The 72,089-nt window shown below is 44.4% G+C and overlaps 2 protein-coding genes across 2 annotated transcripts; both read right to left on the minus strand.

The window, feature by feature from the left end:
- Positions 1-16,475: 16,475 nt before the first annotated feature.
- Positions 16,476-45,367, minus strand: Parl (presenilin associated rhomboid like). Its single transcript, XM_036203508.1, has 10 exons — positions 45,187-45,367; positions 39,389-39,584; positions 38,858-38,998; positions 34,036-34,084; positions 27,939-28,034; positions 26,689-26,838; positions 25,829-25,899; positions 21,836-21,937; positions 21,622-21,719; positions 16,476-17,608 (listed from the first exon to the last, which is right to left on the minus strand). The coding sequence occupies exons 1-10, from the start codon at positions 45,303-45,305 to the stop codon at positions 17,497-17,499; spliced, it is 1,134 nt and encodes a 377-aa protein (XP_036059401.1). The 5' UTR covers positions 45,306-45,367; the 3' UTR covers positions 16,476-17,496.
- A 4,464-nt stretch (positions 45,368-49,831) lies between these two features.
- Positions 49,832-53,598, minus strand: LOC118594224 (cytochrome P450 2J2-like). The gene is made up of 5 exons (XM_036204056.1): positions 53,434-53,598; positions 52,904-53,045; positions 52,158-52,345; positions 50,142-50,283; positions 49,832-50,043 (listed from the first exon to the last, which is right to left on the minus strand). Exons 1-5 carry the CDS (start codon positions 53,596-53,598, stop codon positions 49,832-49,834), a joined length of 849 nt encoding a protein of 282 aa, XP_036059949.1.
- Positions 53,599-72,089: the final 18,491 nt, after the last annotated feature.

Consider the following 72,089-nt stretch of genomic DNA (forward strand, 5'->3'; position numbering starts at 1 on the left):
ACATAATGTTTATTTTTGCAAGGAACTGGGGAAAGAATAAAGGAAGGCTCGAAACCTATCACTTCCCACAGAGGCACCTTAAACACCATATTGTCCTCCACTAGGCCTTGCCTCTAGAAGCAGACCTACAAATTAATCCTGGGGACCGAGTCTTCAACATATGAGCCTCCTGGGGATATCAAACACTGAACTAGGGCACATTTCATCTTTGATAATGGAACAAGGAGCCGAGTAAAAATTCTAGAATGTCCTAATGGAAGTAAAAAATGGCGAATAAATCCCCTGAACAGGAAGGCTGTGGGACGTCATGCAGAGAGGCAATAATCTTGACTCCCAGGCATGCTCTCTCCAGATGCTTTCTTCCTACCCAGAAGACCCAGAGAAGATCAGCTGCCCATAGTTTAGATACTTTATGTAAAACCGGAAGTTCTTTTATTTTTATTTATTTTTTTATTTTGGTGGTTTGTAAATCTGAATGACAAAACTCTATCCCTTAACCCCATACATTTTGTGTATATTTATTAGTTGCTTTTCTCACTGTAATGATAAAAACATCTGGCAAAGACAACTCCAGGAATGAGATTGTTTTAGCTCATAGTTTGAAGCGACGCGGTCCATCTCATGTGAAGCCCAGGGTGGGGACGTGAAGGATCTGTGCATTTGCAGTCAGGAAGTAGAGAGCAAAGGAAGCATGGCCCACCTGGCTTCTTCATTCATCCCCCTTCTATTCCTTCTGACTTCACGTTCCAAGGTTGTACAACCTCATTCAGGGTTAGTCCTCTGTCCTTAACTAATCCTCTGCAGACACACCCTCACAGACATTCCTGGAGCTGTGCCTTCTGGGTGATTGCAAAGCCATTCAAGTTTAGTGAACCTTAATCATCATATTGAACACCTTGAACAGTAACTGATTGTACTTCATTGACTGTATTATAAGATCTGTTCCCGAATACTACTGTAATTTTCACAGTTCTTTAAAAAAAAAAAAAAAAAGCTTATATATTTTATAGCATTTTTTTATCAGAAGTTTGTATTTCAAATTTTCCTAGCTCTGTCTTTTATGCCAAATGTAATTCATAACTATACCAAATGACAACATGTCATTTTTGTCCTCTGTTGTTACAGATTTCTCTCGTGCAGTTTTTTATTGAGAATTTTCAGAAGATATTTGAAGACAACACCAGGACACTTTCAGGTGAAAGCTCAATGATACTTAATAACAGGGAGGAGATTTCGGATACCTTCAATTACTTCATTGACTTAAGTGCTGCCCAGGATGAGGAGAAAAGCTGTGTTGGTGAAAGGACCCATTCCAAGGGTGATGCTGTGCCACAGCATCTGCCTGCTGCTCCTCACGAGGGAGGTTTCCCAGGTGAGAGAAGGTTCTTTACACTCCAAGAAGGAAAAACAGGGTAAAAGAATATCCACGCATTCAGAGAGTTGTTTATCTAATCAGAGCAACATCAGGACACACTATGTTATTGCAGGATTTGACAACTTTCTCAAGTAAAACTATGTGGAAGCTCATACTGGTACCTGATCAATATGCCCACACGAAACTGATGTGGGGTGCCCATTTTACACATGGTGTACTTATCTTCTCTCTTCTGACTGGCCCATGAGACCACAGAGATTGCTAGTGCTCTTTGAAATAATTTGAAAGATCCATGATCGTTAGGAAAAAAAAAAATTACTTCAGTTAACACCAAGCAAACGTTCTGAAGAACAAAGTGTTGTGCTACACCTTACTTGTGTTGTTAAGTGTCAAAATGTTCTCTCATCCTTACTGATTCTATCTCGAATACAGAAAAATATCGTTATCAGGAAGATTAAATAAAATTTATTGGGGTTGGGGATTAGCTCAGTGGGAGAGCCCTTGCCTGGGTTCGATCCTCAGCTCAAAAAAAAGAGAGAGAAAATTTATTGCACTAAGTTTGTCCCTGCTGTCTGGAGGCCAGCGAAGTCTCCCCTAAATCAGCAGTTAGTATCCTGCAAGGGCAGCTTTTAAAGTGGCTAGCAGCATTTCACTGTCCAGAGTGGAGATGAAAGTCAGGTTTGCATTACAATCAGAATGGAGGTTAGTCTAGTGTCAGGATGGATGTTTGTACCAAGAAGACATGTCTGTGTTGCATTCAACAGTGAGCATGGAACAACCTCTGGATCCTAGACTATTAAATGTCACAGTGTTCTACAGAAGGAACAATTGCAGCATGATGCCTGAGGCCCCATCTGGATCCGCCCACCTGGACACCTGCCTGTGATGTCCTCACTGGAGACTACAATCTCCTCCGCCACATTTTGCTTATTTCTTTAATGCTACATTATTCTACTCTGAATTATTTTTCAACAATATTTCCAAGATTTGTTAGAACATGATTTAAATCCTGTTCTGTCCAGAAATAACAGATTCTTCAACAAAAGAATGGACAGACACCAAAAACTAAGCAGCTGAAAGATGCTCTTAAACTTCCTGACCTGAGACCTGATCAGTACCACTTGGGTACCAGCTCATTCCATGTGATTGTTCCTTTTCCTCCTTCATTGTTCATATAGACAAGAACTTTCTTGAAATCTCCCTGCTTATATATTATTATGTTAACTATACCATATGGATTCTATTTAGCATTTGTATTTAATTTGTTTTGTTGTATTAAATATAGTCTTTATTGTTATAGTAAATATTCTAGAATCTGATTGCTTAGACAATGTTTTGTTCATGACTTCCATGAACTCTTTAGAAGAGGCTCAAAAGGGTCTTATGTGTGTTCTCAGCTCTAATGAAGACTGCAGTCACCCAGGACCTTATCTGAGGTTCCTGTACATTTTGTCATCTGGAGCTGGCTTGTTACCTGGCCCTTTGTCTATGACAATTTATTTATTTACGTTGCAGAGCAAGTGAACCAGCAAAGGAGGTCACTGATTTTCAAGACACTGCTCCCTTCAAGTTTATTAATATCCCATTGGTCAAGGTCAAGTGTACTAATATCTCACTAGACAAGGTCTATGATGAGAGAGTTAACCCCAAAGTCCATGATGGTGCTCATGAGAGGCAGTAGAAGGCCAGCTACCAGGGATGAGAAGTGAGGCCTTTATTGTCATGGGAGGCTCTTATTTGCAACATGTCAACTGCTGAATCAAAGTCAATGTAACCTCACTACAACACAACATCATTTTTTTCAGCATAGGCATTCACTGAATGCATTGGAAATACATTCCAAAGGAACTGAGGCACATCTTACCCTTGGGGATTAAGATAAACACAAGCTTATACAAAATTGGTGTGCTGTACTCTCCTGCGTTTAACAATCAAAATACAAAATTATGTATAAATCTTGTCATTAGGTCATCAGAAGAAACAGAAGATCTTGCTGACATGCATAATGAAACCCGAGAATGCTCAAATCATGAAATACATGCTATGCATGTATAAAACAAAAGAAGAAAGTGTGGTGTCATATTGTGTACCCTAATAAACTTGCCTGAAGGTTAGAGGACAGAGCCAGCCACTAGATTGGACACAGAGGTCAGGCAGTGGTGGCACACACACCTTTAATTCTATCACTCAGGAGGCAGAGATCCATCTGGATCTCTGTGAGTTCAAGGCCACAGTGGGCTACATGAGATTGATCCAGTATAGGAGAGAAACAGAGCCAGGTAGTGGTGGTACACACCTTTAATCCCAGCACTTGAGATCTCATGTCTTTGCTTGGGAAGCACACATGCCTCTATTCTCAGGAAGTAATATGGCAGGGCAGAGAAAGGAATATAGGGCATGAGGAAACAGGAACTCCTTCTCTTTAAGGCTGAGGATTTCATAGAAGTAAGAAGTAGTTGGCTATCTGTTCTGCTTCTCTGATCTTTCAGCTTTCACTCTGATATCTAGTTCTGGGTTTTTTTTTTATTAAAAGATCATCTAAGAGTCAAAAAGCATCATTCTTGTGTGTGTATCCAGGTGTGGTGAAACTCTCCTCTCCCACTATTTGAAGAAAAGGTCACTAAGTAAAAGATTGAGAAACTATGATTACAGTAAATTTTACTTCAGAATGAGCAATAGAAACCATTTCCAATTTAAAATTGTAAGAATTGATAAAGCCTGCACATTACATCCTACAGGCAGAATACTACAGAGTAACTTACATACAGAGTTTTCATAAGGGAGTATCCTCTCAATGTGAGGTGATAATATTGATTAGTGAACCACTTCTTAAAATTATTAACTAAAATTAAATATTAAGTGTCTTGACAAAATTCATAAAATTGTGACTGTTCTGTTTTTGTTTTTTTCAAGACAAGGTTTCTCTGAGTAGCCTTATTTGTTCTGGAACTCGCTCTGTAGACCAAGCTGGCCTCAAACTCGGAGATCTGTGTGCTTCTGCCTCTTGAGTGCTGGGATTAAAGACTTGTGCCACTACTGCCAGGCTTGAATGATCAATCTTATTTGTTCAGGTAGGGTTTTTTGTTTGTTTGTTTGTTTTTCTCTTTGAAGAATTTCAGCCAAAGAAATTGGTGCTACTAGAAAGGGTGGAGGGCTTTTATTTTGGCCTGATCTGTTGAGTCAACGACTTGACTCTGTGATTTTCAGGCTATTATCATGACTATTATGGATATCAGCCCTACATTGGCTGTGGAGCTGATAAAAATCTTCTCCCATCCTGTATCCTGTTGCTTTGTCAGTTTTGTGAGATCCTGCTTATTAATTTTTGTTCTTATTGCCTGTACTATTGATAATTTGTTTAAGAAGTCTTTCCCTGTACCAACAAGTTCAAAACTATCCCTCTGCCTTCTTTTCTACCAGATAAAGTGTATCTGGCCTTATATTGAGTTATTTGACCCACTTGGAGTTGTTTTGTACAAGGTGATAAGTATGGATCTATTTACATTCTTCTACATGAAGCCATCCAGTTTAATAAGCAACATTGTGGAAAATGTTGTCATTATCCCAGTGTGTATTTCTGACTTCATTATCAAAAATCAGTTGTCCATAGATGTGTGGACTTATGTCTGGGTCTTCAATTCTATTCCATTGATCACATGTCTGTTTCATACTAATACCTTGCTGTCTTTATTACTATAGCTCTGTAGTGCAGTTTGAGATCAGAGATTACAATACCCTCAGCAGTTCTTGTATAATTGTAGCCATCCTGGTGTGTGTGTGTGTGTGTGTGTGTGTGTGTGTGTGTGTGTGTGTGTGTGTGTTTATTTCCTTATGAAGCTGAAAATTGTCCTTTCAAGTCCTGTGAAGAACTGTATTGGAATTTTCATGGGGATTTCATTGAGTGTATAGCCTGCTTTTTAGTAGGACGTCCATTTTCACTATATTAATCCTATTGATCCATGAGCACAGGAGATCTTTAAATCTTCTGATATCTTCTTCAGTTTCTTTTTCAAAGACTTGAGGTTTTTATCATACAGAGTTTTCACTTGCTTTGTTAGCATTCCCTCAAGATATTAAAATTTTTGAGGTTATTGTGAAAGGTGCTGTTTTCCCAATTTCTTTTCTCAGTCTGTTGGCCATTTGTATATAGGCAGCTACTTACTGATTTTTGTGAGTTAATTTTGTGTGTCATCACTTTGCTGAAAGTGTTAATCAGCTGTAGGAGTTTCCTGGTGGAACTTTTGGGTCGCTTATGTATAAAATTGTACCATTTGCAAATAAAGATGCTGTGACTTCTTCCTTTCCTATGTGTAATCCCTGGATCGCCTCCAGTTGTCATGTGCTCTAGCTAAGACTTCAGGTACTATACTGAGAAGATACGGAGAGTGTACATCCTCGTTTTCTCCTTGATTTTAGTGGAAAGGTTTTGAATTTCTCCCCATTTAAGTTGATGTTAGCTATGGACTACTTTTAATATGTTGAGGTATATCCCTTGTATCCTGATCTCTCCAAGACTTTTATTGTGAAAGAATGTTAAATTTTATCAAATTACTAGATGTAAAGCAAAGGCTAACCAGACTACAACCCACAGCTCCAGAGACACTAGCTGACAAGGAAGACCCAAATAGGGATGAATGGATAGCCCTAGGAAGGGGAAATAGATGAGATTTCCATGAGTGAACTTGGAATGGGAGGGGGGTAGAGGATGGGGGATGACAACACAAGGGAACAGGATGGTCAAGGTGAAACAGGGATGGAATGGGAGAGCAATGAGAGATACCATGATAGAGGGAGACATCATGGGGATAGGGAATAAACAGGGTATTAAGGAAGTTCCCAGGAATCCCCAAGGATGACCCCAGCTTAGAGTACTAGCAGTAGTAGAGAGGGTGCCTGGACTGGCTTACCAAAGTAATCCGATCGGTGAATATCCTGTCATCATAGAGCCTTTCTCCAGTAACTGGTGGAAGCAGATGCAGAGATCCACAGCCAAATACTAGGCCGAGCTCCAGGAGTCCATTGGATTCTATGAGCAAGGGGCATCAAGATCATGATAGGGAAATCTAGAGACAATCAAACCAAACTAATGGGAACTCATGAAATTTAGACCAACACCTGTGGAGCCTCCATGGGACTCTCTGCATAAGCGAGATAGTTGGGTAGCTTGGTATCCTTAAGGGGCCCCCTGGCAGTAGAATCAGGATCCATCCCTGGTGCATGAGCTGGCTTTTAGGATCCCATTACCTATGGTGGGACACCACACACAGCCTTGAGGCAGGGGGAGGGGCTTGGACCTGCCTCTACTGAATGAACCAGGCTCTGTTGACTCCCCATGGGAGGCCTTACCTTCTTGTAGAAGGGGATGGGGGGTGGCTGGGGGGGAGGATGGAGGGGTTCAGAGGAGGGAAAAGGGGGATCTGTGATTGGTAAGTAAAATGAATAAAAAATTTCTTAATAAAAAAGTTTCACTGGGCGGTGGTGGCGCACGCCTGTAATCACAGCACTCAGGAGGCAGAGGAAGGCGGATCTTTGTTGAGTTCAAGGCCAGCCTGGTCTACAGAGTGAGATCCAGGAAAGGCTCCAAAGCTACACAGAGAAACCCTGTCTTGAAAAAAAAGTTTCATCAAATAGCTTTTCTACATGTAATGACATGATCATATTGGTCTGTTTACATAGTAGATTAAATTTATCAATTTATATATGTTGAATCATCCATCCCTCAGCTCTGGGCTGAAAGTCTGCTTGATTATGGTGGACGATTTTTTTGATGAGTTCTTTTATTTGGTTTATAAGTATTTTATTGAGAATTTTTGCATCTATATTCATAATGGAAATTGGCCTGTAATTCGTTCTTTGTTGGGTCTTAGTGTGTGGTTTATGTATCAGAGTAACAGTGCCCTCATAAAAAGAATTATGCAATGTTCCTTCTGTTTCAAATTTATGGAATGATCTAGGGACTATTGGCTGACCTTCTTTGAAAGTCTGGTAGAATTCTGTGCTAAAACTATCTGTCCCTGGGCATTTTGGTTTGGAAAATTTGAATGACTGCTTCTTTTCACCAGGAGTTTCCGGTCTATTTATATTGCTTATTTGATCTTGATTTAACTTTTCTAAGTGGTGTGTACTGAGAAAGTGATCCATTTCTTTTACATTTTCCAGCTTTTGGTGGAGTACAGGTTTTTAAGTATGTTTTTATGATTCTCTGGGTTTCCTCAGTGTCTGTTGTTGTGTCCCCCTTTTTATTTTCTAATTTTGTTAATTTGCATCTTCTGTCTCTGCCTTTTAGTTAATTTGATAAGGGCTTGTCAGTCTTATTGTCTAAAAAAAACCTTATTGATTTTTTAAAAAGATTTGTTTTGTATTTGTTTCTATGTTATTGATCTGAGATCTAAGTTTGATTATCTCTTTCCTTCTACTCCTTTTGGGTGTGATTCTTCTTTTTGTTCTAGAGTTTCAGGTGTGATATTAAGTTGCTAGTATGAGATCTCTCCATTTTTTTTTTTCTTTTTAACATAGGCACTTAGAGCTATTTGCCTCTTAGAACTACCTTCATTGTGTCCCATGAGTTTGGGTATGCTGTGTTTTCATTTTCATCCAATTCCAGAAAGTTTGACATTTCTTCCCTAATATCTGTTTTGACCCATTTTCCATTCACAGTATTGACTTGTTTCCATGCGTTTGTTGGCTCTCTGTGGTTTCTGTTTGATGTGCAGCTTTAATCCATGGTGTCAGCTAGGCTGCAGCGTTGTTTGGATTTTCTTCTATCTGTTGAGACTTGCTTTGTGACAAGATTGTGGTCAGTTTTGGAGACATGGGTATGTTCTTTCTTGTTTTGGTGAAATGTTCTGTAGCTGTCCGATAGTCCCACTTGCTTTATGATGTCAGTTAGCTCCAGTGTTTCTCGGTTTCGTTTTTGTCTGGATGACCTATGTCTCTTTGAGAGTGTGGGATACTGAAGTCTCCCACTGTCGTAATTAGGGTTTCCAATGCTGTGAAGAGACACCATGGCCATGGACCATGTCCATTCTCATCATGGCAGAACATGACATCATGCAGACAGATGTGCTGGAGAAGGTGCTGAAAGTCCTGCTTCTTGATCCACATGCAACAGGAAGTGATCTTGTCTCACTGTGTGCATGTTGAGCATAGGAGACTTTAAACCCGCCCCCACAGTGACACATTTCCTGCAAGAAGGCCATATCTGCTCCTATGTGGCACTCCTCCTAATAGTGCCACTCCCTTTAGGGGCTATGTGCTCAAACCACTATAGCTACTATCAGTGTGTGAAGATCAGTCTGTCGTTTAAGCTGCAGTAGTGTTTCCTTTATGAACTTGGGTGCCCTTGTGTTTGATGCATAGATGTTTAGAATTGCACTATCTTCTTGGTGGGTTTTTCCTTTCATGAATATATATATATATATATATATATATATATATATATATATTGTCCTTTACTATCCCTTCTGATTAGTTTTAGTTTGAATTCTATTTTGTCAGATATCAATATGGCTGTAGTGTGGTGATATTTTATTTGTGCTCTAACAAATACAGCTTGCCTGGAGTCAGAGGACAAAGCCAGCCACTATATTAAACATAGAGTGGAGCGCATGCCTTTAATCCCAACATTAGTTAACTATAGAGGTCTGGAGGTCTGTACAGACAGACAGGAAGTGATAGAGCTTGGCAGAAAGAGGAAGTGATGTAACTCGGCAGAGAGAGGAAGAAAGATGGCAGGGCACAGAAAGGTATATCGATGTGAGTATGCAGGAAGTAGCTATTTCTGGGTAAGGTGAGGTTGGCTGTAGCTTGTTCTATTCCTCTGATCTCTCAGCTTTCACCCCAATATCTGGCTCTGGGGTTCTTATTAATAAGACCTTCTAAGATTCATCTTACACTGTAGCAGCTTGCTTTCTATGTCCATTTGCTTAGAATATCATTTTCCATCCTTTTACCCTGAAATAATGTCTACACATGATGTTATGGTGTGCTTCATAGACGCAGCTGAAGAATGGATCCTATTTTTAAAACCATTCTGTTACCTATGTCTTTTTACTAGGGAATTGAGACCATTAATATTGAGAGTTATCAATGAGCACTATTTGTTGATTCCTAGTATTTTGTCCTTGTGTGAGTTACTTTTCCCTTCTTTGGATTTGCTGGTCTGAAGTTTTCCTGGAGGTGGTAACAGAGAAGGAGGGGAGGGTACAGTTGGTGATCTGATACAGAGCTGGGGATGAGACTGGGGGATTGGATTCAGACAAGAGAAGGAGAGTGAAAGAATGAATGATAAAACCAAAGATCTGCTTTCTAAATAAAGATCCAACATACTAGAAATTGCCGTCAAACAGTAGTTATTATGCTGATCTTATGGCTGCTGAATAGAATTTCTGTGGTCCGAACATTAAAAGGCACCAGAATATGAACTCAAGACATCCAATGGCATTGCTGAATGCAGGGGGGGGGGGGGGGGGCGCACTGGGAAAATCGGAACCATTCATTACAAAACACAGTATTTCAAGCATTATTAATAACAGTCTATGTAAACTTGCCATTGAGTGTTAGCATTTAACATATTAACCGTGTTTTGTATATTTCCTGTTGAAATAATTAAAATTGTTTATAAACACAAGACTAACTGGCAGTGCTCCGAGAATCTCAGGACTACAGCTTTCTGACCACAGTCCACGGACGTCCCCACTGCACTGTGCTTTGTGTCACTGTTGCACGCAGTCTCCTGCGTGTCAGGAGGCACCTAACTGCATAACTGCATTACACTGTAGAGTCAAGATTACCTGCAAGCACAAATTGTAATCGCATTGTATTAGCTGCTTTTGCTCATAATATTACAGTTACCTATTTAGGATTCTTTGTAATGGTCACAATTAAATGAGTTATTTTTATTACTATTAAATGTTTATTTATTAAAATTTTTTTCATTTTACATACCAACCCCAGTTCCCCCTCCCTCCCCTTCTCCCGCCTCCTCACCTCCCTCCCGCTCTACCCCCATCCACTCCTCAGAGTGGGTAAGGCCTCCCATGGTAGTCAACAAAGTCTGGCATACCAAGTTGAAGGAGAGCCTAGCCCCTCCCCCATTGTGTCAAGGCTGAGCAAGGTATCCCACCACAGGGGATGGGCTCCAAAAAGTCAGTTCACGCACCTAGGATAAGTCCTGGCCCTGCTGCCAGGGACCCCACAAACAGATCAAGCCACATAGCTGTCACCCACATTCAGCAGGCCTAGTTCAGTCTCATGCAGGTTCCCGAGCTGTCAGTCCAGAGTCAGTGAGCTCCAACTAGCACCCGTCAGCTGTCTCTGTGGGTTTCCCCATCATGATCTTGACCCCCTCTTTTTTTTTTTTTTTGAATGTCGAATGTCTAAATGAGTTATTTTTAACTAAAATATATCATAATTCCCTTTCCCTGTCTGGAACCCCTTTTGTATACCCTTCCCTCTCATTTCCATGTCTTCTGGCCTTTTATACTTTGTTTTACACACACACACACACACACACACACACACACACACACACACACACAATTGATATCTATGGTGTACATTCACCTATGCAGGCAAACACTCATACACTAAATAAAAACAAATATATCTTGATATTCACAAGCTGAGAGTAGGCAGGACAGAGCTGGAGAGATGGCTCAGTCACCTCTTCCTGGAGGACTATGCTTGAGTCTCAATACCCCTGCATGCTTATGATATCCAAGGGTATCACTCACCCGTGTGTGTGTGTGTGTGTGTGTGTGTGTGTGTGTGTGTGTGTGTGTGTGTACACCCATGAATGCCTATAACTTCAGCTTCTGGGAATCTAATGCATGCTTATGATATCCAAGGACAACTCCTCACCCTCATGTGTGTAGTTGTAAGATTTCCTGTGTGCTGGCCTGCCTGCAGTCAAGACAAATCTCTCCCACTCATGTCCCCCAAGTAAACACACAGAGGCCTATTAATTATAACTGCATGGTCATGGCTCAAGCCTTTTGCTAACTAGCTCTTATATGTTAAATTAGCCCATAACTATTAATCTATGTATTGCCACATATTCCGTGGCTTTACCTGCATCCCATTACATGTAGCTCCTTGGGAAGCTCCTGGCATCTCTCTCTACCTTCTTCCTGCCTCTCCCTTTCAATTTCCTGCCTGCCTCTAAGCTGCCTTGCCATAGGCCAAACGGCTTTATTATCAACCAATCAGAGCAATACATATTCATAGCATACAGAAAGACATTCCCCCATCACTTCTCCTTTTCTGTCTAAACAAAAGGAAGGTTTTAACTTAACCTATTAAAATTACATATAACAAAAGTTATCAAGCAAGAATTAGTTACAATATCTAGTCTATTTATATTTTGTAAAATTAAAGAAAATATTCTATCTACCCTATATTTGTGAGTCTAAGGTTTCATATCTAATTTATCTTTAGTCATAACAAAGTAAAAATTATAACTATCTAGTCTTCAACTACATCAAAGACCTCAGAAGGATATAATATTACCTAAGTAAACAGGAAGAGCATTGTAAGCAACTTCCAAACATCTAGAATGACAGAGACAGCTGCCTGCCTGGACAGTTATTCAAAGTTCCTCTGTAATGTTGGGGCATCCATACATCTTCAGCCCATAGGCCTAGTCTCTCAGTCACTTTTCTGTGTGTCCTGTAGAATGTCTGGCAGTTTCTTCTGCAAAGCAGGAACCTGAAGAACCATCTCACCTTGCAAAGTTCAGTGGTCACCTTCCTATGGGTTCTGCATGTCCAGTTGATACAACATTTTGTCAAGCAGTCCAGGCAAGAATAGTCTCTTGCCCAAATGGCTCTTTTTGCCAAGAAGAAGATAAACTTCATATGGAGTGTCTTCAACACCCATCTCTCTCTGAAGTAAATTGATGCTGCCACGAGCAGATGTGTCTCACTATCCACAAAGTCTAATTATTTTGAATATTTTAAATGCCATATTCTGTAGGTCTTTGAAGTGTTTGAAGATTACCTACCCAACTGAATTATATCTATGTATACCTAGAAAACTTAACATGACTATAAGTTTGACTATTATAGAAGACTAATTATTAGTATTTATTTCTTAATTATCCATTACAACTTCAAGTGAGCTGCACAAACATAATACCTTAAACAGAGTAGAAATATACATACAGTATAGCAAAATTAACTTTAAATTTGTATCAATAAACTAAAATCTATACCAATGTAAAACATTTTAAACAAGTTGCTCTTTAAAAGTAGGTTCAACAATCCACCCTTTTATCCTATCATACCTATATCCTGTCACCCTTTCTTCTTTTAGAAAGAGATTGACTATGGCAAATAACAATTTGTAACCAACAACCTAAACAAAGACAAACATCCATAATCCATTTTTTGGGAATGTGGGCATAGTTTTCTAGGCTACTTCCTGCTGATAGAAGGTGCTGTATTCTTATGGGGATATGAAGAAAATTTTAGGATTATGGTCAAGTCTTGACTGGAGTAGTCTATGAGGCTGTATTGTCTGAGCCAGTTGCCTTGAAGTTGATTTTGGATGTTGGATGATTTGGGTCATGGTGTCATTTGAGACCTTTCAGGGGGTCTTGGCTGGTGAAACCTGATGTATCTTAACCTGGAACAAATCCATAGCCTCTGGCTTTCTATGGAAACAAAAGCAGAGCCTCCTTTCCAAAGCAACATATCCTTAGATCCAAATTTTTAAGTCAAGATACCTTTAAAATATACATATTGATTTAACTCAACAGCTTTTAAAATCAAATGTCTCTCTGCAGTTAAAAATCCCAAAGACAATATAATCTAGACTCTCTGTGTGATATCCATCTTTACGTGGATTATTTTTCATATTACTTTTATTGTCTCTTTAAAGACTTTATTTTTTAAAACTTTCTATTTTTTTTATTTAACTGTCTAGCCTCCTTTTCCTCTTTCAAGTCTACATACATTTTACATACATTGTAAACCATTTAAAGTCTTGTTCCATCTGAATCTGCCTTACTGTGAATCTGTTGCTTTAAACTCCAGTATTACTAGGACTGAAATAGCAGCTGTGGCTGCTGGCTCCACCACCTCAGCTTTCCAACATGGTGAAACCATGTTTATGCCAGCTTTTGGGGAACCATGTTCACCACCGGACTCTGGGAGGCAGTGGGTCTATGCCTCTATCAAAGCAGCGTGTAGCCCAGAAACCTTTCCTCCCCCCTTTTACTAGCAAAAGCTAAATCCACCACAGTGTGCTGTGTGGCTCACAGATGCCACTGTGTACAGTGGCAGGAACCTGCCATACTGTAGCTCAAGCCCACACACTACAGCATCTCTGTAACACAGCTTTCTCAGATTTTGGGTGGAAATTCTTGCCTCATGTCTGGGCGCCATTTGTAGTAGGAAGATTTCCTGTGTCCTGGCCTGCCTGCAGTTAGGACAAATCTCTCCCACTCATGTCCCCCAAGTAAACACACAGAGGCCTATTAATTATAACTGCATGGTCATGGCTCAAGCCTTTTGCTAACTAGCTCTTATATGTTAAATTAGCCCATAACTATTAATCTATGTATTGCCACATATTCCGTGGCTTTACCTGCATCCCATTACATGTAGCTCCTTGGGAAGCTCCTGGCATCTCTCTCTGCCTTCTTCCTGCCTCTCCCTTTCAATTTCCTGCCTGCCTCTAAGCTGCCTTGCCATAGGCCAAACAGCTTTATTTACCAATCAGAGCAATACATAGTCACAGCATACAGAAAGAAGAGTAGGCAGGACAGAGCTAGAGAGATGGCTCAGTGGTGAAGAGCAATGCGCCTCTTTGGAGGACTATGCTTGAGTCACAACATCCACACCCAGGTAACCCATGACTGCCTATAACTTCAGCTCCTGGGAATCTAATGCATGCTTATATCCAAGGGCAACCCCTCACCCTTGTGTGTGTGTTTGGGTGTCTGTGTGTCATAAGTAAAAACATAACATTTTGAAGAAGCACAGATATGGTTAAGAAATCTCAGTGTGGAGTGGAGTGTCTCATGGTATCAGAAGAAATGCTCTCTTTTCCCCCAGGTAGTGTAATATTTTTTATGTTCTTACCATACAGACCAATCTTAATGTCCGACAAAATTGACTTCAAACGAAAATTAGTAAGAGAGAAAGAAGGACACTCCATCTGTTCAACAATTAACCAAGAACACTTTATAATCCCAGATACAATCACCAAGCAGAGGTGCACATATTTTCATGACAAGTGGACTTCAGGAAACAGAGGAGGGCCAGGCGGTGGTGGGACATCTTTAATCCCAGCACTCAGGAGGCAGCGGCAGGTGGATCTCTGTGAGTTCCAGGAAGCATGGTTCCCAGAGTGGGTTCAAGCACAGCCAGGACTACACAAAGAAACCCTGTCTCAAAACCAAAGACAAAAACAAAGAACTAGATGAACCCAACTCCTTAATAGTGATTTCAGCACACCATTTTCTCCAACAGACGGGTGATCTGACCAAAAAATAAACAGAGAAACATCAGAACTAAATGAGATCGTCCATCAAACAGACTAACAGATACACAGACAACACACAAGCACCAGAGTACGTTTTCTACTCAGCAGCTTAAGTTTATTCATAATACTGCACATACTGGGATACAAAACAAATCTCACCAAATACAGAACTGAGATAACCCTGTGTGTTCCGTCTTCCACAGTGCAGCAGAGCTTAAAATTAGCAGAGTGATACGTAGTAACTGCAGGAACTCACACAGACTTAGCAACACACAATGAACAGTAAGTGGGTCAAAGACCTCAAGAAAGAAAATTTAAATGATCAGGAATTAAATTAAATGAATACACAAGGTCTCCAAGGAAAAAAATGTCTATCTTTAAGCACACATATAAAAAGCACAGATAAATGACTTAATGATGTAACACAAGACACAAGAGTTTAGAAAGAGAAGAACACAGCAAACCAAAATCCAGCCGATGTGGAGATAGAAAAAAGAAAAAAGAAAATCAAAGTAAAAATTAATGAAACAAAACAACAGTAGCAGTGAGAACAATATAGCTAATCTTGTTAGCTACTGTTATCAATGTCTAAGCATGGGAACCAGGAAAGACTGAGAAGGCTTATAAAGTATGAAGAAAGGAAATGTAGGAGGGTGAGATATGAGATCCAGGACACAGACTATTGTAGGTGTTGAAATGTAGATGAAATATTTTGTAGGCATAGAAGGAAAAGGAGTGTCATAAAAGGTTTTCTGGCAGGACACAAATAAAACATAAAGCTAACAAAGTATAAAGCTATCAAAACTAATAAGCATAAAATTTATGAAATATAAACACTAACTAGAACAAAAGGATAATATACCCCCACACCTTTCAACTGTCATGTGGAAGTCTTGACAGTTGAACGGAGCACCACTCAGGAATTCTGACAAGCTGTCTGTGTCCTAGATGGAATCCCACGAGAATTCTCTGCTCTGAGTACAGCCCCAATCCCATTCCCACCTGCTTGGCAAGTCACAGTCCTGTCACTATTGAATTAGGGATAATTTCTTTATGGATGGTGTTCTAGGACTCAGGTGCTGAAGGGATCTGAAAGGCCCTTCCTACACCATCAGAGTGCTTGGCTGGATTCCAAAGCATACTTCCAGAGATCCTACGTAGCTTCCCCAGGAATGGGGGTGAGGGTGTGTCATTTTCTCTGGCTGGCTGGTGTCAGAGGAAAAATCCCTGGCCCTCCCCCTGCCACTCCATCTGGTGCTAAGTCTGCTCCTGCCAGCTAGCTAACTTTTTACCTGACTCCCACAGTAAAAAGAGGTGGCACCTCTTCTTTCTGGGAGTGTTCAATGGAGACACTCTCTAATGGTTGGCCTCAGATAGTCCTCACTTGTGGATTCTTCAAGTCCCCATTTGGGCGCCAGAATAACGCAGTCTGTGAGAAGGCCAGCTCATATGAACTACTCCAGGATTGTGAATAGAAGATCTCACAGTAGTGAGGGATTAGGAAAAAGTTCTTTTCTATCTAGAGGCTAGACTTTTTCTGAGGGGTAAAATAAGGCAACATACACACCTTCTGCTGGTAACCTAAGAAAAAAGGAACAAGCACACGCTTTCCTGATGGCAACCTTCTCTTTTACTTCAACTTAAATAATCTCTCTTGACAATCTAACTTTATACAGCTACATTCTTTACATACATACATCTTTTTACATGGCTGTACATACATTTCTCTTCTGCATCCCTTTTCTAAACAGCTTCATTTTCCTTGCCTCCATACAGTTACAAATCTCCACACAGCCACAGCTAAACATCTCATTTACATAGCTCTCCCATACACTTTACACAGTTCCTCTATGTAGCAGCAACCCTTTCACACAGCTCTCTTACTCACTCACACACTTACTTCTACATTATTCTCACTCTTTACTCCTCACCCTCTCACACTTCTCTGACACTTCTCTAGCTCTCTCAGGACATGCACACACTTCACTCACATTCTGCAGCTGCACTCACATAGCCCCAGGGACTCACATGTCCACCAGCTGCCGTGTCTGGTCCACGACACTGGTGTGCCAGGCTGTCTGTGGTGCTAGAATCCAAACTCAGCTCCTCAGTCTTCTGACTGAGCCACCTGCCCAGCCCCTCTTCTCCTCATACCTAGAAAAGAAATCCTAAAAAACATATCTGGATGTGGTGCTCACTGCCAGAAATGTCATCTAGGGAAATATTTGGAAGTGCTAAGGCTGTTATTTCAGATTTTTTCAGAGAGAAGGTGCCCTCAACCTTCTATTGTTGGTCAGGCCAGGAAAGGAAGTCAGAACCAATGCTAAGCAGATGCCAGGTCAGGGACAGACCAAGGTTCCTCCAAGATCCCATCAGATCCGCTGAGGCTTCCTCACCAGGGTCCAGGCTTGAAGAATGTCATGCATGTTCTCCAAAAAAGCAAACTGCTGGAGAGTTCCAGAACTCCCAAGGAGCAAACACCATTTACAAACTAGAGATATAAACATTTATTTCACAACTTTCCCATAATTTTCTAAGGAGACATGTACTGGGGACATTTGAAACACTGGGATAGCTGGATGCCGAGTCTTCGAGAAAGCAAGGAGCAGATGCACCACACGGCCAGCTTTGCTTCACTTAGGGCCACCTCCTTTCTTGGGGCCATTAGTCCTTAATTCATGCCAGACTTTCACTAGAGGCTCCCTGTTCTTCCAAATGAGTTCATGGCCGTAAGTGATGTACCATCTGGAGAAAGACAAATGGCCCAATGTTCAAACGGTGTGACATGCAAACACAACCATCATCACAGCACCAAGTGACACCAGTTTTTCTTTCCTTTTTGTATTTGTTTTCATTAAAAGAATATTTGCTTCAGGTGAGTCGTTTTGTCTGCATGTACTTCTGTGTACCATGAATGCACAGTGACATTGGAGGCCAGAGGATCACTGCATCCTCAGGAACTGGAGTTATACACAGTTGTGAGCTGCCATGTGGGTGCTGGGAACTCGGGTCCTCTGCAAGAACAGTCAGTGCTCTTAACTGCTGAGGCAGGTGTTCAGTCACAAATCGACACTTTAAATAAAATGCTAAGGCCACTCCACAAAACTGAGTAAGACAGGTAATTTGATATAAAGCTTTGGCATTTGTGACATATAGAGGATAAAAGTAGGATGGGCTTGACTGGCTCTTTGGAACTATGTGGCAGCTTTATATGGCTACCTAAGCATCTTTCTTTACATTTTATTTGTCTTGGGGGAGGAGGCACGAATGCCACAGTATATGTGTAGAGAGGTCTGAGGCCATCACATAGGTCTCAGGGATGGGACCAGGTTTGTGGAAATGCCTTTACCCACAGAACCACCTCTAAGGCCCTACACTCTAACTTTTTATTCACTGCAAGTTAACCATCATGTTTCCTTGTTTTTCTACTTATTTATTTTTGAGACAAGTTCTCACAATGTAGCCCAAGTTGGCTGGATACTCAGGACAATTCTGCCTCCCAAAAGCTAGGAGTAGAGGTGTAAACAACCATATGTACCTTTGTTTTTCTCACTACAGACCAGAGGAGAACAAGTATATAAGAAAATAATTCGTTCAACATGCAAATAGCTTTGTGTGTCAACTAAGGTCTGATCAAAGGTATGGTGACCCTTTTTTACTATGAATAAAAAGAAATGTCAGGTGTGGGATTTGCTAAATGTACTATCATGGTATATACACCTCCTGCCATTTCCACATGCTACACACAGAGGGTGACCTGTCAACCCAAATCCTGCCTAAGGCAATGAGCAGAGAAGGAGAAAGGTGCAATGTCTTTATTTGTCTTAATTCCTCCCTCTCACTAGAATCTGAGGTCCTGGGCTCCAGCCACTGCACACAGCAGCATGAAGGGCATCTCCATGTGCTGAGTGACACTGCCAACTGGATGGGCATGCCATAACCACCTGAGCACAGGCTGTGGGGTTCATTGAGGGCATCTTCACCTCTCCTGGGAAAGGACGCAAACTCCGGGAAGACATGGACTGATGGAGACTGGCAGCCAAGAAAAGCACCTACCCTTGAAAGCCTGACTTACATACTCATTTCTCCAAGCAGACTTCAAATTCCAAGGGGTAGATTCCAAACTTCACTGACCTCATTTTTTAGACATCTGATTTTATTATTTAAGGGAATGGGCATGATGGCCATGCTCTTAATCCTGACAGAGGCACAGAGGCAAGAGGCCAGAGGTACAGTAGAGGCAGAGGCAGATGACTCTCTGTTGAGTTTGTTACCAGCCTGGTCCACATATCAAGATCTAGGCCTTCCACGCTTACATAGGGAGACCCTGTTTCAAAAAGAATAAAGGAATAAAAGATTTAAGGGGTGGAGACATTTAAGGGCTCAGAGGATAAGAGCATTTGGTGCTCTTTAAGAATCGGGTTTACTTCCCAGCATCAACATTGTGGCTCCCAACTATTGGAAACTCAAGTCCCAGGGGATCTGCTGCCCTCCTCTGTGGGCACCAGTCATGAATGTGGTACACAGACATGCATGTTGGCAAAACATTCATACACATAAAATAAATACACCTCTAGCTGATTTACATTGGAACCAATATAACAACATAATGTTTTAACATGTCAAAAATATCTGAATATGCGTTTTTATTGTAAAGGGCTTGACTGACACCAGAATTTTAATTCCTTCTTACGAAAGCTGGACCCAGGGTACACATCTGTAATCCTAGCCCCCAACAAGCAGAGGCAGGAGAACTGCCACAAGTTCAAGGACAGCCTGGGCTGGATACTGAACAAGAGGTCAGACAGGAGCTACACAGTAACAACATTCGCTGAAGCTAAAGCAAGATCCTCTCATGAATGCAGAAGAGAAAAGGATTGCCCCTTCCAATGTAACCCTTAGAAGTGAGTCCCTCGTCAAAGACTCGCCAGTAACCCAGGATCTTTCCAAATCTTTTGAGCCTTCTAACTTCAGTCTGACAGGCAACGACTCCACTATACTCATGAATACAAATGAACCTGTGAGCTGGCTAAGCCCAAGTTAGGAGGACGACTTTGTTTTGCTTCTGGGGTTGAGTTCAGAACCTGCACACTTGGCTGTGTCACCGCCGACCACACAGTGGTTAGTGTCCTCTCTCCTGATGCTGCAGGGTAACAATCAAGCGCCCTGCAATTACTGGCTAGCTGGGACCTTAGACAAATTACCCATCCCTTCTTTATTGGTAAAGGGGGGTGTGGAGTGTGTTTGAAACAGGGTCTCTCTATGAACCCCTCTTTGGCCTCAAACGCATAGAGATCCACCTCATCTGTCTCCTGAGATCTGAGATTAAAAGTGCAAAGCCACACCTGCCTCAAACTACCCGTTCTTTATGCAGTTTTCTTGTCTGAAGAATAGAATGTCTCAGAAGGTTTTAAGAAGTCAAATTAACCCTTGGATCATAGAGTTCTTGAAAATCAGCTGTCATACAGCTGGGCTCTGTAGCTCAGTTATAATTCCATGGTACAGAGTGAGGGTGTGCACACATATGGGTATACACATGTGTGTGTGCATTGGTGTGTATGTTTGTGTGTGTGTGTGTGTGTGTGTGTGTGTGTGTGTGTGTGTATACATGTGGGGGTGCGCATGTGTGTTTATGCACCTGTGTGGGTGCATGTACACATACGTGGGTATATGTATTCAAGTGTGTGGGTGCATGCACACGTGTGTGGGTCAAAGGATAACTTGCAGGAGTCAGTCCTTGCCTTCCACCACATGTGTGCTGGAGATTACATGTGGGTCATTAAGCTTGGCAGCAAGCACCCTTACTCACTGAGTCCTCTTGATAGCCCAAGTTTCTGAATCCTTTCTAAACGCAAAAAAGATGAGTCCTGGACATGAGTGAGATCCAGTATGTGTAAAGAGTTGAAATTAGAACAGTGAAGAGAAAGGATGCCTTTGCTTCTCAGATCCTGGACTGTAAAGTATATTTGACCAATTATTTTCAGAATAAAAGAAAGGTAATGTTTAGAACAATAAAAACCGCCAGGGGAAGAGATGCTATGAGAACACATGGAAAGCACAGACGACTTCAGAGTTCACAAAGCAGAGCTACTTTCCTAAGTCTTTGTGTCTCAGACTGTTTATACTACGCTGTAATAATCAGAGCTAGAAGGCATATGTGTCATGGAAGTCACCAACGTAGACAGGCAGACTACTCTGCAGATTCAGGCAAACCCAGTTTCCTGAAGTTCAACAGTGTGTGTGAGTACACACTCAGTGTGCTCAGTTCTGTGCTGCAAACAGAGGCTGAGGGTTTGGATTTAAGTTTCTTTCTTTCTTTCTTTTTTCTTTTCTTTTCTTTTGAGACAGGGTTTCTCTGTGTAGCTTTGTGCTTTTCCTGGATCTCACTCTGTAGACCAGGCTGGCCTCAAACTCACAGAGATCTGCCTCTGCCTCCCCAGTGCTGGGATTAAAGGTGTGCAATACCACCGCCCTAGATTTAAGTTTCTGCTCTACTCAAAGCCATCAGTTACTCCTGAGACTCAGTTTCCTCCATTAAACAGGAACCTACAGTAACTAGCTGGGTACTTACATGCAGCAGGCGTCAGGTACCATCGTCCCTGGAACATGGTCCACACCAGCCTCTACCTAGACATGCTGTGCTCTCCCACCCGTGCAGTGCAGGGAGAGATGGCTGCACCAGCTCTGTACACCAGTGACATGGGACCAGTAGAGGTGGGGGCAGCAAGCAGCTCAGCACTCATTATGCTCAAACTTACATTCCAAAGAGAGCTCCCCCAAGATGTGCTGCATGATCAAAAAATTTCCATCCCAGGATCATCCCAGCTGTATCCATGGCAATGATGGCTTTTAAGGCCTAGAAGCCAGGGAGAGAAAAGAGAAACAGTGTAATTTTGATCCCCATTTCTAATTTAAGGGCAGGAGTTCAGTCACTATTGAACACTGTTCTAGCCGACTTCAGCAGGTACTTACATTGCCTGCTGTGAAGGTGAAGACTGGGAGGAAGATGATGGCGAGCCTCCCGTCTGGGATCTTGGTGCAGACTGCTGCAAGTACAGTCATGATCGCTCCTGACTGTAAGGTAATACACACGGCGGTGAGGACAGCAGGCCATGGAGCATGGGCTGCCTAGGTTCTGTGCAGGCCGACGCACTCCACATCTGGAGGGCTCAGATCTTACCACTTTCCACTGTGAATGTGCAGTGTCAGGGAAAGGGATCCAGGCTGTCACACAAGGCTGCAAATAACCCCTGGAAACAGACTACACTACCACTATGGAGAACTTAACTATATCACAATAAGCACATGAATGAGCTCCAAGGAGAGCATTATATATGCCACACACCTAAGCGAGACTATGTCTAACAGCTCTCTAACTGGTTGGAATGAGCTATGGGGCAGTTTTTTCTTACAATTTAAATTTATAATGGCTGTGAGGTGTTTTTCTGGAATACACCAATGTATCAAACCTTTTAATGCTATCACAATCCTAATGGTGGAACAGGATCTCAAGAACACAATCACAATTCCGTGTTTACGTTAACTCTCAACACACATTCATTCAAATATCTGACTCCAACACAGTAGACATGCTATTACATACTAGAGACACAGAGGTGAACAGACAGGCCACACCTTCATGGACCTTATCCCATGGTAGGAAAGACAACTAAGAAAAATGAGCAATTCTGAGATGGGAAGGCGGTGCTGGGTGCCATGGCAGCACATGGAAACCCAGGCTCGGGGCAATGAGAGGACACAGTAAGAGTGTCCTGCAGAGCAGCACAGCAGAACCAAGGCTAGACATGAACTGCACAGCCTGGCGGAGCTGCAGAGAATCGAGTGTGAGGTGCAGAGAACAAACACACCATGGTAACCTAGTCTTTTTCTAACAAAGGTCACAGCTGAGACAAAGCTGTCTGTGAGAGGAATAATTTATTGAGAATAAATCTTAGTTATCATTAAAAAATAATAATATCAGAGGGTGGTGGTGGCACACGCCTTTAATCCCAGCACTCGAGAGGCAGAGGCAGGTGGATCTCTGTGAGTTCAAGGCCAGCCTGGTCTACAGAGTGAGATCCAGGAAAGGCGCAAAGCTACACAGGGAAAGCCTGTCTCGAAAAAACCAAAAAAAATAAAAATAAAAATAATAATAAAATCACCATTTGGGACCCTCTACAAAGGGCTTCCCTGTCACTCACCTCAAGTATTAGGTCAGGAAGACACACTGTGACAGGCTGCAGGAGCCGCAGTGTAACGGCCCAGCACACAAAAAGGACAGCACGGAAAACACCAACTCAGGCCCAGAGCCAAGGGCGCTATGCCAGTGCTGATCCCAGCTGTGGTGAGTGAGGTGTGCTTACAGAGGACACTAGCCACGAGGATATACATTTGCACAAGAATACAGTGAAAACCAACTCCAGCTAAAATAACAGATTCTGCTCCCAGTGGAAAGCACGCCCGGGTGAGGTTGATGAACATGGTATTAACACAATCTAAAAATGTCTTCTCACACCTTATATACTAATTTTAAAAGAAAACTGTAGTACAGAAACTACACAACAGCTAAGACGTTCACCACAGAAAGGGACAAACAGACACCATGTCCCTGTGGTCCTAGTACCTGAGGACACCACTGATCTACCACTCCCACTCAGACACAAGCTGACTGAATCTTGAGGAAAAAGACAAAATCCACAACAGCTGTCCTGTATTGTTCTGAAAAACAAAGACGACCCGTGGGAATGTGGCAGCTTTTAGAAGCCCAGAAAATCATAGCTAAATGCAACATATGAGTTTAGGGGAATATTACTGGAACAACTTCCATAACTGGAGTATGCATTATAAAGTTTAATGTAGCTATTTAATAGCAGCCCTGTGAGATATGAAAGATATTTGTGTTTCTAAGAAGTATATGCTGAAGTATCTAGGAATAAAGAAACACAAGACAAAATAGCTGGTCTTGAGGAAGGTAGTTCAGCACAGAGAAAGCACTTGACACCAAACCTGATGCCTGTATCTAGTCCCCAGAACCCAAAGCAGGACAGAACCAACCCCAAAAGTTGTCCTTTCATCTGCATATAGACACCACAGCACGTGTGTGCACAGGTGCACTGTGTCTGTCTGTCTCTCTTTTGTATACACACCCAAGAAAAGATAGAAAAGAAACCTGCTCAAATGGTTCTGAAAAAAAATAAGTATAGTTAGAGAGGAAATGATGTATGGCAAAGTGTTCAAAGCCAGTGGATCTGTGCTAAGATTTTAACTTTGTTTTTAAGATTTATTTATTTATTTATTAAGTATACAGTGTTTTTGCCTGCATGTGTTCCTGTACACCAGATCTCACTATAGATGTTGTGAGCCACCATGTGGGTGCTGGGAATTGAACTCAGGACCTCTGGAAGAGCAGCTAGTGCTCTTAACCTCTGGGCTACCTCTCCAGCCCTGCACTAAGATTTTAGAACTAGTTTAAAATGAAACACAGAATTAAATAAATAAAGCAAATCACAAGGGTAAAATCTTTGTGATTCAGTCTGGCAAAAACACTTTCCTCATTGTAACACCAAGAGTGAGTTCTAGTAAGTAAACTCAGCTTTGTGCAAATTAGATGCATACTCTTTGAAAGAAAAGACAAACAAACGTTTGCTGGCTAAAACTCTGATAAAAGCCACGGAAGGTGGCACATGCCTACAATCCCAGCACTTGGGCAGTACAGGGAACAGGATGAGGAGCTCAAGGTCAGCCTTAGCTACATGAGTATGTTTCAAACAACCTAACAAAGCCCTTGCTTCCAAAATATAACAAGAATATTTGACACATTCAATAAAAACGTTAATGAGCAAGGATAATTCAAAGATGATGTGTGAGGAACAAACATGAAATCATCAACATTACTAGCTACTGGGAAAACAAAAGTCCCGACCAGGCCACAGCTGTGAGCGGGTGAAGACGTGGACACTGGGCTCTCAACTCTGCTGGCAGGAAAGTACAGAACACTGCGGTCAATGTGCTGCCAGTCTGTAGGTTCTGAAACATTAACATCTGTACCGTATGATCTAGTCGTATGACACGAAGAATGAAAGCACATGTCCACACAAGGGGCTGTACACAAAATGTTGGTTTGTTTCGTTGCTTGAGACAGGGTCTCAGCATGTAGCCCTTGCTGACTCTCTATGTAGATCAGGTTAGCCTGGAACCCACAGAGATCCACTTCCTCTGCAACCCAAGTGCTGGTATAAAGGTGTGTGCCACCATGTCTGGCCTAGTGACTCTGTCGAGGTGGTGTCTGCCCAGTGAACACTCTGACATGGCCTTGACTGGAGGGCACAGTAGCAGGCTTACATGTGCAATGAGGATTATCTAACCCTAGAAGGGCTCTCATTATTCTGACATACTCTTCCCAATATGTACTATATTCCAGCAAGAACATGCAAATGACTAGCAGTTCAAAGCTACAGAGACAGGCTAGGTGTGGCGGTGCACACCTTTAATCCCAACAGTCAGGAGGCAGAGGCAGGCAGATCTGTGAGTTTCAGGCCAGCCAGGGATATACAGTCAGAACATCTCAAAAAGACAAACAACAAAACAAAAAAAGCAGGAAAGAACTAGTTCCACCAAGCTGTACTCTGTCCTCCACACACAAGTCCCAAAGCACCCACGTGACACACACAACCAACTAGTGTAAAGTAGAAAATCTGCAGTCTGAAAATTTCAGTTTTACAAATTTGTACATTCTAAGTTTGACAAAGATATGTCAAAGGAACTGTTTCCATGTCAATTTATTCACTTTTTACTGTTACACTGATTCTGTAAGACATAAGTCAACAGCAGGCTGAGAGTATATGAAAGCTGTATTCATTTGCAACTTTCTTATAAACATAATCATTCCTCAGTGAAATTTAAAATTGGATCAGAAAATATTTATATTGGATACACTTAAAAAAAGAAAGAAAAAGAAATACTTACTGCACCAAGTGAAGGTCCGTATCTTCCTGTGGCAACTTTACACACATAACTGACAAAATTGGAAATGACACCTATGAAATAAGCCACATTTCAACAGCTTCAGTACGAAAGGTACTGGTTTCCCTTTGGCTGGACTGGTGGTTGAGCCAGGGCCCTCTGCACACCAGGCTAGCCCTCCACCACGGCACCCTGCCCCCAGCCCTTCGTGTCTGTATTGTAGGCTCTGTTCCACAGTGACTGATTTGTAGTCCAGGGTGGCCTCAAACCTGCTATCCTCCCGCCTCAGCCTCCTGAGTGTTGTGCTTACATGCTGTGCTCAGCAATAGTGTAAGGTTTGTTTCTATTTGGATCAATCTAAGGTTGCCAAGTACGAACCCCACCCTACTATGACTTCAATGTCCTGAATGTGGTGTCCTTTCCAAGATCCCATACACAACTTACTGAGTGACATACGGTGTCTACTTTACCTCTCAGTTATCATTTTCCCAATATACAACAAATGAGACAGATGGCTAAGACAGCTGGCAGGTCTGGAAACCATCATCTAGAAGATGGCTGATCTGAACTACCTACCAAACCAGGGCCCAGGGAGATAAAAATGTGATGTTTAAGCAGTACTCTATTCCTGAATCTCTGCTCTGCTAATTTAAACCAAGCAACCCCAAGTAATTATTGTGAACTATCAGATGAGAAGCAGGGAAGGAATAATTCCATTTGTCTGTGATGCCCTTCTCTACCCACAACTGGATACACAAATCCATCCTGAGTATCTGCTGTGTCCAGAATATCACTGTAGTTATTCCTCTGTCCTTCTGCAGAGAAGTGAGGCTTATAACCAATGTTCTCAGAGTAGTCATTACCTGCAGACAGGTACACTGCCACAAACTGCTCTTGACCCAGGATGTTCACGATGCTGGATGAGAAGCTCCACAGCACATACATGTTTGCTGCCATGTGGAACAGGGAGAAGTGGCTGAACGTCGACAGCAACATTGGAGAACAAAGAACCTCTGCGAGAGAACAAAGAATCTGGTAACATGCAACACAGGGCATTAAGATTTTCGTTTTAAGCTTGTCTATATTATTGTTATTAAGCCAAACCTAAGAATCCAAAAGAATCGGTTAAAAGTTTAAATAAGACTGTTCAACAGAGCATTTTTTAAAAAGATTTTTTTATTATGTATACAGAAGAGGGCGCCAGATCTCATTACAGATGGTCGTGAGCCACCATGTGGTTGCTAGGAATTGAACTCAGGACCTCTGGAAGAACAGTCAGTGCTCTTAATCTGAGCCATCTCTCCAGCCCTTAACAGAGCATTTTCAAAGGATAAAAACTACCTTAACAAATGTTTCTATTTAGTAAGCAACCAGTGAACATTCAAAGCAACTTGTCTTTATCACTAAAGCATGAGGAAATTATTTCAACTACAAACACAAAATTACATATATTTTCCTCAAAGAATAAGCCCACAGTGATTTTAGATCTTAATTTAAAATTTTTATTTTAATTTTATTTTTTTAATTTAAGTGTATAGGTACTTTGCTTGCCTGTTTGTATGTCTGTGTGCCTGGTGCCCAATGTGACCAGAAGAGGGCAATGGATATCCTGGAACTGAGGTTCAGGCAGATAGGAGACACCATGTGGGTGCTGGCAATCAAACCTGGGTCCTCTGGGGAAAACAGCCAGTGCTCTCGACTGCTAGACCATCTCTCCAGACACAGATCTAATTTGTTTTGGACACTTTTTTTTTCCCTCACTGTGTAGTCCTGGATACCCCACAACTCTCTATGTAGACCAGGCTGGCCTCAAACTCAAGAGATCCTCCTGCCTCTGCTTTCTGAGTGCTGAGATTAAAGGTTGTTCTGCCGCACCTGGTCCAGATCTTAAAAAAAGAAAAGCACCTACTATGTGTAAAGTACCTTTCAGGTCTCTGGGGATTACAGCAAAGGAGAGACAAAGTTCTTGTCCTCAAGGAGCTTACAGGCTTTACCTCTGTACTTTGTGCATAATTACTGACAAATAACTCATTCTTGTAACATTCTGATTAATATAAAGCCTATTTTCCATATTATTTCTATCTCAACATAAATTCACACAAGTTAGACTTACTTGATGCTGGGTTGGATGTAAAATATCTGATCATGGTTCGATGCAGCGATGGCACCCTCCATAGGCAGAATACTAGAGCATTTGCAGCTATGATGCCTATGACACAGAATTGAAGACGTTAACGTAAGAGCTGACAAAGGCCGATCCCGTCCACCTGACGTCCCTGCCACAGCTGCATGAGTGGACTGTGTATTTGGTAACGGGTAGTAGGCTGAGGAACACAAACCATGCCAATGCCTTCAAAGTGTCAAAAGGGTAAAAATCAGAGGTTTTGTGGCTTTAAGAACTGGCTCCCTTTTTGAAAAGTTTTTATTTACGGTGGGCTGACACACACAACTTTCGGGGTCACTCTTGCCTTCCTTGCTGCCCCAGGAGCACTATGCCTTCTGCTGTGTTGTTGTGAACCCGGGCTGGCTGACCTGCCAGCTTCAGGAGCTTCACCTGGCTCCAGGCCCAACTTGTTGTGGAGTGCTGACACACCCAGCCTCTCACAGACTTTCCCTGGTCCTCACAACTCAGGTTGTCAGGCTCAAGGGGGCTAACTGGGAGGCTAGCATGCCCACCCCCCTTTTCTCAGACAAGGTTTCTCTATATAGACCTGACTGATCTGGAACTCACTCTGTAGACTAGGCTGGCCTCAACTCACAGAGATGCCCCTGCCTCTGCCTCCGAGTGCTGGGACTAAAGGTGGGCACCACCATACCCAGCTGAGGCTATCATCTTTACACAGAGTCATCTCCCTAGCCCAGGAGCTTTCTTCACCCAGATCAATATTTTTCTCCTTCAGAACAGTTTACTCTTCTCAATAAATAATCAGATCCATAATTATTGCTTGATAATGGCCAACCCAGAAACAGAGGCAGGAGGACCACAAACTGCTAGGGACAAATACACAATATGGAGGCAGTGCCTGCCCCAAGGGACCACTTCCTCCAGCAAGGCCCCACCTCCTAAAGGTTCCCTAACCTCCCTACAGCACCACCGCCTGCTTGGGACCAAACACATGAACCCCGGAGTGACAGCTCACACTCAAACCACACCTGGTCAAAGCCCAGCAGGCGCCCCGAAAGCTGGAGAGGAGAAGTACTCTTCTTGGGGTTGTGTTGCAGAATACCTGTGTACACTGTAAAGATGTGTCTCTGCCTAAGGTGCTTTCTCATTGGTGTAATAAAGAGCTGAAGGCCAGTGGCTAGGCAGGAGAGGACAGGCGGGGTTTCCAGGGAGAGAGAGGAAGAGGGGAGGAACCAGAGACTCTGAAGAAGTTGGACATAAGGCACAAACCAGAGGTAACTGAGCCATGTGGCAGAATAGAAATTAATAGAGACAGGTTAATTTAAGTTATAAGAACTAGTTGGAAAAAAATCCTAAGCTAAGGCCCAGTTTCCATGTTGTTATTGGGGAGCTAGAGGTCCCACAAAAGAAAGTCTGACTACATTTTAAAAAGCTTGTTACAATTACCATACAATGTAGGGCACATAAATCCACACAAGGGCCTGAAAAAGCTGAGGGAAAAAAAAGTGAGTAAGTAGGCTTAGTGCTCATGGCTTACAGAGACTCTTAAGAGCTACCGAGCATCTGAATGGGGTTTATGAGCAGCTGACAGCCCGTCACTTGGTGGAAGGAGACTAGGCAGAAATGTCTACTACAGCATGGACCCAGAAACTTCCCAGCTCTGGGGCAGATGGACCAGCTCCAGGCCAGGGATCAGGCATGAGGCTCCACCATTCACAGACTCAAAGTGGGCAGAGGCTGACCATCCGCCTGTTATTTTAAGGTTCGGCTCGCATGGTCAGAACACTGTACTAGTGTGCGGCTGCAGGCACTTAAAAAGTTAGGTGCAGACTGAGTAAACCTCTAAACAGATATAGTATGCTTACAAATGTACTTAGATGCTAAAGAAAAAAAACGAGTATAAACAGTCATAAAAATAGCCTAAAAATAATAAAGTCTTTAAAGAGAGAGTAGAGTAATATAAAAGGAAAAAGCCACAACACGATGGAAAATACACAGGGTGTCTGGATCCTGTATGGTGTTTTGTTGACTTTAAATTTTTGAAATGCTGATAAACAAAAAAACTATAGCTGCTGAGAAACACTGGATTATGGAAACTGCTCAAAATGCTATTTTGAGAATTGTACATGAATTTCTAAACAGTCTTATTAAATAAGAAACGCAGAGCCAAATACAGGGGTGATAGTGAAGAGGTCAGAGAAATAGTAGATAGCCACGACTAGCCTGAGCTTACCACCACACCGCAGCTTCCCAAGAGATTCTTCCTGTGTAACCTGCGCCTTTATTGCCTTCCCGTTCTGCCTTCTCATTGGCTCTAAGCCCAGCCACATCACTTCCTCATCACTGCCTGTCTATACAGACCTCCAGGTCTCTATGGTTGGTCCTGGGATTAAAGGCATGTGTCACCATGCTTGGCTGTATCCTTGACCACACATTCACTCTGCCTGCCATGTGATCAGATTAAGGATGTGTGCCACCACCGTCTGACTTCTGTTTATGGCTCACTATGACCTCTGATCTCCAGGCAAACTTCATTTATTAACATACAAATAAAATATGTCATTTCAGCACAAATAAAATATCATCACAGAGAATGTCTTAACTTCAGAATGGGAGTCAGAAAATACATTGCATTGGGGAAAAGGTTTGCTTTGTTTCAACAGGAAACAAAAAGCTATGGATTTCATCAAAACTAAGACCAGATTCGATCAGGAGACCTTCTGGCTACAGACCTGAAAAATAAAACAAGAAAAACTACAAAATAGGTGATATAAAAGCAGATGCCTTGACATGGGAATAGCTCTATCACTAGATGAGACATGATAAATCTTGTTGACTACAGAGTCCTCAGGACTTATTATTACAAGCCATCCTTTTATATCACATGGATAGAGGTTTGGTTAAACAGTTCAAAGAAACTTAAAAAGTTAACAGATGCTTTTTCCCTGTTCAAACATAAAGCAAACAAAAAAATCATCTTTAGCTGACTTGTGCACACCGCACATTCCATACGTATGTTACTCCAGATATATCTGTAACCTTTAAAAGTTTGTGTGTTTTCAGAACAAAATGACCAGATACCAATGAAGACAAACAGCCCAGGTGATCCAGCCTCAAAATGCCTCTGTGGCAGTTTCCTCAAAATTCTACAACCAGGCCAGGCGGTGGTAGCGCACACCATTAATCCCAGCACTCGGGAGGCAGAGCCAGGCGGATCTCTGTGAGTTCAGGCTAGCCTGGTCTACAGAGCGAGATCCAGGCCAGGCACCAAAACTACACGGAGAAACCATGTCTCGAAAAACAAAAACAAACAAACAAAAAAAATCTACAACCAGAACAACTTCAAAGCTCCTAGCTGAGCTTTGGTCCAGCCTCACAGACTATCCAGCTAGGACTTCAGACAAGCTCTACACCTTCCCATCTCACAGAGACTAAACAAAAATATAATACAGCTAGTTCTCCCAGGACTTGACCATTATCCTCATTTTCTCAGGGTCCTCTGGAGATGCCTAGAAAACATGACACCCACATTCCCAAGAGATGAGGAGGGTGGTTTTGGGTTGTTCAATGGGTTATGGATGTTTGTCATAGTTTAGGGGGGTTAGTTGCAAGTTGCTGTTGGTCATGGTCAGGAAAAAAGCTGAACAAAGGAGATTAGATGCAGGGATCTCTTTCTGAAGGAAAAAGGGGGTTTAGTATAAAATGGTGAATTGTTGAATCTACTTTTGAACTAAAAAACAACCACTTGTCTCAAATATTTTACACTGGTATTGATACAAATTTAAGGTTATTTTTGTTATATGTAATTATGTTTTTTTGTTTAAGGCACTGTACCCATGCAGCTCATTTAAAAATGTAAAGTTTTAGTTCTTGAAAGCTATTTAGAATAAAAAAGAAAGACAAGTTAGTAGTTAGTCATCTATAGCAATCAAACTTCTAGTCATGTTAGGTCTGTTTTCCAGGTGAAACAGTGCAGAGGGCCGTGGGAGTAGACAGCAGGTGACAACGAGTATTTAACAGGTCGACCCACCAGATGAATAACTCTCTGATGGGGAGCCCCACTTGGCGAAGTCATGGGGTTACTGACTGTGGATGACTGGTTGCTTATGTCAGTAATTTGTTTCACTATGTGGACCAGCCTGACTGAACTCAGAGATCTGCCTGTAAAGGTGTAGACTCCAAGCCCAGCTGCGAAGAGTGGTAATGTCTGAGCCTGGGCCTTTTCTTACATTCACTGGGAGAAAGCCTTATGATGCTCAAACATACATGGCAAGCATCCGTGAACTGCAATGAAGAGCCGAAGGAGGGCGGGTGAGACGGCTCTGTGCTGTGAAATCTGACAGCCTGAGCTCAAGCCCTGGTCACACACAGTTTGGTGACTCCTGACAGCTGTCCTCTGACCCCCACATATGCACAAACAGACGTCATTTCGGGGGAAAAACAAGAGAAAATAGTGCAGGTCTGCTACCCTAAGGAAATGTTGTGAATTGTGGTTGCTTTTGGAGAACAAGCAAACAAAACACATTAATCTCAATGGAAACACATCTTTCTATAGAGCTCCTTTAGATTAACTATTTATTAAGACCATACTGCTGAATCAGTTCTACAACCCTGGCTATGGCAACTTGAGGTCTTCCTCCACTGACTGCTCAACAGACCAGCTGCCACTGCTCAGGGTGCTGACATTTACCTTCAAGGCAGCTGGTGTTATTTCTCAGAAAATGGCAATGAATTCAGAAAAATAAAAGTGCTTCCTAAAGGAAACACGTCATAAGCTTCTAGAATACATCAGGTTCCAATAAAGTGAGGAAGAATTAACCTTCATATAGAAGAAAGTCTTAATTAAGAAATATAAACACCCTTCTATCTACCAAGAAGTTAAGGGAAACAGTGTACCAATAAATATAACCCTGTTGAGAGCAATTAGTATCAGGCTACTCTCTAGAAATCATGTTTACTATGTATGTAACTGTACAGAACTTACAAATCTATTTCCTTGAGTTTTTTTTAAGTCCATAAACTATTATTATAAAACTGTTAACTTTGAAATATTAGGTGTGTCTTTCCATAGAAATGTAGAGAAGAAGCAAGTGTGTGGTGGTGCACACCTACAATCCTAGTCCTCAGGAGGCAGAGGCAGGCAGATCTCTGAGTTCCAGGCCAGCCTGGTCTGCAGATTCATCTCTCACCCCTCCACTCAGCGGAGGAAAGCAGCACAAAATAAATCACCATGGACGACATGACCACACACTCACGTTTAAGGGAGCCTTCTGCACACGGTTTAGTAGGCAGGTTAAAACTCACCTCTAGTGTACTAGCAGTTTGACTTCAAAAGGTGTTTTCATACATTTTATACGTGAACAAGATTCTCAAACAATTAAAGGGAGAAAAGTTCTCTCTAGAAACCAGTCTCTGTCCACAAAATAGAAACAACTTCCTTACAGCCAGCTCAGAAAGTAGAGACCTCTGTGACCTGAGCAATGTCTCCTTTGGCTTGTTTTCTGTACTCCAGGCTGGCCTCAAACTTGTTATGCACCCTTAAACTTCTGATCTTCCTGCCTCTACCTCCCAAGTGCTAGGATTACAAGCATGTGCCACTTTTCTGGGTCTGTGCAATGCAGTAGTTGAACCCAGGGCCTTGCTAGGCAAGCACTCTATCAACTATGCTGTATCCCAGCATTTCTTCATTTCCTTGATGGGGAAATAACAATTACCCATGAACTATTTACAAGCAGTATTGTTTATTTGGTCAATATAATGTTATATACAAACTAGGAAAGTGATCCAGAACATCTTGAAAACATTTATACCAGACTTTTTTGTTGGTATTGGCAAGACCTTTTGGTAATGCCTTGCTATAGAACACAGCCTGGCCTTGAACTCTTTGTCCTTCTATTACAGATGTGGGCTGTCATGCCCAGCTCCACACTATTTTATACTATTACATAGGCATGTAGATACAGAGACTCCCTGTCTCCTAAGCCACCAGTGAGCACGGTATGAAAGCCATTGCCTGTGACATACTGTACCTTTTGTTCTGATTTCTCTTCCCTTGAATGGCTAAAACGTGTAAGCTAACACAAACCTGTCACAGTCCGCTGGCCATCACTTAGGCTATTCCACCACTTGTTAATCTAAAACAGAAGGAAAATTGCATATAACTCTATGTGAAACACTTCAGACTAAGGGGAAAGGCGGTGCTTTTTCTTAGGACTGAAACTATTTAATAAAAAGAATTCTCCACCAAACAAAACGTTTTTCTCTTATTACATAATCTTCAGAATTCTTTAAAGTAATTGTGGCTGTGACCAAAAAAACCTATCAACCCAAACTTATCGACTGCTATGATGCCTTTGGTCACAACACTGTTTCTCAATTTTAATTTAGAGGACCGGAAACTTCTTTAACAGTATTAATTTCATGTCTCTTAAGTATCATGATCTTTTATAATTTTTAGAGAAACAGTTTACTGTCCTTGATAGTAACTAATTTCATCCAATTTCAGTCATCTCCCTTGTTCCCACACAATTTTCATTTTAACATTCCTCCTACTGAAAAAATCTTTTAACAATTCCCTAATTACAGGTATAAATATAAAGAAGTAACTACAGACATTTATTATTGAACTCCAGATTCTGCCAGAATGAGATAATAAAGGTTAGCTGACAGTGTTGCCGTGAGGCCTACCAAGAGTGAAGAACAGAGTCACATTATAAGATGTAGGAGGTAAGGTCCTATCAAGTTTAAAACTGTTACCTAAGACCTGAGTGTGCTGGCAAAAGGCTTTAATGCTAGCATATGGGAAGCAGAGGCAGGCAGATCTCTGAGAATTTCAGGTCAGCCTGGTCTACATAGTGAGTTTCAGGACAGCCTGGACTACACAATGACACTGTATCTAAACAAAACAAACTTTAATTTAATTTTTAAAAAAAAAAATCTAACTAAGGGAGCTGGAGAAACACTTACTTCAAAATTATGAGAACTGAAGTTCATTTCCCAGCACTTTTATAAAAAGTCCCACCCGGCGGTGGTGGTGCACGCCCTTAATCCCAGTACTCGGGAGGCAGAGCCAGGTGGATCTCTGTGAGTTCCAGGAAAGGCACAAAGCTACACAGAGAAACCCTGTCTCGAAAAACCAAAAAAACCAAAAACAAACAAACAAACAAACAAACAAAAAAAGTCCCAAGAGATCCAATACCCACTGCTGGCCTCTGCCACCCCCCACAGCAGACACACAGACACACACACACTCACGTGGCATACATTGAACATATATTCACATACTCTCTTCATGTGTGCTTATATACACACACAAGATATATATCTTAAAACAAAACAAAAAAACGTAAGACAAAAGTTACAACCAGGCACAGGGCATGGCATCATGGGCCTGAAGCCCCAGTTTTTCAAGGGGCTGAGGAGAAGAAATGCTTGAGCCCAGGAGTTGGTGGTAAGCCCGAGCGACAGGGAAAGACCCAGGTCAAAACAGAAAGAAGGGGCTGGAGGACTGACTACTCAGTGCTTAAGAGCATCAGCTGCTCTTAAAAAGGACCTGGGTTTGATTCCCAGCACCCACATGGTGGCTTACAACCACCTGTAACTTGGGTTCCAGGGGATCCAGTGTCCTCTTCTGAGTTCTGTGGGTACCAGATATGCACATGGTGCACATACGTACAGGCAGGCAAGGCATTTATACACATAAATCTTCAGAAAATGAAATCCGAACTATACTTTTCACTAAAACTGCCACTTTTTTCCGAAAGAGTCATTCTCACTGTTAAGGCCTGACTCCCTGAATGAACACTCAGAGATAGCCTGCCTCTGCCACCGCACCTGGGGCCACGGTTTTAGGAACCAAATATGCTGATGGCTTCTTTCCAATAATCTAGGCAGGGAAGGGAAAGGACATGAAAATGAAACTAGCCATGAGCTGGGAACTACTGTTTGTACATTAACAGGCTTCTTTATGCTATTCTCTCTACTTCTCAATCTGAAATGTTTCCCTGACTAAAATGTCTAAGTAAACACTACTCTAGGGTTATGATGCGCCTGGCATGCACAATCCTGGGCTCCATCCCAGCACACAGAAAACACTGTGCTAGTTCACACCTATCAGCCCAGCTCTTGGGAAGTGGTAGCAGGAGGATTAGAAATTCAAGGTCATCTTTGTGCACACAACAAAGTCAAGGCCAGCCTGAGCTCATATTTGAGATCTTGTCTCAAGAATAATTCTAATTATGAAACTAAACAGTGGAAAGAAACTCAAGACTAAAAAGGAATGACACATTAGTATGTATGTGATCACATTTCTGTAACTAACTGAGTCCCCAGAGCTGCATGTACAGCAGTGCAAACCGGTTTCTAAGAATCTGCTTTCTAACTTAGAGCTTGCTCTGTCTTTGAAGCTTTCCTCAAATTCCAGAACTCAGAAATTTTCAGGTACCAGGGACAAAGGCCCATGCTTCTATGCCAGGTTAGGACTTCCTCTTCCATATTGTACTCATAATTGTTTCAATTTTCTTTAATGAACATAGATTTTAAATACCATAACCTGATAAGATAAAAAGGGAGATTATTGAATCTACTTTTAAAAAGGAACTACTTGTTTTAAATAGGATACGCAATGAAAATATTTTGTCTGAATCTGTCAAATGTTAATGGACTAGACATTGTTAATGCAATTATTGTATATATTTATTGGATATAGTTTTTCTTGTATTAGTTATAAGCTTTTTAAAATTTAGACAAAAAAAGGGAAATGTGGTGATATTGTGTCCGCCAATATATTGTGCACCTTAATAAACTTGTCTGGGGTCAGAGAACAGAACAGCTGATAGATACACAGAGAGGCCAGAAAATGGTGGCACACACACCTTTAATCCTAGCATTTCAAAGGCAGAGATCCGACTGGATCTCTGTGAGTTCAAAGCCACACTGGAAACAGCCAGGCATAGTGACACATGCCTTTAATTCCAGGAAGTGATGATACCAGAAAGGTATTAAGGCTTGAGAACCAAAAACTAGAGCTGGTTAAGCTTTTAGGCTTTTGAACAGAAGTTCAGCTGAGATCCATTTGGAAGAGGACACAGAGGCTTCCAGTTCGAGGAAATGAGATCAGCTGAGGAATTGGCAAGGTGAGGTTAGCTGTTAGCTTCTGTCTCTCTGATCTTTCAGCATTCATCCCAATACCTGGCTCAGGGTTTGTTTTTATTAATAAGACCCCTTAAGATTTGTGTTACAATAACCTACTATTTGCTTAACTGTTATTAAAAGGAAAGCTATTTTGGACTAAGGCTTTATATACATATCCCATATCATTTTCAACATTTTAAAGCACCATAGAGGTGGTCAGCAGTTGAGCATGCTTGCTAGACTTGAGTTCAGTTCCCAGCACTCCTGTCAGGTGCAGCTCACACCCCCTGCAACTCCAGCTCCAGAGGATCCAACGCCCTCCTCCATCCAGCCTCTGTGGGCACCTGCAAATATGTGGCATGCACATCCATAAATAAAGATAAATCCTTTGGGGGTTGGAGAGATGGCTCAGCAGTCAGGAGCACTGTTCTTTCAGGACCACGGTTCAATTCCCAGCACCCACATGGTGGGTCAAAACCATGTGCAACTCCAGTTCCATGGGAATCCAGAACCATTCTTTTCCTGGCCTCTGAGGGCACTGAACGCCCATGCTGCACAGAAACACATGCAGCCAAAACAACAAGACTCAGAGGCCAACAAACAAACAAACAAAACCAGATGATTTGCTGAGCCTGTACAAGGCCCTGAGTCCAGCCCCTAACACTATGAGAGGTGGGAGTGGTGCTTGAAAACAAATGGATATGGAATCAAGTGTGCTACCCATGGCCTCAGTACCCAGTATGTACTGACAAGTAAAATACTGTATCTAGAAACTTTAAGAACTTGACTAAGAGGAAAGACGACCATTTCATATACAAAGTAAACACAGTTCTACAAGCTCTGAATCTGCACCTCCTTCTGGTATTCCACCCTGAAGCCAGTCAGAACATAAAGCAGTGGGATTTACCAGACCATAAGCACCATGTCAGAGCAGTGTTTTACAGCCCACGTGATGGCTGTCTATAAGGCCCAGAGGCACATGCCTCTGTGTGTGTGTGTGTGTGTGTGTGTGTGTGTGTGTGTGTGTGTACACATACATATATACTTTTTCAGCCCTGTGATCCTGTTACAAACTAATTTAGCAGGGTGAAGAAAGTGAACACTGGCTACTATAGCAGGGTTAGAAAGAGCCCCCAACCTTTTTTTAACTCTCTGTGGTAACTCTTGACACATGTAAGTTGAAAGACAAACTTGTAATGAAGTCAATTACAACACTGCCTAGTAAATGCCCCTTGTGCTTAAAGGACACAAAAGAAGGTTATGTCTTCAACTTTCTATCTGTGGATGGAACGCTGCCACTAAGTAAGGACACTTTCTAGAGTCAGGCCTCAGGAGGTAAGACACTTGCTGGACAAGTCAGACAACTTGAGTTTGAGTCCCAGAACCCATTATAAAAACCTGGGCATGGTAGCACATGCCTTTACTCACAGCATTTGGGAAGCAGAAGTGGGTGGATCTCTGAGTCCCAGGCCAGCCAGGATTATAGAGTGAGACTCGGTATTTAAAAAAAAAAAAAAATTCTGTGACCTCCATTTGAATACCACAGTACTCACTCATCCCCACCTTTCTCCAACACACACAATAATAAAAGTTAAAATAAATAAAAAAAGAATGCTTTCTTTTTTTTTAAGCTGAGGATCGAACCCAGGGCCTTGAGCTTGCTAGGCGAGCGCTCTACCACTGAGCTAAATCCCCAACCCCTAAGAATGCTTTCTAAATAGTCAGACTTTTAATTTGCAGTTAGGTAGAATAAAGAAAGCAATGTTTACTCTCACCTGCTTTCTGAGGTCTCCTTCCTTTTGTGGCCGAATGTGATCCAACCAGTCAGCTTTTACACCATCAAAATAACTCTGGACCCTGGATTTCAGTGATTCATATTGCCAAATAGCAGCTGATCCAAATGCACAGCCTGTGAACTAGAGAAAATATTTAAATAATCTGAAAATGAAATATGTTTCCCAGATAATATTCCACCTAGCACAGTAAAACCTAGCATGTTGTTTTATAGTCAAGAGTCCGGAGGCCTGTTTCCAGCAACAACTCTCCAGATAAAATAAAAATACTAACTTAGTGCCACTTGAAATGCTATATGAAACAGGAAGCCCATAAATGTCTTCCTTAAAGCTCATACAATGGGACCAAATCCTGAAAGCAATTATTGGATTCACTCTTTAATCTGAATTCACCTGGCCAGCTTCCCAGTCCCACTGAACCCCACCCCTGTTCTTACAGGAAGCTGCCCAGGGTAGTACTCGAACACAGAGCTGGCAGGAAGCTAGGAAAATACCAGTGGTGTGAGCTCTTACCCCAACAGTGAAGAAGAAGGGCTTCACGAGAGTTCTTATAGGGTAGGGGGAAGGGTAAAAAACTGTCTCTTCCAGGGGCGGGATCAAGGCACTTCTCTTGTATGCTTCACCACTCGACCCTTTGTCTGGCCTTCGCGGTTCAACCTTCCTTGGGGCTTTTCTAAAGCCACAGTTTTGCTGAAGAAATAAGTTGAACCTGTGGAGGGTGGGTAGGTGTCTGATTAGAAACAGTGCATCTCACAAACAGTAATCCCTAGGAACCTCCCCTTGGCCTGAGTTATATTCATCTCGCTTTATAATAATCCAACAAGAAGCAAGACGCCTAATCTCTAGTAGGCATCTTTTTTTCCCAACGTAATAATTTTATTGAGTTTCACATAATACACCCTGATCACATTCACTCCCCATTTCCCCATGTCCACATTTCTCCCTTGTCACCTACCCCAAAGAAAAGGAAAGAAAGAAGGAAAGAAAAGAAAATACACCAAGTCCAATTTGTGTTGTCCATATACCCACTGGAATGGTCAAACTCCCAGGCCCTTAAAGAAAACTGAGTCCTTGCCCACCCAACCCCCTGCCAGAAGCCATCAACTGTGAAGAGCTACATTAGGTAGGTATCCTTAATCCTCCCAGGAAAAATAAAACACAAGTAACAGTAGGTTAGAAAGTACACCACTGGGCTACTACTTTGTACCAATCACAAAAATAACTCCTCCAGTCTCCCTATGAGTCCTGTTGTCTGAGAAAAAAAACTACAGACATTGTGAACTGTTTCTTTTTGTTTCTATTTTATTTTTTGTGTGTACTCATACCCACACCCCAAGGTTAGAGGTCTCTTCTACCTAGTGGAGCCATAAACTGCCAGCCTCAAAAGCATAAAATAACTTTGCTTTGTTTGAATTCTGGTCAGTTTCCAAAAGAAACATTTAAGTGTGTTATCCTTGCAACCATAACTATTTCATTTGATGCGTGTTGATCATTATGAAGTGATGGATTCCTCCCACCTCCCCGCTTAACTCACTGTTTTAGGGACACCAACCAAACACATTCAAAAAGGATCTTCTTGTTTCAGTCCTTATTAACTTGGCCTTCTCAAAACATCTGACACTACCAATCACAGCCCCCAGTCCCAGCTTCTGGGAGTCTGTGCTCTACTCTTCAAACTGACCTTTCCTACTGATGGCTCTATTCTGGAACTCCTTAGAACAGACATGCACTCAAAGGCTCTAAGTTCCTTCATCTATGCAAACTCAATCCATGCAAGTTCCTGAAGTACATTTTTCTTCTGCTGCCATTCCCATCACACCCTAACAGAAGGCTAAGGAAGAATAGTGAGTTCCTGACTAGTCCAGGCTACACCTGAAGGTCCTGGTTTTTTGTTTTTGTTTTAAAAAAAAAAAAAAAAAAAAAAAGGAAGGAAGGAAGGAAGAAAGAAAGAAGTCACCCTCTTTCCCACATGCTATGTGCTACATACAATATGCAAAAAAAAAAAAAAAAAAAAAAAAAAAGGAAAAGGAAAATAAGGTGAGGGAACCAACATGTAAATCAGTATACCACTTGACTTACGTGCATGCTCAACCCCACCCAACACAGTACAATCCAGGGAGTGTAGCACACACCTGTAACCCCAACACTCAAGAGATGGAAGGAGGCGGGACTGCTACACTCGGAGTCTGAGGTCCCTCTCAGCCACATGAGACCATGTGTCAAAATAAAGAAACAAAGCTCTTTGTTCCTAGTCTAGTCCCCTCCTTCATGCTTGGATTACATTTCACTATTTGATTTCAGAAGATTATCCATTTATTCTACTAATGCTAAGGCTGCCCTAAGTAGCTCTGCACTCCCTTCACTGATAACTCTCGCCTTCAGTATGATGTGTCATATCATCTGGAATTTTGGCTAAATGAAACAAATACATATCACTAGTTTCTGTCTGTCTATGACACACACATCCTTCTCCTTCTGGCTTGAATAAGGATCTAATACCTAAAACTAGAGTAGTTATCTTTAAAGCCAAGAGAAAAGTCAAGGGATTTACACTTACACCTTAACATCTTCGAACTACAGAGCCAAGACAGCAGCTACTTCCTTCCCTCAAACACCTTAGGGAAGTAACTACCATTTATCTAAACTGCCATCAGTTTTTTAGTCAAATGCATCCCTAAATGATGATTTAAAAAAAAAAAACAAAAACAAAAACAAAAACAAAAAAAAACCCTTTATTTTTATTTTAAATTTAATTGTGTGGATGACTGTTTTGTCTGCATGTGTGTCTGTGCAATTCATGTGTACCTGGTGCCTGTAGAAGCCAGAAGAGGGTAACAGATTTCTAGGACCAGCATTATAGGCAACTTGTGAATCACCATGTGGGTGCTGGGAATTGAATCTGGGTCCTCTAGAATGTCCAGTGCTCTTAACCACTGAGCCATCTCTCTGGTCCCAAAAGCTTTGTTTTTATGTGTATGAGTTTTGCCTGTATGTATGTTTGTGTACCACATGCATGCCTGGTGCCGACAGAGGCTTGAAGAGGGTGTTGTATCCCCTGGAACTGGAATTCCAGACAGTTGTAAGCCACCATGTGGGTGCTGAAAATCAAACCCAGGTCCTCTGCAAGAGCAGTGAGTGCTCTTGACTGCTGAGCATCTCTCTAAAACCCACCGATTTTAGAGAGCAAAAGTAACTCTAATAAAGAAAGTGGTAAGTAATTAAGACAGGTGATGCCACTTTGGACCAAACCAGAGGATCATTACCAGAGTGCATTCACTATACAGACCTAAACTTGTAGTCCAGTAAGTCTATTGATTTCTCTTACTGGATCAGGAACTAGAAAGGACATGAATCCAACAGTTTAAATGTATCAACCATCCTTTCTTCCTTTAAGATAGGGTCTCACTGTGGCTTAGGGTGGTGGCCCTTTAATTCTTGACCCTGGAGTCTCAGATTCCAAGTTGTTTGTTTTGTTTAGTGTTTTTGTATATGTGTATGAGTGTTTTACCTAAATGTGTATCTATGTACCAAGTGCATGTCTGGTGCCTGAGGAACCCAGAGGAGGTGTCAGATCCCTTGGAATTGGAGTTATACATAGTTGTGGGCTGCCATGTGTGTGCTGGGAATTGAATCTGGGTCCTCTAGAAGAGCATCCAGTGCTCTTACACATAAACCATCTCTCAAGCCCCAAAGGTCAAGCCCCAAGGCTATAACTTTAAATAGAAAACTCATATCCATGTATTGTTGGCTAAATGATGAGGTTACAAGTAATTTTAATATAAACTGTTTTCAAGCCTGTGAGTATAAACACAACTTAAACATACATACAGGTTGGTACTGTTATGATTAACAAAGTTGAGGAGCAATAACCTTGTACTCAAAAGGAGAGACGTGTCTAGACATGGTTAAGAATCACTCCACTTAAAAACAAGTTTTGGAGGGTTGGGAGGAATTCTCCGTATTTTGTTTTGGAGACAAGAGTCTTGCTATGTAGCTTTGCCTGGTGAGGAACTTGCTATGTAGACACAGCAAGCCTTGAATTTGCTGGGATCTCTTCCTGAGGGCTGGAAACACTGTCATGAGCCATCAGGCTTGGCTCTTTATCAACTCTTAAATGCCAAGATTGTTTTCTTGAAACACATCTCGAGTTAAGAGAGTGAAAAGAATGAGCCTGACTTACTACTTTGTTGAGTATCTTTCCTAATTTTTTTTAAAGGCTGTCATTTAAACCTAACAAAAGTAACCCCCACAGAAGTGCCAAAATCAACTATTTGCTTCCTTTGGATTTCATTCAACTGGAAAATTATGCAGGTTTCTACTTTCAAACTTGTTAAGTGCCTAAATGATTTTTTGTTTCCTGAGAAAGACTAAATAATAAGTACTTGTGGACTACTGAAATCTTCTGTCATAAAATATAACATCTTACATTCCTATAAATATGGAAACAATTTTTGGCAGGTGCCTTGGGACTTTGTATTTTTATAGGCCTTTGTATCATCACACAGTGTTTGTAAAATGCAAATTCCTAGGCCCTCTTTAGAGCCACATGGCTCAGGTCATTCTGCATGCTAACTTTAGAACCTCAGCAACTCAAAACAGACTAATAATCACAAAGAACTCCTATTCCTTACTAAGTCTGTACTTCAGGAGACAGGAGAAAAGCTAGTACTTCAGGCTCACCCACATTCTGGCGACGACGACGACGACGACGACGATAATGTCATTTTCAAAGTTTCCATATAAATCATTAATACCACATATATGGGGGGGGCATTGAGACAGGGTAGGGTCTCAAGCAATCTTACAGTCCGGATTCTACCATCTCCACCTCCCAGGGGCTGGATTACAGGCTTGAGACATCATAGGGGACTATACTGTTTTGAGGTCTATGTGTGTGGCCTTACTAGAGATTGTGTATGCTAGACAAGCACTCTACCAATCCCCGGGCTTTCCTAGAGGCCCCTCACTAATGAAGGGAGCTCTCTTTGCGCCTTTTCCCAAAACTATTACAGCCAATCAACAAGATCACTGAAATCTTTAGTCACCTCCAATTAACCAGCTCCACCTGTTTTTGTTTTGTTTTTTCTTTTTCCTTTTATTAATAACATGATCTTATGCTGCACAGGCTGGCCTCAAACTCCTGATCATCCTTACAAGCATGTCAGACCACACCAGGCTGTTTAAGATTAATGCCTGAAGAACACAATACCCTGTATCGTGGAAACTTCACTGTAGGCTACATTGCATGCAACTTTTTCCGTAAATGCTGATAAACCTCACTCCAGGGAGCTTACAAAAGAAAGAAGAAGAAAAAAAGCCAGGTTCTTTCACTTTTATCATCTTCCTGATTCTGATTTTGGGTGGTACCTGGGAAACGACAGAGTCTACAAACAGTCCAGGTGACTTTTAATTGTTTTTAATGCAGGCCTTCCCCAGGCTCCAACTTAACCATCCTCCTACTCCAGACTAGTGAGAGCTGAGAATGCAGATCTGTGCCCACCTCAGGTGAATTTTAAGATCGCGTGGTAGCTTCACCATGCTGAATCTTAATTATTTGCCACTAGCTAGCCCACAGGTTGATAAGATTCAAGCGTATCATCAAATTGGGCAGAAATTGCAAAGTTGAAGTCTTTCGTTGAAATTTCAAAGTCAAACATAGTTCTTCAACTGCAGAATTCCTCTTAATTACACTTACTGTAAAAGCGGCCGACCTGAAAGGCCATGTGCGTCCCACGCCAGTGTAAGGATAACTTTCTTTCCAAAGCCATCAACTCTTCAAAGGAAAGGCCTCTCGGGCCAGTATGTATTCTCCCGACTCCGTGCTTTCTTGAATTCTTCCGAGCGCTTAAGAAGGCACGCTGTGGTGGAACACCAGCTTTACCAGCCACAGGAAACGAAATCCGACTTCAGCTACCCTACCAGCTCTGCAACTACTTGACTAAAAAGCGAGTTCAGTATGTTTTCCTCTCAAGAAAATGACCCGGACAAGCCCGATTAACCCTCATTAGTTAGTTCCCCTTTCCACCACGTCCCTCGCAAAGACTAGGAAAGACACCGCGGGCTTGGAGACCCGGGCTGGGCTCGGCCAGCCACCGCGCACCGCCGGAGCGACACCCTCAGGAGCGAGAGGGAATGAAGGACAAGGAAACGCGTGGCGGAGAAGAGGCAGCTCCGGGGAAGAACTCGTCAACAATGGAGCGCCGGAGAGCCGGAGCCCCGGGCGGCCGCCGCCGCCGCCGCCGCCGCCTCCCGAGGATGCGCGCGACCCCAGCTCACGGGAAAACCGGGAAGCCGGAAGCGGCAGCCATTACCTGCGTCCGAGCAGCCGCGGGGCCTGGGCCGCAGAGAGTTCCGGGCAGCCGCCGCCCACTGGAGGCGCCCACGCCTGACCGCAGCCCCAGACTCGCTGTGCCCAACCTCGCAACGCCATCTTCCCAACCTCGGCCCCACCATGGCCCGACCTTGTTGACCCCAGCCCCGGAACCACTTCCGGGGCAAAGGAAGACCACAGAGCGCGGAGAAGCAGCCTAGAGCGCCACCTGGAGGCGGAACCAGTTCCGGCCAGCAGCCTCCTCTCGGAAGAGCACCTCCCGGGAAACCCTTGGTGAGAATGGCTGGGGAAAATTTGAGCATTTGGGTAACGCTGAGTATCAGACACCCTCAGATTATCACATTTAATCACAAGACACCGTTTCACAGTGCTTCCGAGACTCCGAGAGGTGAAATGACTTGCGTGTCTAGAGCTTGTCAACTTGTCCTGCATCTTACTACTTGATGTTATTCTGATATCCGCATTCATAAGACCACAGAGCTCATATCTTTAACCCGAACTGAAATTTCAGCCTGTGGGTCAGTTCTGTTTCCTGCCACTGCATCCGCCATGCCTTAGCTGCAGCCATACCCAGCCATGGGTCGTTTTTCAAAAGCACTGAATTGTTAGGGTCTGAACCTGTACACCGGCAACCTAACAAGCGAGGTTTGGCCACCTGTCTTCATTACGCTGATTAAACAGTCAAAGAGATAGTAAAAAGCAGGAAAAGATTTATTCAATGAGGCCACACTGGGAAGAACATAGAGGTCCAGTGACTACCCAGCTGATCTTCCAGGTCTTAACATGAGGATAAGGCTTAAATAGAAGACAAGAAGTATGCAGTAAGGAAACTGTGTTCCCTCACCCCTCACCAGTGTCTGAGCTCCATTCTACAGGATGGCCCACTTGACAAGTTGCAAATCTTGGATGTAGGAGACAAGCAAGTGCTGCCTTTTCCAAGAGCAGAAAAACAGATTTCAAAATGAGAAGAGATTTTTAAAAATTAACTTCATGATGTTGACGAAAACAATTCTTCAAGGAGACATTACAGTTGTATTAATTTATTGCTGTTTTGGAGACAGGTTCTCAATGTGTCGCCCTGGCTGGCCTCCTTACAGAGATCTGTCTGCCTCTGCCTCCCAAGTGCTAGAAATAAAGGCAGTTCACAGGCTTCCTTCCTCCTAAATAAGTCTTTGCACACTGCCAGGGGTTGAGATGGAGCTCCCACCCAAACATTCCAGACTCTTTGGGTATAGGGACACCGGTTCAAGTCTGACTACATCCTGTGGGCATGGGGCTATGTGGGGAAGAGGAGTTGGGAATTGATGAGCTCACATTTGGCAGGAGGTGTGAATGGAGGAGCATCAGTTAATTGTCATCCTGGAGACCACAGGCATCTGTTTCTTGAGGAAGCAAAGAAGGCAAGTTTCTAGGAAAAACTAGATCATTAACCTCTGCCCTAGTTGTACTGTAAAGATGATGCACAGAGCAGAAGAGCAGACAGGCCCTTTAGTGGGACATCTTGGACTAGTTGTACTGTAAAGATGATGCACAGAGCAGAAGAGCAGATAGGCCCTTTGTTGGGACATCTTGGAAAACCGGAGGGTGGAGGGTCCCAGTCACTGGACAGACCATGTATCCTGAATAGGTACCTGCTTGAGCCTGGAGAGATGGTGCCAGCATGGATGTCCCAGGAGCTTGGCAGCTGAGGGGGTGGTAAGGATCGCAGTATGAAAGGAGAAAGGACCTCAGAAGAGAGAGGTAGGGGAGGTACCTGGCCAGTGGGGGAGTTTGGGCTGGGAGGTGGTGATTGAAGAGGAAGAGCCTTCCAAAAAAGAGCTCAAAGGGCTCAGGCCTGTAGGAGAGCGTGGGGTGGCCCAGAGGCGGGTAAGAACAATGGGGAGAAGGGAGGGCCAGGACAACCCGAGTTCAGTGGAGAGCTTGGTGAGCTGTTGTTTGATGAGTCCATTGGCCTTCTCAACCTTTCCTGAGGATAAAGGTGTCAACCATAGTTAGGAGGTAATGGAGTTCTTTAGGCGTGGGCATGTGAGTGAAGTCCACCTGCCAATCCTCACCTCCTTGGTGTCCTTGAAGCTGGTGCAGAGGCTGACATATCTGGAGGGCCCCTGTGAATGGACCTGTGAGATACTCAGGAGAGTGTGGGGGCCAAGGTGAGTGTATCCCCAAAAAGGCTGAAAACATTGTGACCAAGCAGAGGTGCAGGGCAAACAGGTATGACCAGAAAAAAAGTGTGAGAAGAATCTCCCTGCAAGATGCAGAGAAGTGTCAGGGTATTAAATGGGAAGGAAGGGATCATGATGTCAAAACAGAATAAGTAGCTCCCGTGTCCAAAAGAAAGTCAACGGACTTACCCGTTACCTGCAGCGTCATCCTAGGCTCGGAGAGGGCAATGGGAGTCAGCAGGTCTAGGCCATGTCAATTCTCTGTCAGGCTGAGTAGTTCTCAGTTGCCAGTGTTGGTGAGGCTGGACCTGCATGGCATGGCATGGAGGACGAGCCTGCATGGGGACATTCCGATTTCCAGTGCCCAGGCTGTCAGCAGACAGGGCATGGCCTCCTGGGCAGCTGGCCCTGCTTGCTGCTTTTGAAGCAAGTTTTTTGTGGAGTTGACTTGGACTGAGCTCTGGTGGGATGGAGCCTTCTGGCCAACTTCCCTTGTGGCCAGGTAATAAGTATGTGTGTGTAAGTATCTTACAAAGTAAGATCCAGGACAGCCACAGCTACATAGAGAAAACATCTTGAAAAACAAACAAAAATCTATGCCCTCTGGTCAGAAGTGGACAGGAGAGGACAGAAAACAGTGTGCTCCTCTAGCATCCCCAGGATACGGTGGTCTGCATCTTGTCAATACATTTCCATCATCCTAGAAAGTTCCCTCATTTTAAAAAATATTAAATATTTTTATGTTTATTTATTTAATGTATATGTTTTGCCTACATGCTTGTCTGTGCACCATGTGCATGCCTGCTGCTAGAGGTCAGAAAAGGGTATCAGAGTCCCTGGAACTGGAGTTACAGATAATTGTGAGCCACCATGAGGGTGCTGGGAATCAAACCCCGGTCCTCTGGGAAGAGCAGTTATGAGGAGTCCACCAGAGATGACTACTCAGACACAGTTTATAGACAATTGAAAGTCTTTATTCCAGCTGGCTGGGACTTCACTCAGGTATTGAGAGATCCAGGTGTAGCCCTGAGTGTCCAGAGCACAGATTGTTTGAAGCAAAAACCACATGAGGGAAATATGCAGAAGCAAGCAGTTGAACAGAAGCTAAGGTAAGTAGTTAGCTGGAGGGGTCTGCATAAGCAGGCAGTTTATTAGAATAAAGATGAGCTAGCTTGGCCATCTTGACCTCTGGTCTCAGAATAGAGTTGGGTAATTTTCCAGGGCATTCTCCATCGCTGAGATCAAATTCTAGCTAAAGCTGAAATGGCCTCAGCAAGAATACAGATGGAAGAACCTCCGCACTGTCTCTGTCATACAGAAAGTACTCTTAACCACTGATTTATCTCTAGCCTCCACCCATGTATTTTTAATGGTCAACCGTATTCCTGGCCTTGGCAACCACTTATCTTTTTTAAAAATTACTTATCTGTTTTACTTTTTTAAAAAGTAGCATATAAATGGAATAAAAAATGCACATTCATCCAAGTATGTTTTCAGCTTCACTCAGTAAAAATGCTAAGGACTAAAATGGCTGGGGTTGTGGTTCAATGTTTTTTGTTTTTTTTTTCCCCCAAAGGACAGTCAAATTCTTTTCCACCATGATTTTACCATTTGACAGTCACCAGCGGTGTGTGAGCACTCTAGCAGTGACCTGCGGTGTGTGAACACTCCAGCAGTGACCAGCGGTGTGTGAACATTCTAGCAGTTACCAGCGGTGCTCTTGGGTCTTTGAATTCTAGTTCTTAGGATTGTCAGAGTTTTGTTTTTAGCGATTCCAGCAGGTGTGTAGTAGTTTCTCATTTTTATTTTAATATCCACTGAATGCAAGTAATTCTCTTTAATAAGATTTGTTTGGAGGCACAATCTTTCAAAGCACTGGGATTGTCTCAAGAAAAGTAGATCTGGGGTCTCTGATGGAAAATGCGATGGGAACAGTTATCTAGACAACATACGTAGCTACTTCTTCCCTCTAGTCTGGAGAGCAGGAAGAGGACAGAAAATGATGTGCGCTCCCCGCCCCACACCCCTACCCCAGCCTACCCCACCCCTCCAGTTACCACTCCCCAGCATTTGCACGCACTATTGTTTATAGGATTGTGGGGAAGCCTTTCCCTTTGAATCTTCTTGGCTATTACATTGTGATTTCCCCCAAATGACCTATGCGAACTGATTCAGTGTCAAACCTTACCAAATATTATATAATCCTCCCCTGCCAAAACCTAATTATCCTGCTCTAAGAACCAAACCACCCTAGCCCAGTTACTATTGCTGGGTTCCTGCTAAGTCCGTTTTCTGGGATTAAGGTCAGAGCTTGTGTGAGAACTATGGGCAGCTGAGCTAAGTAACAACCCACATCTTCCTATTCTCTGATTTTTTTTAGGGCTGACAGACTGCAGATCTTTGTGTGTGTGTTTGTGGGGCGGGCAGGGGGCAGGCTGGAGTGGCAGGTCTGCTTACTCCTGACTACAGGCCTTCCTCTCTAGGGCTAAGGCTGCTCAGGCGAAACACTGCACAAATCTTCTGGGGTTGAGGCTGCAGTGTCCCCCCAAAGACATATTCCAGCCTGAGGCCCTGGCTCCCTTCTGGTAATTGAAACCGAAAGGTCCTGAGGAGGGTAGCAAACATCAGGAAGAGCTCCATTCGGGCCAGCTGTTCCCCAGGACACACCCGATGCCCTGGAAGCAGAGGGAAAGGTCAGAGAGTAGCAGAGGGCTGTATCTGTCCCAATTACCTTCCCACCTACCACTCCAGGACCCAGCACTGTGCCTGATACCCGCAGAGAAGGGCAGGAAGGCCTCATTGGCCACAAAGTTTCCATCCTTGTCTAGGAAGTGGCCAGGGTTGAACTGGTGAGGGGTCTCCCAGCACTCGGGGTCATACAGCACAGAGGCCAGATTGGGCAAGATGATGGTTCCCTGCAGAGAAGAGCTGGTGTAGCTCATGGAGGCTCAGACTGCCCAGTACCCAGCTTTGGCCTGGGGCTAAAGTAACTGCAGGACCCAGGGAGGCCTAGCAGGCAGACCCTCATTGGCCCTCCAGGCGCACACCCATTAAGGAGGTGAGTCTCATTCCCCTGGATTCATGGCTGCCCTCCATGGGGGAAGGGAAGAAAAGAATGGAGAGAATAAAAGGTGTGGGGGAGGGGAAGATCAAGTGTTGGAGAGACAGAAAACGTAGAGCCGTACATGGTACATGGAAACTTGACAGGTTAGTACTGGGGAGAGGAGACCATGGATGTGTCCTCACCTTCACCTTCACCGTAGCCCTACTTGTGACCCTTACCTACCCTGCAGCAAAAACTGATGGAGACTGCAGAGGGAGCTGACTTTACAAGGGTTCCAGCGGTGTGCACTGTTGCTGAGCTTGCTGCCTGCCTGGGCTGAGGGGCCTGGCCAGGCTCTAGCCATCTGGACCAATAAGACACCCAGACGTGCTCACTCTGTGACTCTATACAGAGGTGTTGGGGAGGCATGTGTTCCCATTAGTGCCTGAGTAAGCTGCACATTTTTCCTTACAGTGCTGGGAATTTCCCTGGGTCTCGGCCTGAAATTTAACAGCTAGATGCATTGTGATCACCAACCCACTCCCCCACCCCCCCCACCCCCTGCCTGTAGTGTTGGGAAATAAACCCAAGGCTTCACTCACATGTCCTCTACCTCTAAGCCAAATCATCAATTCTTGGTCAACAGCTGAGTCATCTCTCTTGGCCAACCCAACAGTTCTTACTAATCACCTTCAGATGAAGCGACATTTGCAAAGAGGCCATGGTCTCTCATATATCCCATCCCAAATGACATCTGGTGCCTTGCAAAGCACGGACAGATCTTGGTTCATGGAGCAGTAGTCAGAACACCCCACATCCACACACAGAAGGCCAACATGCCTTTCTTCCGGAATCATCTGCCTCCTGGGGGCTCTACTCTCGCCTGTCCTCGGGAAATGGCAGTTTGAAGTTCACCATTGCTTAGAATGTCTGAGCAGAGACAACTTGAAGAGCATCTGTGTGCTGGGCCCGTTGCTCTTACTGTCTCTCAGTTGATGAAACAGCGTGTTGAGTAGTGTTAACTGTCAACTCAACAAAATCTGGAATGACCTGGGAGGTGGGCCTCAAGCGTGGCTGTGGGGGATCTTGATTACATTAATTGAGGTGAATAGACCTAACCACAGTGGGTAAGGGAGCACATTTCCTAGGCAAAGGACCCTGGGCTGTGTAAGGGTAGAAAAAGCAAGCCAGATTCTAACATGCATTGGCTCATTGCTCCCTGCTCCTGACTGAATATAATGTACCAGTTCTCTCAGGTTCCCGATGCCTTGACTTTCCCTCAGTGATGACCATGTCCATCTCTTCAGTCCCTAATTTTTTATTTTTGAGACAGAATCTTATGTAGTCTAGCCTGGCCTTGACTCTGTAGCTGGAAATGACCTGGAACTCCTGATGTTCCTGCCTCTATTTCCTGAGTTCTGGGATTACAGATATGCACTATTAACTTTTATTTGTTGGCTTATTGTTCTATTATTGGCTATTAAACCTAGGGCCTTGTGCATGGTAGAACTACATAAATTATGTGTGGATGACAAATACTGGAAAGAGGTATCTTAAAATGCCCTGAACCACAGGACACTTTAAGATCATCAATGACTACATCCTGTCATAGTCCCATCCCAATGCCACAGGGACTGAATGATGGCTAACTGTCAGGGTGACAGGTGCTGGGACAAGTGGCTGTGCCAGGCAAGAGTGCTTTCTGCAGGTGCTGGGTCTGGCATGGGCCCGTTCCAGACTACTTACCTTGGGCACGTAGTAACCGTGCATCCAGGTAGAAGTCACACACTGACGCACAGCACCCACAGCCACAACGCTGCTAAGACGCTGCACCTCGTGCAGGACAGCTCGGGTGTAGGGCAGCCGTTCTCGATCCTCATAGCAGATGGCTTGCGAAGTGCCCAGCACCTCGTCCAGCTCCTGCTGCACTCTCTCTGTAGATGGCTCAGTAAGGTCTCGGGAAGATGCCTGTGGCCCACCCCATCCCACTGGACACCTCTATCCAGTTTTCCATCCAGAGACAGCTGCTAAAGGTCACAGCCTGAGGTCATACCCCCCCACCTCCAGCTGTTCCGTGGGAGAGGCCCCAGATGTGAGTCTCATCGCCTAGGAACCGTTGTCTTCATTTGACATGTGAGGAAACCAGGCCTCTACAGGGCAGGGACTTTTGCCCTCACAGCTGGTTACAGCCTGGTTTGTTCCTTGGAGAACTCCAGCTACCTTCGTTCCTCACAACTGTGATCTTAACGTTAACCTGGCACTTGGCAGGTGCTGAATCATTACCGAATGAATGAGGCCACACTTCCCCAGCTACACCAGTTCTGAGAGGCAGAATGATTTCCCAAGGTCACAGGCTGGCAACTGAAATCCCTCATGGCTGACTCAAAGCTGTCAAGGTCCCTGTGCCACAGAGATGAGAACAGGACCCTCCCCCATGGCCACAGAACAGAGTGATGGCAGCATGAAGCAGGGTATAAGTGAGGGCACCCTACCCTGGACGGCTCTGTGATGGACCAGGAGTATGAGTGCCCAGTGCAGTGTGGTAGCTGTGGTGTCCGTACCGCCTAGAAACAGGTCAATCACCACTTGGATCAGGTTCTCCTCGTTGAATGTGGAGACAGGGTCAGCCATGGCCTGGTGGGGTGGGGGAAGGAGCAGCCTTGGCTCTAAGGGTTCTTTATGCACAGCCCTGGTGTCTTCCTAAGATCTGACTTGTCCTAAGACTTAGAAGACCAGAGCTCCTTGAGGGAGAGACCCCTTGGAGGGAGGTCCTGAGTCCTGGGACAAGATTGGCTTCAAGAGGGAACTGCTGTGGAGTTCTGCCCCCTTCATGTAGGCCCTCTGCTTTGCAGCCTACCCTCTGCAGAGAAGCTAGCTCTGGCCTGGAAAGACCCTTTCTTAACCCAAGTGTCCAGGTGCCCAAAAGTTTTCAGAATGAGTCAAACATGAGAAAAAGCTCATGGCTGAGAAATGAGGTAGACCCCAGGAACACAGGCTCCCAATCTCTGCGCTCCAGGCTAACCTTGGTGATTTGTGACAGGTAGCAGTTGATGAAATCCTTGGGGGCCTCAGATGCCCTGAGCTTGTGCCTGATGATTTCATGGCGGATGAAGCCCCTCACAGCCTCATGGTACTGAAATATCTTCTGGTGGGGCCCTGAGAGGTAGCGGAGGGCCCAGGGAAACATGTCGTATAGCTACAGAGAAAATGGTCCACTCAGAGCCTACTTAGGCACCAGTCCCAAGTCAGAATAGCTCAGCACTGTACTGGGGCTCCAAAATGCGGTAGGCCTCTGACTTAAAAAGCTCAGGCCTGAGCAGAGCATGGTAGCTCATGCCTATAATCCCAGCACTTGGGAGACAGGAGACAGAGGCAGGAAGATCTCTGTGAGTTTGGGGCCGGCCTGGTCTACAAAGCGAGTTCCAGCACAGCCAGGACTCTGTTACACAGAGAAACTCTGTCTCGAAAAACAAAACAAACACCCCCTCCCAAAAAAAAACCAACTCAGGGTTGCCTTTTATGTAGAGAGCCCCAAATTGTCTAGACAGAAATGAGAGCCTGGGGAACCCAGAGTCAGACCCAGCCATACCTCCTGCCTGTGTTTACCCTCCCAGCCAGACCCTGGCAGAGGCTCCCCTCTGACTCGGATCCAGATATTCCTATGGCCTGCATACCAGTCTCCCCAAAAGCCAATTACCCGGCGCCAAAAGGTGCTGGCAAAGGCTAGGCCAAGGTTGATGGCTTGAATTAGTTCCAGGAAGATGGGCTCCTCTGAGAGGAGGTGATGGCCAAACACCAGGGCCCCAATAACTCTCGTTGTGGATCGAACAATAGGAGCCTGAGGGTCGAAGGGTCTACCTGTGAGGAGAGGGGAAGGTCTGTGAGGAGAGGGAAGGTCTACCTATGAGGAGAGGGGAAGGTCTACCTGTGAGGAGAGGGGAAGGTCTATCTGTGAGGAGAGGGGAAGGTCTACCTGTGAGGAGGGGGAAGGTCTACCTGTGAGGAGGGGGAAGGTCTATCTGTGAGGAGGGGGAAGGTCTACCTGTGAGGAGGGGAAGGTCTACCTGTGAGGAGGGGAAGGTCTACCTGTGAGGAGGGGGAAGGTCTACCTGTGAGGAGGGGGAAGGTCTACCTGTGAGGAGGGGGAAGGTCTACCTGTGAGGAGGGGAAGGTCTACCTGTGAGGAGGGGGAAGGTCTACCTGTGAGGAGGGGGAAGGTCTACCTGTGAGGAGGGGGAAGGTCTACCTGTGAGGAGGGGGAAGGTCTACCTGTGAGGAGGGGGAAGGTCTACCTGTGAGGAGGGGGAAGGTCTACCTGTGAGGAGGGGGAAGGTCTACCTGTGAGGAGGGGAAGGTCTACCTGTGAGGAGGGGGAAGGTCTACCTGTGAGGAGGGGGAAGGTCTACCTGTGAGGAGGGGAAGGTCTACCTGTGAGGAGGGGGAAGGTCTACCTGTGAGGAGGGGAAGGTCTACCTGTGAGGAGGCACAAAGAGCTCTGCCTCAGCATTCACCCAGCACGAACATGGCCATTCCTTTACTTAATTCATTCTCATACCTCACACAGGTGCCTACCAGGCGCTCCCCAATACCTTCTGGGAGCCATGTTCTGTGAAAGACTGTGAGAGGCTGATCAGACACATCACATGGTGCAGGCATGTCACTGCTGGGAAGAAGGTGGTAGGACAGGAACTAGCTGTGCCTAGGATTCAGGGAGAACTTTGTTTCCCCAAGACAGCGCTTCTCTGTCCTGGAACTCACTCTGTAGACCAGGCTGGCCTTGAACTCAAGAGGTCCACCTGCCTCTGCCTCCTGAGTGCTGGGATTAAAGATGTGCGCCACCACCACCCAGATCACCCAGATTTCAGGGAGAACTTTTTAAGTCTTTTGAGGCCTGGAAGGGTGAGTATTGGTTCCCCACAGAGAAGGAAGTGTTGTGGTCTATGAAAGTCCAGAAGGAAAATCAACATGTGCACAAGGCTGGAAGTATGAAAGGCCCTAGGTGTTGACTGAACACATCTGGCTTACCACTTACTTAGGCATTCTTAGGTCTGTGTCCACTCACCTTGGGGAAACTCATACTCAAACCACTAGTAATATTCTTAGGTTTCAGAGACACAATACACACACACACACACACACACACACACACACACACACACACACACACACCTCTACAGGGATATGCATGAGTGCAGAGGGGCACAGGACGGGGCAGGCTTGCCCTGTCCCAGTTCTTCTCACCCTGCTCCTGGTGGAACACCTTAACCAGCTCTGCTGCCTCATGCTGCAGCTGCAATTCCAGTGCCTGCTTGCCAAGGCCCAGCTCTCGAAGAGTCATCAAACAAAAGCGTCTCTGCTGCCGCCATGTATGCCCATTGCTGCAGATAACACCTGGGCCCAAGGAGGGAGAGAGATGGCCACCCTTCCCCCACCCTGCCAACTGCTACCTCAGGCAACTCCACCAGGCCTAGAAAGCAGACTTTTCTCCACCTACGTGGGGCTGCTGCTCTGACCAAGAGAAGAGGGGCATTGTGGGGTGGTGGTCAGTGAGCCTAGGGTCCTTAGGGTGGGCTCAGATATGTGTGTTCCCAGCTCTCCGGTCTGATTCTGCCCCAAGTCCCCCCACAGAAGTGAAGGAAGATATAAAGGAAGGAAGAAACAGAGAGGCCCAAGGAGAGAGGACAGGAGGGATGGGCACTTTCCGAGAAGGAAGGCACAGTCATGGGTTTTTGCAGGTATTCTGGACGGCTTATTCTCCAACACCGGGGAAGTGAGAGCAGTTTCCTAACTAAAGACAAGCACATTGTGGGTCAGAGCATGAAACTGACTCGCTTAAGGCCACAGGCCAGTAAAGGGCTAAGCTGTGCTTGGATGCAGGTCTTCTTCCCATCTGTCTTCCTGGTAACAGCCCTATCTGTTCACAGTTCTCAACAGTCCTTGCCCTCTTGAATGCAGTGATGTGTAGCCTCATAGAGCTGCCCTTCCATCTCCATAGGAAGGGCAGACTCACCTTTTTCTCCAAACAGGTCTCGGAAGAATGGAGTGAGGGGCCTCCCCGAGAACTGTTCTGAGTTGGAGACCAGTGCTTCCTTCACAGCCTGGAAGCCACTTAGTACCACAATGGGTGTGGAACCCAGCCACACAGTGAACACGTTGCCATGAGTCTGAGCCAGCTGTGGAGAGACCAGGTATCTCATGGTTGTCCATGAAGCCTCCTGGCCTCACTTGCTGCGATCACCCTCTTGGCATGAATCCCTTCCTTCCTGCACCTAACCCTCAGCTTCCGGTGTACCTCCTCAGAGCACTTACCCACTCCTCAGGAACCAGCCCAGGGGCACAGACTCCCTGGAGTTGGAGCTCAGCACTCACACCACATCAGTCCTGGGAATGGGTGTGTTCTGGTATTGTTCGTGATATAAACAGCTATACTGCCGGAAGCCCCCATTCTCCCACCCACTTCCTGTGGTCCTTAGACTCCGTTTTACAACCTCTGTATGCCCCTGCATTTGGCAGGTGAAGAAACTGAGGCTCACAGCTTCAGAGCTGACAAGTGACAAGACCAGGATCTCCCCATCCCCACATCTGGCCCTAAATCTTGCTTCTACCCCAGTGTCCCCAGGCTGAGAAGATGAAGTTCTTCTGTCCGTCCCTTTAGGGCCTCATGCTTGTGGTCTGGCTCCCTACCTGCAACAGTGCATCTGGGTGCAGCTGAAAGTTTAGTTGCCATAAATTCCCAAGGAGGGGGAAAGGGAAAGGGCCAGGAGGAAGGTGGCTCCTTTTCCAGCAGAAGGCGGCAAGCTTCAGGAGCAGGAAGGAACCAGCCAGGAAAGCCAGCCCACTGAAGAGGGAGAACATGTCTGCGGCCCTGGGGCTCCTCTCCTTCCCTTTGCTCCCCAGTTACAAATCAGGCCGCCTGCTGCTGTCACCGGCTTTTATGCTCTCAGGCTGCTTGGTGATGGGAGGCACACCAGCGAGGAAACCCACGCCGTCACACCACTCACACAGGAGCCGTGTTACTCAGCAGGGCCGCAGGGCTCTATTAGGGGACAAGTTGCAACCAGCCTTGCCGATGTCCCACACAGCTCCATCTTGGGGAGCCTTCACTCAGCCTCTGCCCAAAGGGTCCGTTAACTGTCTGTTAGCCGAAAGGATGAATGTCTCCTCTGGGGAGAAACTGCTCCATCAGGATGTGACTAAAGCCGGGCTCTTGTGCCTGCTTTCCACCCAGGGGCACAGCAGCTTCCGAATCTCTCCAGCCTGCCTGCCTCCACGTGTTCCGTCCTCCGCTCAGCATAGTCCTTCACCTGTCCGGGGTCTCCACGTCTGTCAGAAGTCATGGTCCGGAGCCTTCTGTCTATTTTTGGCTGTCCTGGGAGTAGACTTCTGGGGTTCCCTTGCCTCAGTTTCTCCTGTGGGCTGGAGGTGTACACTAGCGTTAGCTAGCTCCTCTCAGAACTGTCACACCAGAGCCCAGCAACAGAACACTCCACACTCCAGTTGGGAAACTGAGTCAAGACACTATTGGCAATGGAGTATGGATGGGGTAGGGCATCCAGATGAAAGGCTAGCCACAGTGGGAGACCTGCCACTCCAGGCTTCAGCCTCAGAAGATGGCAGAGTCCTGGAGATGGACTGTGGTTGTGGCCACACAATGATATGAAAGCACTTACTGCTGCTGAATCATACTTGTTTTGTTTTGTTTTTCAAGACAGGGTGTCTCTGTGTAGCTTTGTAACTATCCTGGATCTCACTCTGCAGCCCAGGCTGGCCTCGAACTCACAGAGATCTGCCTGCCTCTGCCTCCCGAGTGCTGGGATTAAAGGCATGTGCCACCACCGCCAGGCTGAATCACATATTTAAGCAAGCTAAATTTTATGGTTTGCATAGTGTTTTACCACATTTCTAGTATGATTTTACACTTTTCTTGAGAATACCACACACACACACACTTTTTAAAAAGCATAACTACCTCTTCTCTCATCTTCCAACTCCTGGTTCCTCCAAACAGCTTCATGTCCTTTTAAAAATGGTTGTTTGATTTAACCTACTGTGTCCAATTAGTGATGCTCATGTGTGTGTGGAAGTGTGACAGACTCTGGTGCATAGGTAACCAACCTGACAGTGGTCACACTCCCAAAGCAACGATTCTCCTTCCCCCGGCAGCCGGCAGCTGCCAATAACTCCTCAACTAGAAGTGAGGGAGGCTTCCTGAGCCTGGACTCTATTCGTGCTGGAATGGCCTGATTGCGCAGGTCACCACAGCTGTGGTGAGGTCATGACTGCTATAGTCACGCATATCTAGAAGACGGTAGTTCACAGCTCGACTCTTAATCTTTCCACTTTCTCTTCTACGCTGTCCCCTGGGCCTTGAGGGGAAGGGGCTGATACACATGTCCAGTTTAGGGTTGGGCACTTACCAGTCCCTGGTTCTTAGCACTTTGGCCAGTCATGAGCCTTTGCATCAGCTGCTGCCCCCGGGGTGCGGGGTGGGGAGAAGCTTCTCTGATTAATGTGGTTTGGTTTTGAGAAGGAATCTCAGGTAGGGGGGGGGGGGGCTGCCCTCAGATTTGCTACATAGTAGATGAGCCTCCTTGTTCCACCACACAAGGGCTGGAATTACAAGTGTGTGTGTCCAGCTTTTGCTACATTTTTTTTTTCCTTTTTGAGACAATGTATGTAGCCTAGGCTGCTCGCAAACTCTTAATTGGTGGAAGCGGGCCTTGAACTCCTGACCTGCTTGTCTCTACCTCCCGAGAGCTGGGATTGCAGGCAGGGTTGCCATGGCAGGCTTTGTACTACAATTTTCAAAGGGTCAGGAGGCAGAACTGGGAGGAAGCTGGGGTCCCATAGATGGGTAGGCTTATAGACAAATCCATGCAGCCTCCTGTACCCAGGACTTTCCTGGCATCTCCACCTCTGGGGACACTGACTCCAGGCTCTCGACCGGATGTAGAACAATGTTGAACTCGCTGGTCTACTGGGAGGTGAGCTAAGACGGTGCGGTGTGGAAACTGTACAGTTAACACCGTGACGTCGTGGACTGAGCTACCTTCCACTAACAAGCCCTGCTTCCCTTCCAGATGTCTCGAGAATACAGGTCTTCACCGGCTAAACTGGCCCATTTAGGAGGCTGAGGCGGGAAGACTGTGAACTGGAGGCTACCCCGAGCTATAATACTGAACCCCCTTTCTAAAAACAAAACAAGGACGAGACTTACCTCTGAGGCCTTTCCAGGTGGATTTCACCAATGGTTACCCGCCGCTTCCTTACACTGCATGTCTCCCACAGCACCCCTGGCCTCACTCAGGGTTAATCTCATGGCTCTGTCAACCTTACCTGTCTACCCCAGTTTTTTACAACGTGGCCAAGTTAGCATCAAGTTTCCTTTTCTTGGGGACTGTGTCAGAGTTTGCTTCGTTTTAAGTCATTGAATGGTACACTTACTGAAGAAGGACTTGGTAGTCGAGTCCCTGGCTGTCTGTGTCCTGTTCTACATGAGAACATGACAGTCCTTTCATGGGACAACCTCCTCCTGTCCCTGCTGCAACGAGAACTCCTTGAGCCTAAGACTTGCTCTCACTGAAGTAGCTGGTCATGGCCCAGTACAGAGGACCAGCATTCATCTGAACTTTTATGCTGGCAGTCTGGGGGTGTCATGAGGGGTCCTGCTGAAGAACATCAGAGTTTCATCAGAAACACAGAAACTTTAGTGTAATGAAGATGTCCACGCTGCCGCTGAGGAGCTGACTGGCTCTAAGGACAGAGGTGAGATACAAAGATGGCTCTGCCATATGCCTGCATGTTCTACCTGGGCATACCTACTCAGCTATATGGAGCAGGCATGGTTTGCAGAGCCTTCTCAAATCAGATACAACATTTAAAGGCTTTTCTTTAAAGGTGGAAAACCTATCACCCTACTGGGAAATGTCTCCCCAACCTTCCCCAGTGTGTTGACCTGTGGCAGGCTTCCCCCCTCCCTAGCCAAGGGTTACAGTGTTCTGCCCATTGGGAAACAAGTCTGCCCAACCCTCCCCAGTGTGTTAACCCATGGCAGGCTTCCCCCCTCCCTCGCCCAAGGGATACAGTGTTCTGGATGCTGGGAAACATGTCTGCCCAACCGTCCCTAGTTAGTATGTTGACCTGTGGCAGGCTTCCCCTCTCCCTAGCCAAGGGTTACAGTGTTCTGGCTGCTGGGAAACAAGTCTGCCCAACCCTCCCCAGTGTGTTGACCTGTGGCAGGCTTCCTCCTTCCCTTGCCCAAAGGTCACAGCGTTCTGGCTGCTGAGGGCTGGACTCAGTTTCTAAAACAGAGACACACCCAGCATGCTGGGCCACCATATTCCGGAGATAGCAGGCAGCAGGGACATGGAGGCCCCAGGAATAAAAGCCTTTATTACTCAGCTTCAGTGACTAAGCAGTGGCCACCAGGTTCTCTTGTAAAGGACTCCCCATGTAGCAGGTGGCTGACGTAGGTACAGCTGCCAGCAGGTTCTACCAAGCCCTTGGTGGAGTCTTAGCTGTCATTGCTACCCAGGCCGTGGGGCTATTTCCTTGTTAGAATTCTGCAATAAGAATGGACAAAACTCAGACTTCCTCCCATGCCATTACTCTAAAAACTTGCAGTAAAGCAAGAGCCCTTTCCAAGGCATCCACGGGCATTCCCAAACTATGTCTACCTGGAGTACTGGGAAGGAGGTTTCACGTCTACGTAAACTCAAACCCAGGTCTCCTGTCTCTGGTTCAGTGTTCTCTCTTCATGGCTACCTCCAGCACCGGCAGAGGAGGCCCTGAACCAGCACTGGTAAAGGCTGCCATGCTTGTGGGGTTCTAATCCAGCCACATTAGACTGCTGCCACTAGACAACCCTCCTGTGAGCAGCTGCATCCAGAATCCCTCGTTAGGTGCCAGAAGGTGCAGGGTTCTGGGGATGGCCACTCCTTCCTCTCTGCCTACAGACACGGTCAATCAAGAGCCCTTACCATGGCACTAGATAACAGTGGATATGGAAGATTAAGCCTCAACCGTGGCAACAGAGTCTCTCCCCTCTACAGACTGTCTCTCACTGTAGAGGCCCCCAAGCCGTGCCCCCCACCAAGCGAGAACAGGATCAATAGAGGTGGTACAAAGGCAGGAGATCCCTACACTGGCCTTCACACACACAAAGAGGAGTTAATTCTTCTTTGGCTTCATATGTATAACGTGCCCCTGTGCTTCTTATGAGTTCTGAGAACAAATCCAAGGTACCTGACTCCTCTGGCTATGACGTGAAGTCTCCAGAGGAGAGAAGCCATTTCTGGAGAAGGTTTGGAGACCTGTGGACTCCTAACTTAGGAAAGGACAAACAGACCATATCTGGTCCGTGGACTTCATGGCCAGTGCTTTCTTTGCCTCTCAAACACACTCATCAACACTACCACACTGACGCCGAGTGTCCAGCTGTCGAGTTTGGGAACATGCCCTGAAGCCTGGCAGCCTGCTGTGAATTCAGTGCTGAGACTCTGCAGGGGGCTTCAGTGGAATTTCAAACTCACTATTGAAAAAAAGGACCCAAACAACAAAAGGCTTCTCCATCAAGCTATGCTCCAAAGCATATGAGCTCAGGGCTCAAAACAAAATCCATGTCTGAAGGTATGGAGAGGAGACACCAGTGTCCTCCTCAGCAATAGCCAATCCTACCCACAGTGCTTCCTGCTGTTGAAGTCCCTGGGCTTGGGGCTGGAGAGAAGGCTCAGCAGTTACAGTGCTTTCCCAGAGGATCCGAGTTCAAGTCCCAGCACCCATACTGGGCAGTTTACAACTGCCCCTAACTCTGGGGGTCTGAAACCCTCTTCTGGTCTGGAATCAGATTCTGAAAATGCATTGGACTAGGTATAGTGGGCTTGGCACAGGATGCGATCATGTGGGAATGGGGGATGGTGTACATCTTTCCAAGGTATCGTTTCTCTCTCTCTCTCTCTCTCTCTCTCTCTCTCTCTCTCTCTCTCTCTCTCTGTTTCTCTTTTAAGACAGGGTTTCTCTGTGTAGCCTGGCTGCTGATAACTCACTCTGTAGACCAGGCTGGCGTCGAACTCAGATTCAACTGTCTCTGCTCCTGAGTGCTGGGGTTAAAGGCGTGTGCTACAACCACCTGGCAAGGTGTTCTTTCAGCCAAACATTGCTTTGCCTAGCTGAATACAAATGCCAGTATAAATAAATGGCACATGGCTGACCCAGCCCTGCATTCCTCACTCATGTGGGGAAGGATGGGCACAGAGGTGGTTTTGTTTCCAGTGCTAAACAGTGCCTGGCATTTATTGGATGTTCAATAAATACTTCTCAATAAATATTTTTTTTGGAGGAAAGAAAGAACATACTAGGGGCCAAGTACTGGGAAACTATGAGCGCAGAAAGTGGTGGAGTGAGAAGTCAGGCAGCTGCAGGTCCTGAGGACTGAGGGGAGCCCGGAGGGTGGGGTGAGGGGTACGGCCCAAAGCTCACTGTTCTCAGCAGAGGTCACAATGGCTCCAGGGCAGTGGCTTGCTAGGTTCTGTCAAGGGCATAAAAACCGGCCAGAGCTGTCTCCCCAAACCGTGAAACCAATTGTTCTATGCAAAGTCAGCATATTCACCCCAAGTATTATGTGTCCACAGGCTTACCTGGATGGTACTGGGCCTGTCTCACCTGAGTGCTGGGGCTCCCCTTCAGGAAGATGCTGCATCAGAGCTGTAGGGACCCTGTTCTCAATCTGAGCTAGCCAAGCTCTCCCCAGGTGAGTCCACCTGAGAGGGAGGAAGGGAGCTTGCCTGAGCCAAGGGTCATGCTCTACCCAGGCCAGAGGGAGATTCTGGGTACAGAGAACATTGCATGGAAAAAGGGGATGTGTCCCCCTTTCTCCTTCCTGGTACTTGAAAGTGACCTCAGCAAGATGGAGGCTTTGCAGGTCATATATACTATCATCGGTCACACTTAGAGGTAGACAAAACTATAGACCTCACCTAGTCGAGCACTGGTTCCTGATTACTGAAGTTGAGATCACAATATCAAAGAACAGGCTGGACTTCAGGGTTAGGCTGCTCCGGCATGACTTCCCTGTACTTCGCTGCCGGAAGTAAGCTTTATGTCATATAAGTCACACTTGTAAAATGGTGAGAAACTGCAGTTGGTCAGCCCCCAAATGCTCAGGACAGGGTTTAAGGGTTTACCACACAGGATTCACACAAATTGGCCAGCAGAACCCCCACAGATTGTGGCGTACAACCTCTGGGTCTGGCCCAGACATGTCCTGCTCAACATTTCACCCTTCCCAGATCTACAAACCAGTACAGATGATCCGCTGAGAACTTCAAGTTGAGAGGTAGGGAAAATGGCTACATGAGCAGAGCCTCCATTCCATCACGGCTAACTGAGAGCATGGGGCCACTGTTACACTGGCAGCCTGCTGCACCAGAAACAGAGTAGAAATTACCTTGAAAATATCAAATTAGGCAGAAATGGTGCTGTATGCCTTTAATCCTAGTACTCAGGGGCTGAGGCAGGCAGATCTCTATGAGTTCAAGGCCAGCCTGGTCTACAGAGCAGGCTCCTGGCTAGTCAAGGCTATACAGTGGGACACTGTCTCAAAACAAACATGCAAAAAACAAACAACTCAAATGTAAAGCCATCCAAGAAAGAAAAGCTGAAAACACTTCACCAACCAGCAGAACTGGACTGAGCTTACAAACAGCAGCCAGTAGTTGTTTTGTCAGTGGGTGTTTCCTGCCCAGTCTAAGATTTTGCTTTCTGGTCCCAACATTCCAAATGTTCCTCTGCCTTTTTTCCCTCTTGGGTCCTATTACCTAATATACTAGGCAACTGTCCCTTAAGATTTTGGGCGGTGGCATACACCTTTAATCTCAGTACTGCGGAGGCAGAAGCAGGTAGGTAGATCTTTATGAGTTCCGGGCCAGCCTGGTCTAGAGTGAGTTCCAGGATAGCCAAAGCTGTTACTTACACAGAGAAACTCTGTCTCAAAAACCCCACACAAGTAAATAACATTTTTGTAAGGGCGAAATACTTGACCAACCAGCATTTTTTTTCTTGCAGTTTATCTGATGGTCCAGGGAACTGGGACAGTTTAGAGGCTGTAACTGTAACATGAAAAGGGAAGGGAAGGGACCTTAGGGCAGAGAAAGGGCAGGGGAAAGAGTGATAGCATAGCATACGGCTCCAGGAAATGACTGAAGCTGGAGCAGTGTTATGGATTAGCTCAGCAGTACAACTTTTTTCTGGCATTCGTGATACCTAGTAATACCTCCACCCCCAACACACATTACCCTTCCTTCTGAAGAAGGGTCCAGAGAGTTGGAAATGAGCTGAGGGCTGCCAGTCAGGAAGATGAGGTCAGCGGCACTACTAAAGCAAAGACGACTGTTGAGGCGCCTGGTACGTGGGACATGCGCAGTGGGGTCCCTCAGCAGCTGGTGAAGGACGGGGCACTAAGAAAGCCACACCCACATCTACAGGTCTGTTCCTGTACTGGAGAGGAAAGGATACAGATAACAGAAGCTAGGAAAACACTTTCTTTCATGGAGCGAAGCAGGAGGAGCGAGGGAGGGGGGACCAAGAGATGAGAACGAATCAGAAGAAAGTTGGTGTACACCGCAGCAGGGAGTGGAACAGGAAGGGGCCCCTCTGACATCCAAAGGTGAACACAGTGCGCAGTGACCGTGGTTTTGGTCTAGACCAGTGCTGTCCACACCGCAGCGCTTTTGCAGTAATAGGGAGGCATCACACCTGCACCATGGAACACCGGAGTCACAGGCCATCTGCAAAACGAGCGCTTGAAATGTGATAATTAGCTGGGCAGTGGTGGCAATCAGTAGGCAAAGGCAGAGGCAGGAGGATTTCTGTGAGTGCAAGGCCAGCCTGATCTACAGAATGAGTTCTAGGACAGCTAGGGCTACACAGAGAAACCCTGTCTTGAAAAATCAAAACCTAACCCAAACAAACAAAGAATGGCCCCTGGGGAAAAAAGAAAGAAAGAGAGAGAGAGAGAGAAAAAAAAGAGAGAAAAGAAAAACCAATGTTATAATTTGATTTTTCTCTCTTGAAGTAGGGTTTCCCTAAGTAGTGCAAGCTGGCCTGGAGCTTGAGATGCTCCTGCCTCAGACTCCCAAGTGCTGGTACTGGAGAGGGATACTGCCACCCCTATCGGAGCACTGACTTTTTAACTTTTGAGCCATAGAGGTAAGTCCTCAAAATTTCAAGACAGCAATAATTTATTTTTATATTTTTATTTTTTATACTTTTAATTTTTATTAAAAATAGATTTTTATACAACATATTCTGATGATGGATTCCCATCCCCAACTCCTCCCAGATCCTCCCCACTTTCCCCACCCACCCAACTCCATACCCTTTCTTTTTCTCATTTGAAAACAAACAAGCAACAACAAATAATAACAACAAACCCAGACTAGGACACAATAAACAAACAGGGAAAAAAGAGCCAAAGAAAAATCACAAGAGACACACAGAAATCCCATAAAAACACAAAATCAGAAATCATATATAGCAAAAGATCTCTAAGGCTAAAAAGAGAAAAGAAAAGCCCAGACAGAGCACTATGTTTACCTTTGTCCTATGGTACTGTACAGATAAAAACCCTCCCAAAATACCACTAACTTGGTTTTGTGTTGGCCATCTACTGCTGAGCATGGGGCCAGCCTTTAAGTGTGGTTTGTGTACCTGTGATACTCTGTTGGAGAAAGCTAATTATTCCTTTGTGAGTAGATGTCAACTGGAGATGGCCTCTGGTAAGTGATGGGGGTAGGGGGTTGTATCTAATTCCTCCCCTGCACCCAGCACTGGGACCCCATCTGGGTTACACCTGTTCAGGCCCCGTGCAGGACACCAACATCTCCGAGTTCATATGTGCACCTATCCTGTTTCCTTGGTTTCTTCCATCCCTACTGGCTCTCACAATCTTTCTGCCTCCTCTTCTATAGAATTCCCCGAGAGAGATTTGATGGAGGCATCCCAGTTAGGACTGGCTGTTCCAAGGTCTCTCACTTTGTATAATGTTCAGTTGTCAGCCCCTGTATTTTTTCCCCTTCTACTGCAGGAAGAAGGTTCTCTGATGATGGCTGAATGAGACACAGATCTATGAGTGTAGCAGAATGTCATTAGGAGGCATTTTACTGCTATGTTCTTTTAGCTACACATTTGGCTTCCCCCTAGATCCCTAGGCTATCTAGTCTCAGGTTCTTGGTCACCCAAACAGTGCCAGGGGTAGGCTCCATGTCGTGGAGTGGGCTTCAAATCCAATCAGATGGTGGATCATTAGCCTCACAACATTTGTGCCAGTATTTCACCAGTTTATCATTGAGGCAGGTCGCCATTGTAGGTCAAAGGGTTTGTAGCTGGGTTGTTCTCTGATAACACTAGTCAGTAGGGATTAAGGATCTAATAGGCATCAACCCAACTTCTCGTCTATCAGAGTCTGGGTATCTGGCCTTGATGAGATGAGGTCCTTCATCCATCTGAAGTTGAGTTTTGTGCAGAGTGATAAATATGGATCCACTTGTCTTCTACATGTAGCCATACAGTTTGGCCAGCACCATTTGTTGAAGATGCTCTTTTTCCTAGTGTGTATTTCTGGCTTCTTTGTCAAAAATCAAGTGTCCATAGTGTGTGAATTTATGTCTGGGGCTCTGATTATATTCTATTGATTAATGTGTATGTTTTTATATCAATACTATGCTGTTTTTATTTCTATAGAACTCTAGTACAACTTGAGATTGAGGGTGGTGATGCCTCCAGCAATAATTTTATTATTCAGGATAGTTTAGCTGTCTTGTTTTGTGAGTGTGTGTGTGTTTTCATATGAAGGTGAAAATTGTCCTTTGAATTTCTGTAATTGTAATTTTGATAGGAATTGCCCTGAATCTGTAGACTGCTTTTGGTAGGATGGTCATTTTTACAATCCAATCCATGAGCATGGGAGATCTTTCCATCTTCTGTTATCTTCTTCAGTGTCTTAAAGATTTGATTATACAAATCTTTCACTTGCTTGGCTAGAGTTATTCATATATATATATATATATATATATATATATATATATATATATATATATATATATATATATATATATTTACAGTGTGTATACACATACATACATATACACATACAAACATATTGAGGCTATTGTGAAAGGTATTATTTCTCTGATTTTTTTCCTCAGTCTGTTTGCCATTCATATATAGGAGGCTACTGATTTTTGTGAGTTAATTTTGTATTCTTTCTGAAAGTGTTAATCAGCTGTAGGAGTTTCCTGGTGGAACTTTTGGGTCGCTTATGTATAAAATCCTACCATTTGCAAATAAAGATGCTTTGACTTCTTCCTTTCCTATGTGTAATCCCTGGATCGCCTCCAGTTGTCATATGCTCTAGCTAAGACTTCAGGTACTATACTGAGAAGATATGGAGAGTGTACATCCTTTGTGGAAATGCTTTGACTTTCTCTCCATTTAGATTGATATTGCCTGTGGGCTTGCTGTAAATTGCTTTTATTATGATGAGGTATGTCCCTTGGATCCCCAGACCCTTCACAACTTTTATCATGAAATGGTGTTAGATTTTTATCAAAGGTTTTTTCAGCATCTAATGAAATGATCATTTTGTCTTTCAGTCTATTTACATGGTGGATTACATTTATCAACTTATGTATGTTGAACCATCCTTGCATCGCGGGAATGAAGCCCATTTGATCACAGTGGATGATTCCTCTCCCCCAGGACCGGGTTTCTCTGTGTAGCCATGGCTGTCCTGGAACTCACTCCGTAGACCAAGCTGTTGTAGAATAATCTCTTGGTTCACCGTGAAGATGTGTCACTCTGAGTGGTTTAATAAATAGCGAATGGCCAATAGCTAGGCAGGATTTCCAGGCAGAGAGGATGCTGGGAAGAAGGTGGAGACACAGAAGAAACAGCATGAGCAGTACGAAGTAAAGGTAACCAAGCCACAGAAAAAAATGTAGATTTAAAAATACGGGATAACTTAAGTCATAGGAGCCAGTTAGAAACAAACCTAAGCTATTGGCCAAGCTTCCATAATTAATACGTCTATGTGTCATTTTTGGGAGCTGAAGGTCCCAAAGAAAAAGTTCAACTATACCAGGCTGGCCTCCAACTCAGAGATCCCCCTGCCTCTGCCTCCCAAGTGCTGGGATTAACATTGTGAGACACCACACCCAGCTTCTATTTCTGTTTTGCCAAATATTTTGCGTAGTGTTGGCATTAATACTCCTTTAAACGGCTGGTAGGATTCTGGGCTAAATTATCTGGACCTGGCTTCTTGTGGTTGGGAGACTTTTAATTCTGCTTCTATTTCACTAGAGGTTATTGGTCTATTTAAATTGTTTATCTGATATTGATTTAATATTGTCAGATGGTATGCAACAGTAAATTTATCCATTTCCTTCAGATTTTTCAATTTGGTGGACTACAGATTTTTTTGAAGTATGTCCTTATAAGCTGTCCTGGAACTTGCTCTGTAGACTAGGCTGACCTCAGCCTCAGAGATCCACTTGCCTCTGTCTGGGATTAAAAGAATGTGCCACCACCACCCAACTCTAATTTCTTTTATGTAGGAATTTAGTGCTCTATGAACTTGCCTTTTAGAACTTATTCCATTGTGTCCCATAGGTTTGGGTATGTTGTTTTCATTTCCTTTCAGTTGTGAAAGTTTTTAATTTCTTAATTTCTGTCTAGACTAATTTTTCATTCAGCAGTGAGTTGTTCAGTTTCCATGAGTTTTATGCTTGATTTGTGTCCAAGTATGTGGTCAATTTTGGGAAAAGCTCCATAAACTACTGAGAAGATGCATTCTTTTATGTTTGGGTGAAATGTTCTGTAACTATCTGCTAGGTGCATTTGATTCATGTCATTTAACTACAGCATTTCTCTGTTTAGTTTTTACTGGATGACCTACCTATTGTAGGGAATGGGGTATTGAAATTTCCCACTATCACTGTACAATGGTCAATGTTTTTTTTTTTTTTTTAAATGAACTGGAGCACCCTTGTGTTTGGTGCACAGATGTTAGTCCTAGTGGTCGACTTTTCCTTTAATGAGGATGTAGTGTCTTTTCCCCAGCTCTTCTGACTAGTTTTGCTTTGAAGCCTATTTTGTCAGATATTAAGGTAGCTACACCTGCTTGCTTCTTAGGTCCATTTACTTGGAATATCTTTTCCCATCCTGTTTCCCTGATGTCTATCTTTAATAGAAATTAGTATTTCTTGTATGAAGGATGGATGGATCCTGTTTTCTTTTTTTCTCCCAAATCCCCTTTAAGATTTATTTATTTATTATGTATATAGAAGAGGGCACCAGATCTCTTTACAGATGGTTGAGCCACCATGTGGGTGCTGGGAATTGAACTCAGGACCTCTGGAAGAGCAGTCAGTGCTCTTAACCTCTGAACCATTTCTCTAGCCCCTGATCCTGTTTTCTAATCCAGTCTGTTAGTCTGTGTCTTTTTATTGGGGAATTGCGACCACTGAGGTTGAGAATTATCAATGAGTTTGTTAATTCTGTTATTTTGTTGTTGATGTCTTTCCCCTTTGTATTTGCTGGTCTGGGATTAGTTACTTTTATTGCTGTGTTTTCTTGGGTGTGGTTAATCTCTTCAGGTTGAATTTTTTCCTTCTAGCACCGTATGTAGAGTGGATTGGTAGATAAATACTGACTAAATTTGGATTTATCATAGAATGTTCCTCTTTACCCACCGTGATTGAAAATTTTGTGGGTAGAGTAGCCTGGGCTGGCGTCCATGGTCTCTGATTAGTTTGCAGAACACCTGTCCAGGTCTCTCTGGCTTTTAGTTTCCATTGAGGAGTCAGGTGTTATTCTAAAGGGTCTGCCTTTTTGTGCTATTTGTTTTTCCACCTTGCAGCTTTTAATGTTGTTTGCTCTGCATGTTTAAGTGTTTGATGATTATGTCTTGTGGAGAATTTCTTGTCTGGTTCTGTCTATTTGGTGTTCTGTATGCTTCCTGTACTCTGATAGGCACCTCCTCCCTTCTTTAGGTTAGGGAAATTTTCTTCTATGATTTTGTTGAATATTTTCTGTGCCTCTGACTTTTTCCCTATTACTATTATTCATAGATTTGGTCTTTCACAGTGTCCCCGATTTCCTGGATTTTATTTTTAGGTTCAACATTTTTTGATTGTCATATCCATTTCTTCTATCTTGTCTTCAATGCCTGAGATTCTCTCTTCCATGTCTTATGTTCTGTTGTTGAGGCTTGCCTCTGAGGTTTTGTTTGACATTCCAAATTTTTCATTAATAATGTTATCTAAGTTCATGATAATTTCAGGTTAGTGATTTTGTTACTTTCATGTCTTGAACTCTTCATTTCATTCACAGACTTCATTAAGGTATTTATTCATATCCTTTTTAAGGTCCATGAACATATTAATAATAGCTGTTTTGAAGTCTTTGTCTTGTGGTTCAGTTATATCGAATTTCTCATGGACGACTGTAGTATGCTTGCTAGGTCTGGTGGACCACATTGTCTTGGGTGTTAATGATGGTGTTTTTCTGCTGGTGTCTCCGCATCTGGGTTTTGGATGACTGTGATTCTAAGTGTTGATATCTGTTCTTGTCTTTGTTGGGTGGGTATTCCATTCCTTGGTTTCTGATGCGCTTTTTGGATCTCAGTAAAGTATGGGGGCTGTGGGTTGCTTCTGAGTCCCCACCATGTCTGGCCACCTGGGGTCCTGGGTAGAATGTTTCTAGGTATTAGGGACTGACACAAAAGAATGGGGATAGACTAGATGGGGGGAGGGGGGCTGAGAAGGTACTCAGGAAGGAGGAAAGCTGGGTCAATTGAAGGTTTGGTGGAATCCCCAGGGAGTGAAGTCAGAGAGGGAGGGAAGCCCCTGAGAGTGGTCTGCTACAAGGCTGGGGATGAGACTGGGGGATCTGCAATGGAGAACAGGAAAGAGAGTAAAGACCACCTACCCGATGTCTACCCTGGTGTGGCCACTAGGTTCCCAGGTAGACAGTGTTTCTAGCTTTGACAGTTGACTCGAAGGAGGTGCTGATAGGGTCCACAGAAGGAAAGCTGGGTCCACTGAGAAGTATAGTGGAGTCCCCAGGGAGTGGAGGCAGAGAGGGAGGGTAAATCAAGAGGTCTGCTACAGGGCTGGAGTTGAGACTGAGGACAGGAAGGGGAGTGAAGATGGTCTACTTGATTTCCAGGATGGTATGGCCAGAGGGGTTCCCAGGTAGTGAGTGCACCTCCAGGTAATGGCAGCTGACTTGTGTCAGCTGAAATGGGTATGTGCTGTAAGGGTAGTGGTGGTGAGGGAACGTGTCCACAGGAAGAAGCAAGGCTGGGTGGGCCGAGAGGTTCAGCAGAGCCCCCACGGAATATTTATTTATTTAGTTTTTTTTTTTTTTTTTTAAAGACAGGTTCTTGCTGGCTGAGATGGTCCAGCCTCACAGACTTGACCATTATACTAACTTTCTCAGGGTCCCCCTGTCTGGGGATGCCAGCACCCACAGACAGTAGGAAGCAGTCTAGAGAACACAACACCCACATTCCCAAGAGATGGGGTGGATGGCTTTTTAGTTATTTGATGGGTTATGGATGTTTGTCATTGTTTAGGGGAGATACAGAAATATAATATAGGATAAAAAGACAACCATTAACCT

The sequence above is a fragment of the Onychomys torridus genome, chromosome 12 (genome assembly GCF_903995425.1).
Source record: "Onychomys torridus chromosome 12, mOncTor1.1, whole genome shotgun sequence".
NCBI classification, from domain to species: Eukaryota; Metazoa; Chordata; class Mammalia; order Rodentia; family Cricetidae; genus Onychomys; species Onychomys torridus.

Bases quoted from the DNA above. Each gene is read 5' to 3' on its own strand.
- LOC118594224 (XM_036204056.1), bottom strand. From the start codon at position 53,598: ATGTTTCCCTGGGCCCTCCGCTACCTCTCAGGGCCCCACCAGAAGATA. The intron at 53,046-53,433 runs GTTAGCCTGGAG...CCACCCCACCAG, and splicing joins ACCTGTCACAAATCACCAAG to GCCATGGCTGACCCTGTCTC. The intron at 50,284-52,157 runs GTAAGTAGTCTG...TCTTCTCTGCAG, and splicing joins ACGGTTACTACGTGCCCAAG to GGAACCATCATCTTGCCCAA.
- Parl (XM_036203508.1), bottom strand. From the start codon at position 45,305: ATGGCGTTGCGAGGTTGGGCACAGCGAGTCTGGGGCTGCGGTCAGGCG. The intron at 21,938-25,828 runs GTAAGTATTTCT...ATTACCTTACAG, and splicing joins ACGGACCTTCACTTGGTGCA to TCAGGAGCGATCATGACTGT. The intron at 21,720-21,835 runs GTAAGTACCTGC...CCTGGCTTCTAG, and splicing joins TCACCTTCACAGCAGGCAAT to GCCTTAAAAGCCATCATTGC.